Source organism: Oncorhynchus kisutch, linkage group LG24 (assembly GCF_002021735.2).
Source record: "Oncorhynchus kisutch isolate 150728-3 linkage group LG24, Okis_V2, whole genome shotgun sequence".
NCBI classification, from domain to species: Eukaryota; Metazoa; Chordata; class Actinopteri; order Salmoniformes; family Salmonidae; genus Oncorhynchus; species Oncorhynchus kisutch.
Genome location: NC_034197.2, coordinates 18,668,519 through 18,740,607, shown reverse-complemented (window position 1 = coordinate 18,740,607; position 72,089 = coordinate 18,668,519). Strand labels below are relative to the sequence as shown.

Here is a 72,089-nt window from a genome sequence, read left to right as displayed (position 1 = left end):
AAAAGAGTCGGCCCGAGAATTGAAACCTGTGGCACCCCCATAGAGACTGCCAGAGGACCGGACAGCATGCCCTCCGATTTGACACCCTGAACTCTGTCTGCAAAGTAATTGGTGAACCAGGCAAGGCAGTCATCCGAAAAAACCGAGGCTACTGAGTCTGCCGATAAGAATATGGTGATTGACAGAGTCGAAAGCCTTGGCGAGGTCGATGAAGACGGCTGCACAGTACTGTCTTTTATCGATGGCGGTTATGATGTCGTTTAGTACCTTGAGTGTGGCTGAGGTGCACCCATGACCGGCTCGGAAACCAGATTGCACAGCGGAGAAGGTACGGTGGGATTCGAGATGGTCAGTGACCTGTTTGTTGACTTGGCTTTCGAAGACCTTAGATAGGCAGGGCAGGATGGATATAGGTCTGTAACAGTTTGGGTCCAGGGTGTCTCCCCCTTTGAAGAGGGGGATGACTGCGGCAGCTTTCCAATCCTTGGGGATCTCAGACGAGATGAAAGAGAGGTTGAACAGGCTGGTAATAGGGGTTGCGACAATGGTGGCAGATAGTTTCAGAAATAGAGGGTCCAGATTGTCAAGCCCAGCTGATTTGTACGGGTCCAGGTTTTGCAGCTCTTTCAGAACATCTGCTATCTGGATTTGGGTAAAGGAGAACCTGGAGAGGCTTGGGCGAGGAGCTGCGGGGGGGGCGGAGCTGTTGGCCGAGGTTGAAGTAGCCAGGCGGAAGGCATGGCCAGCCGTTGAGAAATGCTTATTGAAGTTTTCGATAATCATGGATTTATCAGTGGTGACCGTGTTACCTAGCCTCAGTGCAGTGGGCAGCTGGGAGGAGGTGCTCTTGTTCTCCATGGACTTCACAGTGTCCCAGAACTTTTTGGAGTTGGAGCTACAGGATGCAAACTTCTGCCTGAAGAAGCTGGCCTTAGCTTTCCTGACTGACTGCGTGTATTGGTTCCGGACTTCCCTGAACAGTTGCATATCACGGGGACTATTCGATGCTATTGCAGTCCGCCACAGGATGTTTTTGTGCTGGTCGAGGGCAGTCAGGTCTGGGGTGAACCAAGGGCTGTATCTGTTCTTAGTTCTGCATTTTTTGAACGGAGCATGCTTATCTAAAATGGTGAGGAAGTTACTTTTAAAGAATGACCAGGCATCCTCAACTGACGGGATGAGGTCAATGTCCTTCCAGGATACCCGGGCCAGGTCGATTAGAAAGGCCTGCTCACAGAAGTGTTTTAGGGAGCGCTTGACAGTGATGAGGGGTGGTCGTTTGACTGCGGCTCCGTAGCGGATACAGGCAATGAGGCAGTGATCGCTGAGATCCTGGTTGAAGACAGCGGAGGTGTATTTGGAGGGCCAGTTGGTCAGGATGACGTCTATGAGGGTGCCCTTGTTTACAGAGTTAGGGTTGTACCTGGTGGGTTCCTTGATGATTTGTGTGAGATTGAGGGCATCTAGCTTAGATTGTAGGACTGGCGGGGTGTTAAGCATATCCCAGTTTAGGTCACCTAACAGAACAAACTCTGAAGCTAGATGGGGGGCGATCAATTCACAAATGGTGTCCAGGGCACAGCTGGGAGCTGAGGGGGGTCGGTAGCAGGCGGCAACCGTGAGAGACTTATTTCTGGAGAGAGTAATTTTCAAAATTAGTAGTTCGAACTGTTTGGGTATGGACCTGGAAAGTATGACATTACTTTGCAGGCCATCTCTGCAGTAAACTGCAACTCCTCCCCCTTTGGCAGTTCTATCTTGACGGAAGATGTTATAGTTGGGTATGGAAATCTCTGAATTTTTGGTGGCCTTCCTGAGCCAGGATTCAGACACAGCAAGGACATCAGGGTTAGCAGAGTGTGCTAAAGCAGTGAGTAAGACAAACTTAGGGAGGAGGCTTCTGATGTTGACATGCATGAAACCAAGGCTTTTTCGAACACAGAAGTCAACAAATGAGGGTGCCTGGGGACATGCAGGGCCTGGGTTTACCTCCACATCACCCGCGGAACAGAGAAGGAGTAGTATGAGGGTGCGGCTAAAGGCTATCAAAACTGGTCGCCTAGAGCGTTGGGGACAGAGAATAAGAGGAGCAGGTTTCTGGGCATGGTAGAATATATTCAGGGCATAATGCGCAGACAGGGGTATGGTGGGGTGCGGGTACAGCGGAGGTAAGCCCAGGCACTGGGTGATGATGAGAGAGGTTGTATCTCTGGACATGCTGGTAGTAATGGGTGAGGTCACCGCATGTGTGGGAGGTGGGACAAAGGAGTTATCAGGGGTATGAAGAGTGGAACTAGGGGCTCCATTGTGGACTAAAACAATGATAACTAACCTGAACAACAGTATACAAGGCATATTGACATTTGAGAGAGACATACAGCGAGGCATACAGTAATCACAGGTGTTGAATTGGGAAAGCTAGCTAAAACAGTAGGTGAGACAACAGCTAATCAGCTAGCACAACAACAGCAGGTAAAATGGCGTAGACTAGGCAACGGGGCCAACAGATAAAACAAACAAGCAGAATGGAGTACCGTGATTTATGGACAGTCCAGCGTGCATCAGCTATGTAGCCAAGAGATCAGTGTCCAGGGGGCAGCGGTGGATGGGGAAGGGAAGCTGGACTGGCGAGTGTTATCCAGGTTAAAAAAACGAACAATGACTAAATAGCTTGTAGCTAGTTAGCTGGTTAGCTTCTGGAGGTTCTTGAGTGTGTTCTAAAAATAAATAAAAAATAATAGCGATTCCGTATCACATTGGGTGAGGCAGGTTTCCGGAAGGTATAAACAAATTAAAAGTCAAAAGAGATAGAAAGTAAATATGGGTCCGGAGGGCGTTTGGGACGCAGGGATTCAGGCGGTTAGCAGGCCTGTGCTAACAAGCTAACAGTTTGTAGGCCCGGGCTAGACAAGGTAGCAGTTAGCGGACCGGAGCTGGACAAGCTAGCAGTTAGCAGGCCGAATTAGCAAGCAGGGAGATAGCGAGGGCTAGAGAGTTAGCCTTTGGGGGACGTCGCGATGGGGTGAGTCTGTTTATTCCTCTTCATGCGGTGACATCGATAGACCGGTCGTGGGCCCGGGTATTGTAGCTCAGGAGTATGCTACGGTGGTAGCGCAGGCCGGGCTAGCTTCAAGCTAAGTGGGTGGAAACGCTAGCCAGGGGTAATCGTCCAGGGTTGCGGTTTAGCTGGATAGCTAGTTGTGAAGATCCAGCGTATTTGGAAGCTTAGGTTTAGCAAAATGTTTTTAAAGGGATAGCTATGTAAAAAACGAAAAATATGTTAAAAAAAATAAATAAATAAAAAAAAAAAAGAAATAAAAAAAAAAAAGAAAAAAAAATAAAAAAAACGAAAAATAAACAAAATAAATATCAAAGACTCAAACCAGCTGCCTCCCGTGTCTGCATCTGGGTCTCGCCTTGTGCCTTTATAGTACGAACGGTCACGACAGACCCAGCAGACTTGGACCATCTCCGCCAAGCTGTCTCCCTGCAGGCAGCCACCATTGGGAGGCATGAGGAGCTTCTACAGGACCTTTTAGAAGGGCTTTGTTCCCTGACGGAATGCCACGGCCAAGGATTTAAGGCTATTATGGAGCAAGTCAGGGAGTTAGCTCATAGGCAGCCTGCCACCTCTGAGAACCGCCAACCACCCAGTAACTTTTTTCCTGTTAGTGGTGAGCTTGTACAGCCTACTCCGGCTCCCCGAGAACCCCGCTTACCTCCTCCGGAGCAATATTCTGGGGATCCTGCTTCCTGCTGGGGTTTCCTTCGGACCGATCGAAGATAGCGTATATTATTACGCTAATGTGGGGAAGGGAGCAACAATCCGCCATTTGTCGTCATTTGGAGGATTTCATGGCAGAGGTGAGGAAGGTGTTCGATTCTCTGGTATCCGGGAGAGAGGTGGCCCGAGAACTTCTTGAATTACGTCAAAACACCCGTAGTGTGGCAGACTACGCTGTTGGTTTTTGCACGTTGGCCGCCGAGAGTGTCTGGAATCCGAAGTCTCTTTTCGATACCTTTCTTCTCGGATTATCTGAGGTGGTAAAAAATGAGCTAGCTGCTCGGGAATTACCGGTGGACCTAGACTCCCTCATCGCCCTCACCATTAGAATGGATGGATGTCTAAGGGAACGCAGGAGTGAGAGGAGGTCTGGCTTAGGGCACACTCGTTCATTCGCAATGGCTCACTCACCTTCGAAGGAATCCGGAAGTCTTCGAAAGCTGCTTTTCCAAGAGGATCCGAAGCCCCCCGAGCTCCCTCGAGAATCATCAGCGACCGGTGAGTCAGATACTCCGGAATCTACAAAACTGGGCAGAGCTAGATTATCGCCTAGGGACCGTTCACATAGGCTAAGTTCCAACAGTTGTCTGTATTGTGGGGCTGCGGGACATTATATAGCCACCTGGTTAAGACACCTATTTCTGTAGTAGGTACAAGTGCTCTGGTGAGTCAGACTGGGAATCCTCTAAATCCCATCAACCTCCTTTTTTGTGATTCTGCTGTGGGGAGATCAGTCTATATATCTCCGGGTCCTCATTGACTCTGGGGCAGATAAGAGTTTTATGAACGCTACCCTAGTTTCTGAATTAGGTATCCCCACTCAAATCAAATCAAATCAGAGTTGATGTGTCATGTGCGCCAAAACAACAGATGTAGACCTTACAGTGAAATGCTTACTTACAGGCTCTAACCAATAGTGAGGAGAAAAAAAAGTATATGTGTGTGTGTGTGTGTGGGGGGGGGGGGGGGGTGGGTAAGTAAAGAAATAAACTGTAAAAAGGCATTTGAAAATAAGAGTAGCAAGGTTATATACAGACACCTGTTAGTCAGGCTTATTGAGGTAGTATGTACATGTAGGTATGGTTAAAGTGACTATGCATATATGATGAACAGAGAGTAGCAGTAGCGTAAAAGAGGGGTTGGCGGGTGGTGGGACAAAATAACTCCTCTCTGTTCCCATGGACACTAGAACACTGGACGGCCGCTCCATGGGTAGAGTTACCCGCAGCAACGTTCCTGTTAATTTGTGTGTTTCAGGTAATCACAGTGAGGCTATACAGCTTCTCCTCATTGAGTCTCCCCATGTTCCTGTTTTGGGATTTTCTTGGCTCAAGAAACACACCCCGTTGTTGACTGGACCACAAGTTCAACCCTGGGTTGGAGTCCGTTCTGCCATTCCCATTGCCTCAAAGCAGCACAGCCTTCCCCGAGATGGCCTCCTCAGGCTTAAGTCAAGTCTCGGATTTCTCTGCTGTCCCCAGAGTACCACAACCTCCTGGAAGTCTTCAGCAAGGCACGAGCTACTTCTCTTCCCCTGTACCTTCCTTAAGATTGTGCCATTGATCTCCTCCCAAGCACCACATCGCCTCATGGTAGGCTATATTCTCTATCTGTGCCGGAGACCAAGGCCATGGAAGAGTACATAGAGGAGTCTCTGGCTACTTGTGCCCTCCGTCCGTCTGCATCTCCTGCCAGTGCAGGGTTTTTCTTTCTGGAGAAGAAGGACAAGACCCGGCATCCGTGCATTGAATACCGGGGTCTGAATGACATTACTGTTATGAATCGTTACCCCCTACCAGTCCTCTCCTCGGCTTTTGAACCTCTCCAGGGGGCCACCATTTTTTCCAAGCTGGACCTTCGGAATACCTACCACCTGGTTCAGATACGCGAAGGAGATGAGTGGAAGACAGCCTTCAACATAGCCAGCGGACATTATGAGTACCAAGTCATGCCATTTGGACTCACCATTGTCTTCCAGGCTTTGGTAAACATGCTAAAGCGTTTTGAGGTCGCATACCTTGACGACATCCTGTTTTTTTCTGGGTCTGCCCAAGAACATGTTCTTCATGTCAGATAGGTCCTTCAGCGCCTCCTGGAGAACCAATTGTTTGTGAAAGCCGAGAAATGTGTGAGTTCCACCGCTCTACAATCTCTTTCCTGGGATATGTCATCACTGAGGGAAATGTCCAGATGGAACCTGGAAAGGTGAATTGGCCTCAACCAACATCCAGCGTGCAGTTGCAACGTTTCCTGGGTTTTGATAACTTCTACCGCCGTTTCATTTGTGGTTACAGCACCCTGGTGGCCCCCCTCTCTGCACTCACCTCTCCCAAAGTACCGTTCCCATGGTCTCCAGCTGTCAACAGAGCCTTTGTGGACCTGAAACATCAGTTCACCACAGCACCCATCCTCATCCATCCGGACCCGTCCGGTCAATTTGTGGTAGAGGCTGTTGCTTGTGACTTTGGAGTGGGGGGACATCCTGTCCCAGCAATCTGCCCAGGACCAAAAGTTTCATCCCTGTGCCTTCCTGTCCCATCGTCTCAATCCTGCAGAGAGGAACTACGATGCAGGCAACCGAGAACTCCTACCGGTCAAGATGGTGTTGGAAGAGTAGAGGCACTGTCTGGAACAGAGCAGTACAGCCATTCGACAACGTTTCTGGTGGCCCACAATGGTTCCTGATGTCTCTGCCTTCGGCGCCTTGTGCACGGTGTGTGCCCAGAACAAGATTCCACGGCAAGCTCCTTCTGGCCTTCTTCAGCCACTACCGGTCCCTCATCGTCCCTGGTCTCATATCTCTCTGGACTTTGTCACTGGGTTAAAAAGGAAAATCCACCCCTGTCTAACAGATAAAAATGTTGTTGATCTTTAGAAAATGTCTCCAATATCTGCTGTTTCCATTAGACGTTGCAATAATTGTTTTGGCGACATTGCTTTTGTTGAATTAACCTGCCTAATGATTTAAAATAAATCTCAATACAGTTCTAGAATATGTTACGAACAGAGTGGAATATGTTTTGGAGACTTTACCCTTTGCCAAAGTGTCTAAAAATGGTGTTGTTTTAAAGGAGTGCAAGAGTGAATTGAATTATTGCACACGCGCACTTCATAGACCAGGCGTTCCCTAATGGAAATATGCAACTACATGCTAGAACGTGCAAATCATCCGTAGAGCTCGAAGACAGGTTTGTGTGTCGAGGCACAGATCCGGGGAAGGCTACCAAAAAATGTCTGCAGCATTGAAGGTCCCCAAGAACACAGTGGACTCTTCCTAGAGCTGGCCGCCTGGGCCAAACTTAGCAATCGGGGGAGAAGGGCCTTGATCAGAGAGGTTACCAATAATCTGATGGTCACTCTGACAGAGCTCCAGAGTTCCTCTGTGGAGATGGGATAAGCTTCCAGAAGGATAACCATCTCTGCAGCACTCCACCAATCAGGCCTTTATGGTAGAGTGGCCAGATGGAAGCCACTCCTCAGTAAAAGGCACATGACAGCCCGCTTGGAGTTTGCCAAAAGGCACCTAAAGGACTCTCAGACCATGAGAAACAAGATTATCTGGTCTGATGAAAGCAAGATTGAAGTCTGGCACCATCCCTACAGTGAAGCATGGTGATGGCAGCATCATGTTGTGGGGAGGTTTTTTATTGGCAGGGACTGAGAGACTAGTCAGGATCGAGGGAAAGATGAACAGAGCAATGTACAGAGAGATCCTTGATGAGAACCTGCTCCAGAGCGCTCAGGACCTCTGATTGGGGCGAAAGTTCACCTTCCAACAGTACAACGACCCTAAGCACACAGCCAAGGCAACATAGGAGTGGCTTCAAGACAAGTCTCTGAATGTCCTTGAGTGGCCCAGCCAGAGCCTGGACTTGAACCTGATTGAACATCTCTGGAGAGACCTGAAATAGCGTTGCAGCCACACTCCCCATCCAACCTGGCATAGCTTGAGGGGATATGCAGAGAAGAATGGGAGAAACTCCCATTTTGAAGCCAAAGGTGCTTCAAAAAAGTAGTGAGTAAAAGGTCTGAATACTTATGTAAATGTGATATTTCATTTTTTTTTGCAATGCATTTGCAAAAATGTCTACTAACCTGTTTTTTCTTTGTCATTATGGGATATTGTGTGTAGATTGAGAACAAACAACAATTTAATCCATTTTAGAATATAGCTGCAATTTAACAAAATGTGGAAAAGGTCAAGGAGTCTGAATACTTTCCAAATGCACTGTGTGGAGATGATTTAGTGGCTAAAATATGGGGTTAAATACATGTCCCAAAAAAATATAAATAATTTCATTCTCTTTCTTATATCGCTCAGATATAGGACATACACTTCAGAACAAACTCTTTATTTTTATTGTCTGTTTATGCATGTATGAAGCTGTTATTCAATGTGTTTCTATGGGCTAATAGCAGAAAGGCCAAATTCAACATTTAATCTTTTAATTATTTTTTATACCTTATGGGGTCCTAAGATTCAAAATCCATTAGCTAAATGATCCTTGGTATGACCATCCTAAAACAATTCCATATGTTAGCTTAGCAGACCTCCCCCTCTATTCGCATGTCCATGCAGAACTCCATGTCATTATCTAGTTTGATTTGACAAGCTGCTGACATACATTCTCTTCTCTTCCTCTCATGATGACCTCTAGTAACCACTTGTTTTTGTGTTAAAAATGAAGCAAAACATCACAAAAATGTATGAATAACTGGATTATATGGCCAATTGTGCAAGCGCTTTGTTACTGAAGAGCTTCACAAGTTAATTGCATAATTTTGTGTAGTGGCAGACAGTAGTAATTAACAACAACAAATGTCACTTGTATTAACATGGATCATTTTCCTCTTATAGACATGACCAGAGGGGTGGGAAGTGGCACCTCTCAGTAAGTGCCAGTGAATCCATGCTCCCCGCTGCTGGAACAGGAACTATCACGACAAAGGGAAAAACAAAATCCACAATGATGAACCACTAAGCCACTTGGTAGGGAGCATTATGGGGGGAAAGAAAGGGAGGAAAAGGGAAATGACAATGTGGCCCGGAGAAAAAAGAGGAGCGATAAGAGGAAGACTGTGGTCTAATCCTGCTTCCTAGAGGGATTAAGTTGTGCACTCTCTCTAAAGTTGATGCCAGGGTTAAACAGGCCAGTCGTTCCTCTCCTCCCCTCCCTCTGTACACGTTCCTCGGGTCTAATGGCATTACAGGGATGTGGAACTCTTTTATCTGAACGTGTAATATCACAAGGTAGAGAAGTCTTTAGCAGTACATCTAAGCTTGGCAGCGACCAGGTCAGTCTAATAGATGTCACTCGTCTGTCTAATCTGATGGAGGAGGTGATAAAAACGCTCTCCGTTCTGTGAGCCGATTTCCCCTGGGGACGACCGGACAAGAGGATGCACTCACTGTCTCTCAGGCCTAGCAAACAGGGACAAGAAGACCAGGCACGCTGGCAGTTAATATCATACAGAGGAGAATGATATTAATAACCAGTACAAGTCACAGTAATGGCAATAATATACAGACAACTCATTTGGGTGTGATTTGTCATCATATAATGTACACAGTCAACTTACACTGTACAATAAAACCACTTCATGAGGGCATGCTGGTGTTTTCTTATCCAAATGGCAAGGTGGAAATGACCAGTTGTGATTCTTCTTATTTTCTATTCTGATGCCTTGTCACTTTACCCTGCATTTATGTACATATCTACCTCAAAGACCTCGTAGCCCTGCACATTGATTGGTACTGGGAAAGCCCTTTCCTATTTCAGCATGACAATGCCCTTGTTCACAAAGCGAGGTCCATACAGAAATTGTTGAATTGGAATTGGAACGCTGACTGCGAGCCAGGCCTAATTGCCCAAAATCAGTACCCAACCTCACTAATACTCTTGTGGCTGAATGGAAGCAAGTCCCAGTAGTAATGTTCCAACATCTAGTGGAAAGCCTTCCCAGAAGAGTGGAGGCTGTTTTAGCAAAAAGGGGGGACCAACTCCATATTAATGCCCATGATTTTGGAATGAGATGTTCGATGAGCAGGTGTCCACATACTTTTGGTCATGTAGTGTTACTTCATTTTTGTGTATTTAATTCCTCTTGTGTTACTAACATATACAGCGAATTCGGAAAGTATTTATACCCCTGGACTATTTCCGCATTTTGTTACTTTACAGCCTTATTCTAAAATAGACAACAAAGAACACAATACACACAATACAAGTTTTTAGATTTGTTTATAAAAGTTTAATATCACATTTATAAGTATTCAAACCTTTTACTCAGTACTTTGTTGAAGCGCCTTTGGCAGTGATTACAGCCTTGAGTCTTCTTGGGTATGACGCTACAAGCTTGGCACACCTGTATTTGTGGAGTTTCTCCCATTCTTCTCTGCAGATCCTCTCAAGCTCTGTCAGGTTGGATGGGGAGTGTCACTGCACAGCTGTTTTCAGGTGTCTCCAGAGATGTTCGATCAGGTTCAAGTCCGGGCTCTGGCTGGGCCACTCAAGGACATTCAGACTTGTCCCAAAGATACTCCTGTGTTGCCTTGGCTGTGTGCTTAGGGTCGTTGTCCTGTTGGAAAGTGAACCTTTGCCCCAGTCTGAGATCCTGAGTGCTCTGTAGCAGGTTTTTCAAGGATCTCTCTGTCCTCTATGTCCTGTTGGAAGGTGAACCTTTGCCCCAATCTGAACCTTCGCCCCAAAATCTTGTGTTCTGAGGGTCCTTTAGGGGCCTTTTGGCAAACTCCCAGCAGGAGGTCAAGTGCCTTTTACTGGGGATTCCATCTGGCTACTCTACCACAAAGTCCTGATTGGACTGTCAGAGTGACCATCGGGTTCTTGGTCAATTCCCTGACCAAGGCCCTTCTCCCCCTATTGCTCATTTTTGCCGGGCAGCCAGCTCTAGGAAGAGTCTTAATGGTTCCAAACTTCTTTCATTTAAATGATAGAGGCCACTGTGTTCTTGGGGACCAATGCTGCAGAAATGTTTTGGTACCCTTCCCCAGATCTGTGCCTTGACACTGTCTCCGAGCTCTACGGACAATTCCTTCGTCCTCATGACTTGGTTTTTGCTCTGACATGCACTGTCAGCCGTGGGACCTTATATAGACAGGTGTGTGCCTTTCAAAATCATGTCCAATCAATTGAATTTACCACAGTTGGAATCCATCAATTTGTAGAAACATCTTAAGGATGATCACTGGAAACAGGATGCACCTGAGCTCAATTTTGAGCCACATAGCAAAGGGTCTGAAAACTTATGTAAATAAGGTATTCTTTTTTTTTTACTTTGAAGAATCTGTTTAAGCGTGTAACACTTTTTTGGTTACTACATGATTCCATATGTGTTATTTCATCATTTTGATGTCTTCACTATTATTCTACAATGTAGAAAATAGTAAAGAAAAACCCTTGAATGAGTAGGTGTGTACTGTATTTTATTTTTTACTCTGCATCGTTAAGAAGGGCTGGTATGTAGGCATTTCATGGTGAAGTCTACACCCATTGTATTCGATGCATGTGACACATGCAATTTTGATTGGATTTAAATACCAGTTGGTCACATTCACGTGCTTTGTTGAGAAACGGCGTCAACCATAAACTAAATGTACAGCTATCATGCTTGTAAACTAATTACAGTGTTCAAAAACATGTTAATAGATTGCTTTTAATAGATTATGTTTTGTTATTAAATTTAACTGCCAAAAATGCTGTAATCAAGATCATTTTCTTAGTAGGTGATGTCAGAGGTCAACATGTGGGAGAAGTTGGAGCTCAGGGATGATGGAAGAGTTTCCAGTCATATGTGGTAAATACCACCTTCCCACTCGGTTATAAACACAGGGTAATTATGAACATTACTATCACATTGAAATTGGCATCCCTATCACTCTCATTCTATGAATTGTTGAGGGCCCAGGTTAAGATGAGGAGATTGGTTTACAGGTAAACTGAGGTTTCAAAGTGGAGTGCCCCCTGTTGTCCTCCTGAAGTATTGTCAGGTGTGTATGAGAGAGGTGGTGTGTGAGGGAGAGAAGCAGAGCCTCTGAGTCTGACTGACTGTAATGAGTGTGTGCAGCGCCACAGTGCCAAGGCCTGCTGTGAGTGCTGTATCGCCAAAGGGCAGACAGGGGAGGCATTGCAACCACCCACCATGCAGAAAGAGAACGTGAGAGAGAGGGAATGGGGCTGAGAGTCAAAGTTCACCATGTAGCACACGGAAATCAGTTATGAGTTTTTATTGTCACACTCCTCTACAACATACCAACCTGGACTCAGGGGTAGATGTAACATAGTAAATGTAATATAATTTGCAATATAGGTGGCTAACGTTCCCTGTGTTAAGGTTAGGGTTCAGGCTAGGTTAAAAGGTTAAGATTAGGGTTAAGGTTAGCTAACATGGCAAGTATTTGCAAAGTATCTAATGAGCTAAAATGCTAAAGTTGTCCGTGATGAGATTGGAGCAAGCAACCGTTGGGTTACTAGACATTCGTGTTATATGTTCACCCATCCACCCCAACAAACCACCCACCCACCCACCGTCCTTTCGTTTCTGCCTTAAGTAACCTTCTGTCTTATGTAACCATACCAGAAATAACATATCATACTCATTTGAGTGTCCCATATTTACTTTTACTATGTTACCTCTATTCTATGAGACCAGGCTGAACATACCTGTAGGAGGTATCACAACCATACCAAGTCATAAGATATCTCTCTAGCCTCGATTATAAGAAACTCCTGTAATTCTAGCAATGTCAACGCTCAACCCAATCACTGCCTTTCTTCCTTAGAAATCCCTGATCAGGGCTGGGCGAGGAGAGGAGGACTATCCGGGTCTGATTCAATTAGTATAAGACAGGTTCCGCTATGCATTAACAACTGGGGTTAAAATGGGAGTGGATTGAATTAGCAGTGAATCAGCTGTGGAGGAGCTGGTAGCTGGGATTGTGTAGAGCTGTTGTGTGGAGCAGGACATGCTGGAGCAGAATAGAGGCTGTCAGACAGAGGCACGCTCTAATTAAGGACCATTGTCAGAGTACTGCTCTCCCAGTGAGCTGGCTTATGGAGCAGCCTGGGAGGAGGGAGGCCCACTGTTTAGAGACTACTGAGAGAGATGTTAGGCTACACTGCAGCATGCGACGGGAGGGGAGAATGGCTTGGTGTTCGAGACAGTTGGTGGTCCATGTTCAGTCGATAACATTTGCCTGGCATGGGTAAAGCAATTGTCCTGCATTGTTTGTACATTGAGCCTTACATACTGTAGCTTCATGTATCATGATTCCACCCTCTTCTCTTCAGGTGTGAGGATCTATGGCATGAGATGCTAAATGGATTCTAAATGTAGGTAGAGAGGAGGTGAAGCCAGCGGGTTATGAGGAATGATGGGAGGTGTTAGGTAGACCTGTGAATGCAAGCAGAGACACTGCTGAAACCCCACCCCCAGCGAACACCATTCCTTCACAATCACAGGTTGGCATGCAAGGAAATTCAATCAAATATATTCAGTACATTTTCCAAATGACTCTAATTTGTTTAGCCCTTGAATTATATATCACTTTGTTATAAACAAGCCTGTTCATGAAAGTCACACTTTGTTACACCCTTGTGCAACCGCATGACTATTCGACTGGGGAAGTAAAATAGAAAATATGAAATAAACGTCCTTCGCAGTGCTGTACTGTACTTCCTGAGATGCATCCGTGGGTGTTAAAAGTACACTACATGACCAAAAGTGTGTGGACACCTGCTTGTGGAACATCTCATTCCAAAATCATGGGCATTAATTAGGAGTTGGTCCCCCCTTTGCTGCTATAACAGCCTCCACTCTTCTGGGAAGGTTTTCCACTAGATGTTGGAACATTGCTGCGGGGACTTGCTTCCATTCAGCCACAAGAGCATTAGTGAGGTCGGGCACTGATGTTGGGCGATTAGGCCTGGCTTGCAGTTGGTGTTCCAATTCATCCCAAAGTTTCCTCCGCTCCAAAGTCTAATGGCGGCGGGCTTTACACCACACCAGTCGTCACTTGGAATTATGCATGGTGATCTTAGGCTTGTGTGCAGCTGCTCGGCCATGGAAACCCATTTCATGAAGCTCCCGACGAACAGTTCTTGTGCTGACTTTGATTCAAAGGCAGTTTGGAACTCGGTAGTGAGTATTGCTACCGAGGACCGATGATTTTTACGCACTACGCACTATACCACTCGGCAGTCCCATTATGTGAGCTTGAGTGGTCTACCACTTCGCGGCTGAGCTGTTGTTGCTCCTAGACGTTTCCACTTCACAATAACAACCCTTACAGATGACCAGGGCAGCTCTAGCAGGGCATAAATTTGACAAACTGACGTGTTGGAAAGGTGGCATCCTATGATGGTGCCAAGTTGAAAGTCACTGAGCTCTTCGGTAAGGCAATTCTACTGCCAATGTTTGTCTATGGAGATTGCATGGCTGTGTGCTCAATTGTATACACCTGTCAGCAACAGGTGTGACTGAAATAGCCAAATCCACTAATTTGAAGGGTTGTCCACATACTTTTGTAAATATAGTGTATGTGAATTCAATCAAATTCAATCATATTTGAAAGGAGGCTTTCAGCAGGCTGAATGGAACATGTCTGTAGTAATATCTCCTGTGGTAAATGGTATGACATGGGATCAACAAAAGACGCATTTGAATGCCAAGGATATCATTTTCCAATCTGGTACCTTGAAGCTCATCGCTCAAGGCATTCAAGTAGTGGATACCAAAACATCTATGTGACCACATCCCGTGACATTTCTTTTATTACGTTTTCCCGCCAGTCGTTTCCTAGAAAGCAAAATTTCCATATGTTGAGACCAGTTATGTGGTCTCTCAGTACTGTAAAGCTGATTTTCATATGAAATGACTCTCTAAAAAAGACTACTCTTAGAATTCCTTTACGTGGTTTTGTAAACAGTCCCTTATCACTTTATCAAAGCTATGTCTATTACAACTCTCAAAGCAGGATTCAAAGTCAGAATGTGTCTCTTGAACATACTTTGTGTGATCAGTTGAGATTGAGAAAGGAGAGGGAGTATAAAATGATACAACATCATATAAGTACAGAATGTAGCATCAGTTCTTCCAGTTTTGGTTGATTGAGAGGGTGTGTGTGTGTGTGTGTGTATACCAGCTCACGGGGGTCATGAGGGATGGTGTTCCTTACTTACGCCACCTGAGCCCCTCCCTGTGATGACTCGAGCAGAATGAAAAACGCAATAAAGCTGATATCTGACCGTTCGGACCTGCACTGCTCTAATTATTCTCCTCTTTACACAGGAAGCGGGGGAAGAAGAGCAGCTAATAACTGAACCGGAGTGATCTGTGTAGCCTGGTATTTGAGGATAAATGTCAGCTGGGTGTGTGTATATACCAGTGTTGCCTAGCCTCTGTGCTCGGATCAAACCTGTGGACACCTCATTCTGGCAGCCCCGGAGTTGAGCCCCAGCGATACGACTGAATGAGCCAATGGTGCTCCTCTACTAACACAACCCGGAGAAGCCAGCCCACCACCACCACACTGTTTGCCCAAAGGGTTATCATATTCTCCAAATGTCAGGGGCACATGTGGGGGAGTCCAAGAGAGCTCGGAAATAGACCGGGCCTAGGGTGTCCCCTCCGTTGAATGTTATATGTTTTATATTGCTGCACTTTGCTGTGTGGGTTCATGTGTGGGCATTGCTGTTGGCCTATGGTTGTGTGCAGTAGAGCTTCTGCTTCTACAGAAATACTGTACAGATCTGTTTGAAGGCCACCATGTATTGCTGTCCTCTCCTCCTCTACTACCATTGTCACTAGGTTGTGGTGGCCTTTAGATCCTGTCCATCTCCTCTACAGGGTTGTGTGAGGTCCCTCTACCCTGTCACTTCTCACAGCACTCTCACTGAGAGAGCCTTATTATGAAAGGCAAATGGGATCCTGCCAGGCACTGTACAGACAGACACACACACACAAACACACACACAGCTCCTCATAAGAGACGCATAGCAGAAAGTTAATCGAGGCTCCGATCTTGTGCTAGACCTATCAACCCCTGCATGTCAGGTTACAAATTATGTCACCGCGGCTTGGCATGAACAGCACCCTGGTCTGAAATCAATCCCAGCCACAGCCTCCTCTCCCAGCAGTATAAGTGTAGAGGTATTATTCCTGGCAATATTACTCGAAAGCCTCGAAAGTTTTGGAATACTGACTGTCCAAACATCAGGTTACAAGTGGCTAAATCAGAATTGTGTGACAGCAGTAATTTGCTGACATGGCTATGCAAGTGGTCATAGTAATGACGTGTGTGTTGCAGTGGTGTAGGCTGATTGGTGGTTGTGCTCCTGCTTCCTGTCACTCAGAAGTGATGTAGCAAGCTAAGGGGACAACAATGCCTGCCATGCCAGTTGCTTTGAATGTTCAATATCATATTTTAAAAGGCTAAGATGATTCAACTTTCAAAACGAGCCCTTTTTGGCTAGCCATAATCAGATTTGTATCTGACTTCAAACCACCTACGAAGGTGGTTTGAAATGCGGATTGAAATATCAGATTCCATGTGCTAGCTGCCTGTTCAGACTGCAGGAAAAAGAACAGATTTGAATCGGATATGCAACAAATTTGGATTTGAGTCACTTCAAACTGCCAATGTGTTTTAGTTGTGCTTAAATGAATTGGGCCAATAGGAAACACCACTTCATCTTTGTGATGACAGCCAACTGGGGTAGGTGCTTCCGTGGTTGAGGTATGACTTTCCACAGTTGTTTAAACCACTGGTGAGGCGTAACACCACTTCTTGTCATCCATACCTCTTATCTCTCTCATACCAAAATGAAACTGCCTTGATATGTTTCATTTGAATTGAATAGAGAGCAGAGCATCACTGCTGGACTTGATAACATGCTCCCAGGCAGCTGAAACACCTGTATGAGCTGGTCTCTCCCAACAGACACCAGGGTTATTATCTACTACCCACACTCCTGCCCCCATGCCAACAACACAACATGTCTTTCATGGTATTATATGCTTTCTTTATGGATAAAAGGGAAAAGTGGATGAATTACCATAAAGAAATGTGTTTCTTTCTATGTTTACAAAGAAAATAAAGTGAGTGGATGGATATAGTCACAAGTACAGCTATAGCTATAGCCAAACCAAGAATCAGACATACATTAGCATAGGGATATTATTTAATTAATGACATCAAGGAAGTAATATAATATAAGCCTGATAAATTCATGGTCAGGATTGCCTGAAAATATATTTAAAAAAGTATATATACAGTACGAGTCAAATGTTTGGAAACACCTACTCATTCAAGGGTTTTCTTTATTCTTTACTATTTTCTACATTGTAGAATAATAGTGAAGACATCAACACTATAAAAAAACACATATGGAATCATGTAGTAACCAAAAAAAGTGTTAGCATCTTATGGCTGGGGGGCAGTATTGAGTAGCTTGGATGAATAAGGTGCCCAGAGTAAACTGCCTGCTTCTCAGGCCCAGAAGCTAAGATATGCATTTTATGAGTAGATTTGGATAGAAAACACTCTGAAGTTTCTAAAACTGTTTGAATGAGTATAACAGAACTCATATGGCAAAAATATGGGAAATCTGAGGTTTGTAGGTTTTCAAGTCAGTGTAAATTTGGTCCGGTTGCACTTCCTAAGGCTTCCACTAGATGTCAACAGTCTTTAGAACCTTGTTTGAGGCTTATACTGTGAAGGGGGAGCGAATAAGAGCTGTTTGATGAAGAGGTCTGGCAGAATGCCATGAGCTAAGTCATGCGCGCGGCCGTGAGAGCGAGCTGCGTTCTGTTTCATTTCTAAAGACAAAGGAATTGTCCGGTTGAAACATTATTGAAGATTTATGTTAAAAACATCCTAAAGATTGATTCTATAGATCGTTTGACATGTTTCTACGAACTGTAATATAACTTTTTTGACTTTTCTTCTGGACTAAGTGTCTGCGCCTCGTGAATTTGAATTTGTGAACTAAATGCGTGAACAAAAATGAGGTATTTGGACATAAATGATGGACTTTATCGAACAAAACAAACATTCATTGTCGAACTGGGATTTCTGGGAAGCATGGGAAGCACCGTGAAGCATGGAGGAGGAGGTGTGTGTCACGCCCTGGCCATAGTATTTTGTGTTTTCTTTATTTATTTAGGTCAGGCCAGGGTGTGACATGGGTAGCGTTTTTTTGTAGGTTATGGGATTGTGGTTTAGTGAAGTAGTCTAGGTAAGTTGCCTGGAGTGGTTCTCAATCAGAGGCAGGTGTTTATCGTTGTCTCTGATTGGGAACCATATTAAAGCAGCCATATTCTTTGAGTGTTTTGTGGGTATTGTTCCTGTCTCTGTTGCACCAGATAGGGCTGTTTCGGTTTTTCATGGTTCTTGTTTTGTATATTGTTCGTATTTTTCATCTTTCATTAAAGATGTTTATGAATAACCACGCTGCATTTTGGTCTTCCTCCCATTCACCAGAAGAAAACCGTAACAGTGTGATGGTGTTGGGGTGCTTTGTAGGTGACACTGTCAGTGATTTATTTAGAATTCAGAGTATACTTAATAACCAGCATGGCTGCCACAGCATTCTGCAGCAATACACCATCCCATCTGATGTGCGCATCATTTGTTTTTCAACAGGACAATGACCCAACACACCTCCAGGCTGTGTAAGGGCTATTTGACCAATAAGGAGAGTGATGGAGGGCTGCATCAGATGACCTTGCCTCCACAATCACCCGACCTCAACCCAATTGAGATGGTTTGGGATGATTTGGACCGCAGAGTGAAGGAAAAGCAGCTAACAAGTGCCTAGCATATGTGGGAACTCCATCAAGACTGTTGGAAAAGTATTCTAGGTGAAGCTGGTTGAGAGAATGCCAAGAGTGTGCAATGCTGTCAACAAGGCAAAGGGGTGGCTATATTGAAGAATCTCAAATATATTCTGATTTGTTTAACACTATTTTGGTTATTACATGATTCCATATGTGTTATTTCATAGTTGGCACGCCCTGACCTTAGTTCCTTTTTAGTCTCTATTTTGGTTTGGTCGGGGCGTGAGATGGAGTTGGGTTTTTTCTATGTTTTCTATGTGTTTGGCCTGGTATGGTTCCCAATCAGAGGCAGCTGTCTTTCATTGTCTCTGATTGAGAACCATACTTAGGTAGCCTGTTCCCACCTGGTGTTTGTGGGTAATTTCCCATTTTGTGTTGTGTCACCTTTCAGGACTGTTTAAATTTTCGTTGTTTCACTTGGTTATTTTGTATTTCGTGTTCAGTGATATTAAATTAACATGGACACTTACCACGCTGTTTTGATCCGATCTTTCCTGTTCCTCAGATGAAGATCGTTACAATAGATTTGATGTCTTCACTATTATCCTACAATGTAAAACATAGTAAAAAAATAAAGAAAATCCCTTGAATGAGTAGGTGTGTCCAAACTTTTGACCGGTACTGTATATACAACTTAAAACCTTTAGTCAGTCCTCTTTCAAATATCTACTGTACCCTGAAAAATGTACAATAGTGTCTGCTTAAAACAATGTATAAAAGACATGATGCTAACACCAAAGCAGCCCGCTGCCCCTAAATAAGAATGAGTGCTACATTTAGAACTGCCAATTTTTGTGCTTCAGTAAAACTATTCCTGGACATGAGTTTTAGCATTTTCCACTGCTGTTCTCCATTGCTCTTCATCCATGGTTTACCAGCAGGTTCTGAAAACAAGGAGAGGACAACTTTAATCAACCATATGTCAGATCAATTTAACACAATACATAACACAACAACACACACGTCTTCAGACTCACTTCAGCTCAATTCTTAACAAAATGTCTATCAAGCCCCTGACCCCCTTGGGTCTTGACTCTTGTAGGGGAAGCGAGGACAACGATTTCCATTCCTCTGTGATACTCTTAGGAACTACTAGGTGTGAGTAGGGGGAGGAGTCTCCCTTGTAACCAGCACCAATCAAAGGTCAGCACCAATGATGTCTACGGTCAAGACAATTGTAGTGATTCTCTCGGTGGGGCGTAACCACTTGTCACATCTGCTCCTGCTACTCCCTCTGGTGTTCATCCGGTGTCTTCTTGACCTGCAGTTACTCTCCATGTACACTCTCTCCCTCTCCCTCTCTGTGTGATTGTGTGGTTGGAGACAGATGTGCAGATCCCTACCAGCTGCAACTCGTTCCATAATCAAGACCTGTACAAATACTCAGTCCCGCCACTTCCACTCTGCCAGATCGTAATCTTTGCTCAGTCAGTTCATGAGTCTAGCCATTTATGATTATTCAAGATTCTGTTACTCTGCTGTGCCTGTTTCCCTGCCTGACACTGTTTATCCTCTCATTGCAGTTTACCTCTCTGACTCCTGTCTCCCGTTCCACATCTCACCACCCAACCACCTTGCTCTGGATTTTACTCACCACCACTACTTTGGATTCCCCTCAGGACCTGTTTACCCTGTTCTACTCAGCTAACTCCAACCTCAGTCTCCACATCTGTTTTTTCTGCAACTCATCCGAGCTTCCCCGGATCTGCACTCCATATCTCCCTGTGTGAACAATAAATATTTTGGTTCATTCATCCCTGTTTCCTCATCTGAGTCTGCTCTTGGGTTCCCCTGTGTCGCTCCGCTTAACACCACTGACACTTTCATAAAGAGTACTCACAGATTACTGACAGAAGTCCTTTCCGTCTCTGACAACAATAAAGCAACATACCGTACATCCACAGTTTGTCATTTAGAGAGAAAGAATAGAGACAAAAGAAAATCGAAATAAATAATTAGCAGCTTGATCAAGGTGATGGCCTAACTAGTCTTTAAAAGCATTTCTAGAGTGTACTGTAGGCTTTGACATCATCATAAATACATTTGGTGAACAAATTGGGAACAGGTGATTTAAAGAGCACTCTCCCTGCATTCTCATCTATTAATTTGGCCAGAGCTTTGAAAGCATCCTCAACAGACCTACAGGGCCACGGCATGGAGAGCAGAGTGCTGCTGCAGAGGGGGCAGGAATAATGGCATGTTATTGAGGTCCATGTGGAACAATACTCGGAGCCTTGGCAGGCCAGCCAGGCAAAATCCAGGATGGGATATTGACCTGTAGCTGGAGGTAGCAGTGCGAGGTTAGTACACACTGAGAAGCATGCCCCGAGACACACAGCAGAATCAATACGCGTCTCGTCACGACCGAGATCACAACACATCCCATCAGAATACATCGTAAGGGACACCTCCACCTGCAGGGAAAGTAAGTGTTTGTGTGTCAGGGAGAGAAAGACTTGCAGAGCTTAGCCAAAAAGTTCCCAGTGTGAATACATGCTCTGCTAGTGCGTACTTGTTTCACTTTATCGGAGGTGATTTCTATTTACTCACTCTACACAAAGTCAGCACAATACTGTTTCACACTTACAAACATACACCCTCGCAAATGTAAAAAGTTATCCTATAGCTCTAATAGGAGCTACAGTATACAGTAGTAGCGTCTGAGCTGTTGTAGGGTCAGTCTTGATTAGCTAAGAGGGTTTCCTCAGCAGGTAGCTCTGACAACTGGGGTCAGACAGCAGCACATTGACCCCGGACCTCTGACCTCTATATAATCACCACAGTGACAAGAGGTCAACACAGAGGGGAATATACATATGAACTATGACCTGAGTGTCTGTGGGAGTGATGTCAATCTGTCTGATGCTGTTCTGTGTCCAGACAGAGACATTTACCCAGCTGGTAAGGAAGAGAATGAAGATGAGGGTCTTAATTGTACACAAGCATTATCGTTGATTCTACTCGTTGTCTTTCATCTATATCACTTAAAAATAACATATTACATGTCCAGCAATTTATTTTATAACTTCCATGCTTAATTTATGGTAAGTGCATGTATACTGTATGTCACTGAGAATCATTTACTTTAGAAATCAGTCCATTTTTACGGCAAGGAACACATCTCAAACGTCTGGTGACAACATTCCATCTGACAGGCTACTTATACTAGCCTGATTCCTCCATGGCAGTGGTACTACTATTTGTTTTCTGCTCAGATAGTTTTGGGGTATAGAGGAGGCCGAGTGAGAGTCAGGAGGAGAGGGGGAGACCATAGACCGTACTCTGAGCACTCAGTCCCCTCTCCCAGGCTCAGCTCAATTGGAAATCCGTCTTATCTGATGACTGGCAGGCAATTGGAATTCCCGGGCGATAGCCCCCACTCTGCCACAGTGAGGGAGGCAGACAGGCAAAGAAAAAGAAAAAACTACTGAGATGTGATACGAGTGCCTGGTTTTCACTGAGAGCTTTCCTGTGTGGAGAGATAGCCTCTCCTGGCTCCTGACGGATGGCAACACAACATGCTGGCTGCATCCCTTTCAAAGCCCCCAGGCCACTCTATACTCTACACCAGCAATAGGTTTAGTTTCCCTATTTTCCATTTATTATTAAATATTTACTACTTTACATGTATTATTTCTGATGATTGCATTCATGAGGAGAGGGATCAATTGCTTTGAAGCTAGACATGAAAGGGACCATAACATGTCAACCTGGCCTTGAGTGGGGAAGTCAGGATGCCACAAACAACAACCCCAACATAACTTTTTGGGGGAAATGTTTTTGTATTAAAAGGGGGAAATTATTTTAGAGTACAAAGAGGAAATTGGAGTGCATTGTGAGGTGAGGGCCTGTGAGCCAAAGTGGCCAGGAGGACGTGAAGCGGCAGCCTGGCCGTTTGCGGTTTTGGCCATTTTGTTTAACAAAGCCAATAGAAACCCCCAGATGGCCAGGCAGGCTGGACATTTATCTCGGCTGGGGGCCTCACACAGCCTTTCACCCACAGGATAAAACAGAGCCCATCTCCAGGCCCAGGCGTTCTGTGAAATCCGCTACAGAAAGCCAAAGTGTGCCAATTCTTTGGCGTTTGAGGTGGCTTTCAACTCCACAATGTGTGAGCCATGGACCTGTGTTATTATCTGGTCTATTAGAGAGAGAAAGAGAGAGAGAGAGTGGGGACGCGAGAGGAGAGAGGCTTTGGAAAGGTCAGCCAGCGCCGCTGGAGCCCATTGTGTCCTCCCTCCGTCCCCCATCCCTCCACTGATGGACGTTTGAAAGCCTTGTGTTGACTGTGACGCCTGGGCCACAGTGCTGATGAAAGCCCAAAATGGTAGCTTTGGATTCAGCTTGATCAGATGTGCTGTTCGATAGCACTCAGCGAAACAACAAAAGAGAAGGAGGATTGAAAAGGGAAAGAGAGAAAGAGGGAAAGGGGTATAGCTAGAGCAAGACCATGTTTAATGCATCACTGTTAAGGCTAGACCACTTTGCTGTACCGTGGTAGAAACTACACAAAACAGGTGAACAATAAAATATATAACGACATCAAACATCAACGTATGTGACAGCTTGATGGTAGTAGGGGTTACGATGACCCTACGTGAGATAGCTGGCTTTTTCTGGTCATAAAAAGGGGCTTAGCAGCTAATGGGCATTTGAGGTGAGGCTGAATAAATGAACTGCTGAGAGAGAGAAAGAAACAGAAAGTGAGAGAAAAGAAAAAGACCCGGAGAGACTGAAAGAGAGATATAGAGAAGAGGGAGAGACAGAGAACCAGCACTCTCTCGCCAGTAAATGTAATCTCAAAAGGCCATGCAGCACAAATGTTTGAATAATCCCTAGCGACAAAAGAGAGTGATGGAACAAAAATAATTGCTTATAATTCCCATTAAAGTAATGCTACTGTAGTGCACAGCACAGCCCAACAGGCCCAGCTAATTGCAATAGAGACAGAGAAACAAAAGACTCTTTCATGAAAGGCAGGGGAGACATCAGTGGCTGGGTGAAGAGGTTACCATTGTGATTGTGGTGCAGGCACGTTATGCATCAAAGAAAGCGGTCAGGTTCCAAGTTGGAAGACCTTAGTGACTTCAGAGATATCTTGATTGATCTACCCCAAACAGGCAGAGATATACAACATATTGTATTGTGATGGAGAAAACAAATCAACCAGTACATTTACCTCAGTGTTTTTGTCTGTGGAAGAAAGCACAGGGATCCGGATGGTGACTTGCCTTGCTCTAGACTACCATTATAAAAGATAGGATAATTGTCCTGAGATTGCAGTATGCTCTTTCCTTGAACAATACTCAGGCCCTGAAACCAAACTCCCATTATAAAACATTACACAATGTTGGACTCAATTGGAAACAAACTTTCCACTATGCTCTGTGCTATTCACTAGTCAGGAGTGCTGTTATTGTGTGCTGTTATGTCTGAAAACAATGTGGCACATTGCAAGTCGACGCCACGGCAACAGAAAGATAATGGTCTTCGGTTTGATTGGCTTCTCCGAGCCTGGATCAATTCTTGTTTGAAAGGAGGGAAAGGCTGTTCATGATGACGCCTCCAACAATATGAAAATGAAATCAATAAGTCCACTGTGAAGGACTGTGAAAGAGAGAATGAGGGAGACATAAAAGAGAGATATACAGGGAGGTCAAACACAAACAGACACACACAGCTACAGTTCCTACCCACTGATATAATACTATCCCCCCCCCACCCTCTCTCTCCCTTGCATCACCTTGGAGACTACTCTCTCTCTCTTTCTCTCCCTCTTTTTCTCCCTTTGTCTAAGCACACAAGTGGAGAGAGCGAGGCCAAAAGTTTCAAACCTCTGATTGTCGTGTCTGACTTCACACTCCACTGTGTGCTCGCCGCGCTAGGGATTCATATTGAAATCATTGGAATTATTCTCCCCTGCAGGCCTGCTTGACGAGGCCTCTACTCTGTGTGTTGCTGTGTGTGTGCTGGGCTGCAGTCAGATAGATAGCTAGTGATAAGGACCATAGGACCAGTCCTTCTGTAGCCTGGCTTCTGACTCTTTAATGAGGCACGGCTGAGGGCCACAGAGAGCAGAGAGGGCTCCTCCGGCTAACACACTGGACTGGCTCTCTCTCACAGGGGCAAGGGTCTGGCTGTCACCACTGTCACCCTCTTCACTGGACACTGACGGAGTCCCAAGAGACCAGTCATAGAGTTGTGACTGCCTCTTCACCCTACACATGGATGGAACACTAACCTATGTAATTGTCAAAGAAGAGAAGACTGAAACAAAGCTGGAGAAAGTAAAGTGCCACTAGACAGGGAAACTTTGTTGTACAACTTGTCTTTTTGTCCTACTTTTGCTCTTGAACTTTTGCATGTGTCAAAAGTTTCGCTTGTGTGAATTTAGACATACAGCTGCAAGTTATAACGTACTGTATGTGAGGAGTACTGAGGATCAGGTTTTGGCTGTATAATTGTAGTTATCTGGATTCAGCTATAGAAGTGTAGTTACTGGTCTGGTCCATATTCAGTTCTGTGTGGAGCAGTGATTACTGGAGAATGACAGTGTGGTGGGACAGTATTAACCTGTGTCCCTTATAGGCCCTGCCAGCCTGTGTAGCCAGGCACACATCCTTCTTTATTAAGACTGAGTGATGAGGGACCTGGACTGGCATGGCTCTCCACTACTCTCTGTGTCCCTCTGCTGTCTATCTCTCTTCAACTCCTTAAACACCATTCGTTTCTCTCCATCTCTCTTTCCATCTCTCTCAGCTCATCCATCTCCTGCCTTCAGAGGCCTATTGTCTTTTTGTCTAATTCTCTTACTCTTACCTTCAATTATTTCTGACTATCTGTTTGTTTGTTTCCTCTTATATTTTCTCTGTTGACAGTCTGTTAAAAGTGTAATCTCTGCCCCTGCAGCATTAGTTCAATCCAGAATATTAAAGATCAATAGGTTTGTCTGCTCCCTCAGATCTACAGTAGAACCATACTTACATCATCCTGAGGAGCTACAGAGTTGATTTGCTTTTACTTGATCTCTGGACACATCATTAATCATGTTGTGAACAGCCCCGATTGTTCTCTGAGGCCAGCCCAAGGCTACAAAGCAGATAGATACTACCGGTGGACCTGCCTGCCTGCTGTCTCTCTAGCTACAAAGCAGATAGATACTACCGGTGGACCTGGCTGCCTGCTGTCTCTCTAGCTACAAAGCAGATAGATACTACCGGTGGACCTGGCTGCCTGCTGTCTCTCTAGCTACAAAGCAGATAGATACTACCGGTGGACCTGGCTGCCTGCTGTCTCTCTACTTTCATAAACTGGGAAGGGTCCAACAGCATGGCTAGTTAACCAAGCTGCTGGGGATATTCTGCCCTTGCCAATGGAGTGTATCAAACTTAATGCACTCAGTAATTCTACAAAGTGTGTCCTGATGGACAGTGGAACTGACAGCTGATGAGGAGGAGCAGGTTTGACAGCACGCCTGCGTGCATGCGTGCGTGCGTGCGTGGCGGTGTGTGTGTGTGTGTTTGTGTACTGTATATGGGTATGTGTGCATATATCTGAGTGTGTGTGTATATATAATTGTGTGTATATATGAGTGTGTATGTACTGTATATGAGTGTGTGTGTATATATATGAGTGTGTGTATATATATGAGTGTGTATGTACTGTATATGAGTGTGTGTGTATATATATATGAGTGCGTGTATATATATGAGTGTGTATGTACTATATATGAGTGTGAGAGGCTGACAGGAGGAGAATAGCGCTGATAGTGTGTTTCTCAGAGACCTATGACAGGCAGGGGAGAAGATGGTAACTCCAGGGTCCGAAATTAAAATAACTTGCCGCATCGACAACAGCGCAGGGCAGCCAATCAGAGAGCTGAGGCTGCAGCACTGCCAACATCAGGAGCTCAGGTAAGTTATTAAGACATGTGGCAGCAGCTTTAGGACAACACCACAGGGACAGGTTCGAACTGAGGTCTACACAGAAACAAATTCAGAAGCACATTGACAGTCAAAGACTATACACAAAATACATTTCAGTTCTATAAATCATAAAGGTGGTCGATGAAGAAGTATTTCATTCCATTGGGGAACCATTTGAGTTCCTTAGTTTATGGAAAAAACGATGGACAAATATACCTAAAACATTTAGGGTGGGCAATAGACGCTGAAGCATTTGTGACCGACTGGCTCGATTCGGTCTTATGTGGCAAAATTTGAAATTGTGTTTTTTAAATTGATAAAAGTAGCTAGAAAATGGTATATAAAACACTGCGGGTTGAGGAACAATGGGAAAGTAATTCTGCTTTGAAAGTTGATGAACTTTGAGCCCTTCAATGTTTTGGTAAACCTACTGGAGAGCTCTTCTTTGTCTACACCCATTCAACATTGTTCACACCTTCGGTGTTAGGGGGCAGTATTTTCATTTTTGGGAAAAAAACGTTCCCGTTTTAAACGGGATATTTTGTCAGGAAAAGATGCTAGAATATGCATATAATTGACAGCTTTGGATAGAAAACACTCTAACGTTTCCAAAACTGTAAAGATATTGTCTGTGAGTATAACAGAACTGATGTTGCAGGCGAAAGCCTGAGAAAAATCCAATCCGGAAGTGCCCCAGGTTTTGAAAGTGCTGCGTTCCAATGACTCCCTATTCAGCTGTGAATGTACCATCAACGAGCTTACGCTTTCTACGTATTCCCCAAGGTGTCTACAGCATTGTGACGTAATTTTACGCATTTCTGTTGAAGAATAGCCATAGACGGCCACATTGCGTAAGTGGTCACATGGTGGCTCCGAGAGAGATTCTGCGTAGAGTACAGAGGTAGCCATTATTCCAATCGGTCCTAGTGAAAAATGAATTGTCCCAACGGATATATTATCAAATAGATATTTAGAAAAACACCTTGAGGATGGATTCTAAACAACGTTTGCCATGTTTCTGTCGATATTATGGAGCTAATTTGGAATATTTTTCATCGTTGTGGTGACCGCAATTTCGGGCGATTCCTCAGCCAAACGTGAAGAACAAACGGAGCTATTTCGCCTAGAAAAATAATATTTTGGGGAAAAAATGATCTTTGGCTGTCTACCTGGGAGTCTCGTGAGTGAAAACATCCGAAGTTCATCAAAGGTAAACAATTTAATTTGATTGCTTTTCTGATTTCCGTGACCAGGTTGCCTGCTGCTAGCAAGGCATAATGCTATGCTAGGCTATGATAAACTTACACAAATGCTTGTCTAGCGTTGGCTGTAAAGCATATTTTAAAAATCTGAGATGATAGGGTGATTAACGAAAGGCTAAGCTGTGGTCCAATATATTTCACTTGTGATTTTCATGAATAGGAAGATTTTCTAGGAAGATTTATGTCTGTTGCGTTATGCTAATTAGTATCAGATGATGATAACGGTCCCGTTCATGGGATGGGGTGTCACTACAGGTTAAGCCTTAGCCCCACCCATCTATTTAAGGATTCACATGAGGCCGTGTATTAAACAACCAAAGATTTCAAGACTAAAGGCTGGTTTATACTACGTTTCCCATTGAAGGGTTGGGTTAAATGCGGAAGACACATTTCAGTTGAATGCATTCAGTTGTACAACTGACTAGGTTACACCCTTTCCTTTCCCTTTCCACTGCGCTCTGGGCAGTACGCATGAAGCAGTTCAACACACCATTCTCCAAGAGAGCTCAATTCTGCATCGCTCAGTCAGCCCTGCAATCTTGCAGAACTTTGAAGTGAGCTCAACTTCATTGATGGAGGGATGGCACCTTACAGGAGAGGAGAAGAGAGGAGAGCTGCTGGAGGTGTAAACTGCTGCAGGACAGGTGGAGGCCAGAGGGAGGGCTGAAGGTTTACTCACTCCTTCCCCAGTCTGACAGTGGGGCTCTGGGAATAACGCCCAGACTTTAACACAAAAGCCTCAGCTGATGGTTTACGCCAAGCCAGGGCTACAGGGAAGGGAGCGCAGAGGGAGAAAACAGCATTAAAAGTTTCTGAGGTCTAAAACTTGGGGCTTTGCACACTGACCCCGTCGTACTGCAATATCAATCCGGCATCAGACACGCTACCCTAACCAACGCATTCCCATCTCTCTCCGTCTCTGTCTCTGTCTCTCCCTCCCTCCACCCGCTTTCTTTTGTGCTAAATGCAGGGAAGCTCAAAACATCTATCACCATCAAAGTCAGGGCGTCTCTCTCTCTCTGTAAATGTCTTGAGAATCCTGCAGAGCGCAGAGACGGATCAGGCAATCTCAACTCATTATCCGAGACAGGGGCGAGCGTGGGCGCCTCCCAATCTCCTCACCCCCACACCCCCCTCCCCAGCCTCACACTCCGCTCACTGGCTCCATTCTCTAATAAGGCCTGCCTCTGTATCCCCCTTTTAACCATCACCACAACCCAAGCCCATTTACTTCACACGAAACAGAGGGGAAATACACAACACACACACACATACTGATACACACATATACTGGTACACACACATACACACACACACACAGATACACATATATATACACTGGTACAAACACACACAGAGATCAGAAGATGCCTTTCATTTGCTGAGCGTTAATAAGGCAGTGTGTAGGGCTAGGTCTGCAGTTGGCCTGGTCTGGGCTGACGGCCTCCGTCTACAGTAACTGATGAAACCATACAGTTACAAGACTCCCAGTAACACAGCTGTCAACTGGCCTGCTGTGCTGCTACAGATGTCAACATCAAACAGGCATCAGAGTCAGACATTGATAGAAAACAGTTAGAGTGGAGATCTTTCAACTCAGAATGTTCAGGAAATGCTCACCTAGTCAAAGGGATACTATGAGATTTAAAGATTTAGGTGGTTTCTCTACTTACCCAGTCTCTCGAAATCTTGCAGTATCCCTTTAAAACTAGGTGAGCAATGCATTAAAAATAGATGAATTTGCTGAACATTCTGAGTTCATAGATCTCTGTCCTAACGGTTTCCTATCAATGTCTGACTCTGATGCCTGTTTGATGTAGACATGGTCTGGAACCAGAGTCAAACAAACTCACAGATACCATTTTTATGTCTGGTTGCAGTTTGGAGATTATTGAACTTGCCATATTGTTAGCTTAGCACAGTTAATGGAAGTCTCCCGATACAGTAGCCATGTCACGAATCCCTCTGGAACTTTCATCATGAACACCTGTCCCCTATTCCCACTGATTAGTACTTGTATAAGTGTGCCCTTTGGTTTCTATTGGGCTGTCGATTATTGTTACAATGTCCTTTGGTGCGTGTGAGTACCTGTGCTATGTGTTTTGGGCTTTGGTGCCCTTGTGGATTGCGCAGATGATTACAGGTCTCGTCCCATGTGATAATCATTGTGCGCTTGTGTTATTTATTCGAGGTACTCCTCGCTCTTTTGTTTGGGTTTCAACCCTGTGTTTTTGTTACGTGTTTGTTTGGTCTTAGTCCCAGCGCCTTTACACGGCACGTTGTAATTTGGGTACAATAAAAATAACTACTACGCATTCCTGTCTCCCAAATCTCTTCATACCAACGTGACAAGCCAGCTCCTCTCAAAAGCAGGGAAGTAGACCTTCTAACTACTACAAAGCGGTCATATAGTCTTACAAAGATATACATAGTAATCAATATTTTATAAATGTGTTCATTTTACTGATAATCATAAGAAACAAGATTCTATCCACGTCCTCATTCTCTGTCCCACTGTCTCATAGAGATGTATAGAGATCATAACGTATCTGTCTCAATGGCGCTGACCGTGCGCTCATAGATGGCATAACAGTACAGGTACAACGTTGTGATCCCTATGGGACAGAACCTTTAATTATCCTTAGAAACGTTTTTGGAAGAAAGGGTTCTTTGATGATTCTTTGGAAAGCAAGAAGGACTCTTTGGAAGGCAATAAGGGTTCTACATAGAACCTTATATCATATTTCCCAGCATGCCCTATTGGATGGTGATTTTCAGAATTGTTTGTTTTAATATCTGTGTTTTTGCATGTACATTGATTGGTTGCAGTTAGTAGTTTAACTTATTGAACCCATTATTAAATGGTTGTTGCAGTTTAAATGGCTTAGGTAGACTCCTCACAATGTTCCTAACCCTGGCAGTCGTTCTGAATGCAGGTTGTGGGTGATTTAAAAAAATCCACTTATTGGATATCTTACCTCTAGCTGGATTCCAATAGGAGTTACACATCACTTTGCAAGCCAGCATAATGTGACTTGCAGCACCTGATGTGGCCTGTAAACCAGGAGATTCCTAACACCATTGTGTTAGGGTATAACTATGCCCTCAAAGAAAGGCCTCATGATATATGTAATGCATTGTCATAAAGAATGTAATTTTAAAGGGTGATAAGGCTGGTGGAACTGTTCACATAGTTCTAGGAAGAAACCGTCATAGATGGTTCTAATGTAGGTATAATTACAGTATCTACAGGGGGTTCTTTGAAGAACCTTACATAGAGGGTTCTAGGTAGATATATATCTTATAGGGGTAGTACTCTTGTGAAGAAGAGGCAGAAGACTCTAACCAGCCAGATTTGACTTGGGGGTAGAGATGCTAGAAACATCTTTACCTTGACTTCTGTATAACCGTAACCCTAAACCAGGTCATTTGGAACAAGGACACAAATAAAGTTGTATCTTTACAGGATGGGAAAAAATATCCTCTGGTTAAACCAAAAAATATGAACAGGTGAAGGGTCTATATAATAGTATTTGTGTAGAAAGAAGCCATGAAAACCCCCATGCATCCACTGAGTCAGAGCCTATAGTGAACACTGACCTTCTTGGCTGCGTCAATGCACTGCATGTACGTTTTGGCCAGGTCAGAGCATTGCAGTGTCTGCTCCCGGTTCTCCTTGTAGCAGTTGAGGATCTGGGACTGCAGGTTGATGCACACAGACTCTGTGTTCCTCGCTCTGTGGACACACACAGACAGGTCACAGGTCACGGGTCAGCCCAGAGGTCATCAAAGAGATACAGTTTCATGATTTTTATGAGAACACAACCAGCAACATATGTAACATTACTACAGTGTATGATCAGTGACATTGCAGTTTTCTGAAAAACACTTCAGGTGATTGACGTGAAGGATACTTTAAGGGAATAAAATGGTGTAAGTTAAGGAAGCTAGATGACAACCCATGACCATCTGAACTTTTCTGCTATTTTTGAATCATCTCAAATGAAACTGTTTCCACATTGTGCCTGAATAGGAAGCCCCCCGTTTCACATAAACACACACTCAGACTCCACATTACATACCAATACACAGAAACACACACAGACTCCACATTACATAGCAATACACAGAAACACATACCAACATCCCCCATCCCCCATGTCTCCCTCCCCATCCTGTGGACACTTTAGTGGAATGAATGTATGGGAAGAGACAGGTTAAACTGAATTACCAGCAGAGAGGATATTTATTAATAGAGCCTGTGACAAGCGTGGCATTGACTAACACAACGATGATAAATAACCTGATACCGCAACTGGAGGAGGAGGAGGAGGAGGAGGCAGGGAAACACAGTCACCCTGGCAATCTTTTAGCAGTGATGTCACTGAGCCTCCAGATTCCTGTAGACACAGAGCCAATGGTGTGTGGTTGTGTCTACCGAAGATGTTGACTTTAACATGGGGGGGTGCTTAGTACACTACAGTACCACCTCCATCTATCTACCACAACTAACGCACCGCTACAGATTAGAAATGGTGAAAATAGGGATAAATCCTTCCTAATTCAACGAATCAAGTTGAGTTGATCAAATCAGACTGATTTCACAGATTGGATTAGCTTGTTGTAATATGATATGTGATATGTAACATAATTGGTCTCTGCATTCCTGTCCCTCGCTGATGGAGCTCTGTGGCAGATTCATTGCCAGGTTGCCATGCTTAATGAAATTTGATTGATTAAGCAGAGTCATGTGCGTTAAACCCTCCCATCCGCTCCGCGGCTGCTGCCCTGCACTCCAACTGCTACTATCAGAGGACCGTTTGACACTGCGCTTAATTGAAACCCAAATTAAAGCCCGGGCTCAGCTTTGAGTCAACCCCGGCATTTCAATTAAAGCTCATCCAATGCTACCATCACATCACACAGCATATCACTAAACAGCAGAGCGATATGCTATCGCTAGCGTTTCCTTGTGAGTTGCTTGTCTTATCTGAACAGTCAAGAGAAGGAAGAGAAAGCTCCATCAATCCATGTTTAAGGGATGATGCCTTTGCGTATCAGATCCCCCTGTTTTACCCACTGCTGAAGCTCTTCCTTCCTCTGTTTAATCACACTAGGAGCAGAGAAAAAGACTAAAGCAGCGCTGTTTTTTGTGCTGGGAAGATAAGGAACTCTCCTTTAATTTAAAATAAACTGCCTTCATCAGGGAAGGAAAAGCTCCTGACAGTGCAGGAGGTTTATTAAAGGGGCCTGAAGCAGAAAATTGGTTTGCAGCAGCCAAAGCTGAACCGAATTGAACCAAATTGAAGGTGAGGCCTTAAATAAAAAATATTAACTGAGCCGATTATGCCACTTTGAGCGGAGCAGGCCATGCATATGAGCATTAATTTCTGAATTCAAAATCTGTGAGTAAATATAACGGAACACTGAGAGATTAGGCCTTAATTACTGTCGATTCCCATTATTTTTTGTCTCCTCCAGCAAACGTGCAGTGGCAGAACAAAGGCCAACTTCTGAAAGTACGCCGAGCTTAGATAGGCAAAATGAGAAATGAAAGACTAGAAATCAAATGGGAATAAGAAAAACAACTACTACAAAAGGTTCCATTAGCAAGCCTGCAATGTGCATATTCAAGGAAGAGATTGGAATCTAATCAATGGAAATGCTAAGCAGCACAAACACACAGAAACTCCAAAGAGAGTGTGTTGGATGTAATTGGCTAGAGACAGAGAGGGCAGAGGTCATGTGTGTGCTAGGTCTGCAGCTCATAGTGCTTCAGGTGCTATCAGATGGAGTCCGAGAGGAGAGGCACCGGTATCTCTATACAGCTGCTGTTGTGGGCAACCAGCGCTCGCTCAAATCACAGAGAGAGTAGCTACTGTACCGCCTTGAGATAACTCTGCTCTGCCATCCTCAGCCAAGCCACAGCAGATTACTGCAATAGGCAGATAAATAAATTAATCACACTGGATTTACACTGTAAATCCACCAAACTTTATCTGCAAGAGAATTCAGAAGGGGCTGAAATTAACTAGAGGCCCCAGCTCTGACAGCTTTCACATTGACTGAGCTGAGGTGGGCAGCGCAGGCCTCCTCTCCCTCACTCTCCCTACATTCTCCTCCTTCTCTATCCTCCTCCTCCACTCCCCCCCAGCCAATCTCACCTGCCTGGCCCCTCTCCCTCCTCTCCTCTTCTCCACACGATGCTCCGACCACTTAAGCCTGTCAGGTCTGAAGGGGCCAGAGGCAGACCGCTGAGGGCTCAGGTCAAATACAGGCAGGGTTCTGACACCGCTGACAATTACTACCGCAGAGGCCTGACTTGTTAGACCTCTGGGTTAGAGTCGCATGTAAGTGTCTGTCTCGCATGTAAAGATTCACATCCTAACCTGGAGGGGGTCACCTCTCCAATGGAATGTCCCCTTCAAAGTCATGTTTATCCAGTCTAGCTCACACACACATACATACACACACAGTGTAGTGAGGTGGCATAGTCCTGGTTTTACCATGGTGTCATTTGCTGTAAAGGACTGGTCCAGCTGTATAATTCACCACTGTGTCATGGATCACAAGGTTGACAGAATCTTTTTTTATGTCTCTTTCATTTGAACCACAATTACAGGGAAGAGGTGTGTGTCAAAATCAGAATCCTTATGACTTCTACTAAATAGTCATCTTTTATGGATGACACTTACAGCATTGCTGCTGTTAGCACAAGACTACTGTATCATGAATGATCATGAACAACAGCTGTGGTACTGTATGATGGTAGTTATAGTGGTGTTACCGTGCTACAGCAGCAAAGGAGAGGAGAGTGGGCTCAGAGCTGGTCCATGTGTGTGGTCAGCCAGTGATGACTGCCAGTTTTACACTCCCTGGACAGCCTGTGTCTTCTATAATGAGGGCTTTTTCTCTGAGAGGCCATAACACCAGCAGCAAGAACAACAAGAGCAACGTCTGTCTGGAGCTAACTAATTGGCCACTGTTGTTAGCAGTAGCTAGCTCACTGTGACTGAACGCTGGACACCTCATATTTTGTTTATATACTGTTTACTCACTGTGTATGTATATACTGTATTCTCGACATAGTTCATCCTAATACACACTACCATTCAAAAGTTTGGGGTCACGTAGAAATGTCCTTGTTTTTGAAAGAAAAGGCCTAGAAGGCCAGCATCCCAGAGTCGCATCTTCATTGTTGACATTGAGACTGGTGTTTTGCGGGTCCTATTTAATGAAGCTGCCAGTTAAGGACTTGTGAGGCATCTGTTTCTCAAACTAGACTATCTAATGTACTTGTCCTCTTGTCCTCTCAGTTGTGCACCGGGGCCTCCCACTCCTCTTTCTATTCAGGTTAGAGTCAGTTTGTGCTGTTCTGTGAAGGGAGTAATACACAGCGTTGAATGAGATCTTCAGTTTCTTGGCAATTTCTCGCCTGGAATAGCCTTCATTTCTCAGAACAAGAATAGACTGACGAGTTTCAGAAGAAAGTTAATTGTTTCTGGCCATTTTGAGCATGTAATGCTGATGCTCCAGATACTCAATTAGTCTAAAGAAGGCCAGTTGTATTGCTTCTTTAATCAGAACAACAGTTTTCAGCTGTGTTAACATAATTGCAAAAGGGTTTTCTATTGATCAGTTAGCCTTTTAAAATTATAAACTTGGATTAGCTAACACAACGTGCCATTGGAACACAGGAGTGATGGTTGCTGATAATGAGCCTTTGTACGCCTATATAGATATTCCATAACGAAAATCAACTACAATAGTTTCCAGCTACAATAGTCATTTACAATATTAACAATGTCTATACTGTATTTCTGATCAATTTGATGTTATTATAATGGACAAAAAATGAGTTTTTCTTTCAAAAACAAGGACATTTCTAAGTGACCCCAAACTTTTGAACGGTAGCGCACCTACCACTGTACATACCATTTTCTTAATATCAATACCACACAACAGCTCGTATACAGCTAGTTCTGTGTTGCCTTTCATTTTCACAGAGGGGAGCTCCTCAATACCAATGCTTTTCTGTTTACCTCAGAAAGGTCTGCGGTGCCTTGGCATGTTGCCAAGCTGATTATGGTGCAGCCAGCAAGGCTGTTCCATCAAAGATACACACCTTTGTCAGGGCGGCTCATAAGGTGTGCATTACATTACAATCACAACACAGCACTCTAACAGCCACACTCCAAGACGGCTACAAACTACGGAGTGCTTTGAGAACTACTTCACTTTACCTGTCACAATACAGCACATTATCTCTCTTCAATTGAAGACTTCAAATAGGTAAAGTATCTGTCAGATAGGTCATGTCTGATATGAGAGATAAAACAGCAAGAAGACGATGGGCACTAGGTTTTGAGTGCCCTGTGCTCTGCTCTGTGTGCTAGAGAGGGAGTGAAGTCAGGAAGCAGTGAGGGACAGAGAGTGAAAGATATAAGAGAGCAGCCTTGTCATGCTCCAGGAGAGTTGGGGCTTGGGGAGCTGCAGCTGAGACAAGGCATCAGCGTGCACACAAGGAAGACAAGCAGGGACAGGACGCTCCTGGCAAACCTTCTCCAAGTCTAGGGATTAAAACCTGGATTAAAACATCACACCGTGGAGGAGGCTGGCAGGTAGGAGCCCGGCAAACTGCCACTGTCTGCTTAAGCTCTGGTGGTACAGCTCAGGAAAATGACAATTTACAGTATGCAAACACAGCCCAAGCCTTGTAGCCCAATTCAATACTCTACACTCTCAGAAAAAAAGGTGCTATCTAGAACCTAGACTGTCCCTGTGGGGAGAACCCTTTGAGCAACCCTTTTGGTTCCAGGTATAACCTTTTTTGGAACCCAAAATAGTTCTACATGGAAACCAACGGGTTCTACATGGAAACCAACGGATTCTACCTGAAACCCAATAGGGTTCCGCAAAGGTTTTTTCCCATAGGGAAAGCCGGAGAATCCTTTTGGAACCCTTTTTTCTGAGAGTGTAACCTTAGACCCAGTCTTGCTGCATAACCCCTGACCACATCCTGGACTCCATTCCACCCTAACCCTGACCACATCCTGGCCTCTATTCCACCCTAACCCTGACCACATCCTGGCCTCCATTCCACCCTAACCCTGACCACATCCTGGTCTCTATTCCACCCTAACCCTGACCACATCCTGGCCTCTATTCCACCCTAACCCTGACCACATCTTGGACTCCATTCCACCCTAACCCTGACCACATCCTGGCCTCTATTCCACCCTAACCCTGACCACATCCTGGCCTCCATTCCACCCTAACCCTGACCACATCCTGGACTCCATTCCACCCTAACCCTGACCACATCCTGGCCTTCATTCCACCCTAACCCTGACCACATCCTGGCCTCTATTCCACCCTAATCCTGACCACATCCTGGCCTCCATTCCACCCTAACCCTGACCACATCCTGGCCTCCATTCCACCCTAACCCTGACCACATCCTGGCCTCCATTCCACCCTAACCCTGACCACATCCTGGCCTCTATTCCACCCTAACCCTGACCACATCCTGACCTCCATTCCACCCTAACCCTGACCACATCCTGGCCTCCATTCCACCCTAACTCTGACCACATCCTGGCTTCCATTCCACCCTAACCCTGACCCGATCCTGGCCTCCATTCCACCCTAACCCTGACCACATCCTGGCATCCATTCCACCCTAACCCTGACCACATCCTGGCCTCCATTCCACCCTAGCCCTGACCACATCCTGGCCTCCATTCCACCCTAACCCTTCCCCCAGCCCAACTGCAACTGTCTTCTTTTGATATCCTTAGTCTTCACTCAATCTAACCTTCACCTGGTTGGCCAAAACTGGAATAGGAGACACTGGAAGGTTCTACAAAGCCATAGCACCGAAAAAACACTGTCTGAGACCATCACTGTACTGGAGACAGGGTACGAACACTTACGGAAGAGAGATCTCGCTCTGATCGTATTGCCATCTGATGGGAGCGTGCGTTGCCATGTCTCCTGCCTGGGAGGGAGTCTCTTCCTGGCTGACGTGGCATCAGATGGCAACACGCTCGCATGAGCTTAGAAGCTCAAATCCCTGATTAGAGGCCTTCAGTAGTTTGCAGCGAGGAGCAAGGTTAGCACAGAGTATGCAAGGAGAACAGCAGTCCCTAACCACCTGCCACCATGCTTATACACACTGCTTAATTTACACATGCAGAAGAGAGAAGAGCTGACTTTCCCTAAAGACTATAGTGCATTTGAAAATGTTTATCTCAGATTGTACTGCTACTCCTCTCTATTTTTTAAACTTTTGAATGGTCATTCATTTACTGAAGTGGTACTGGTATAGGCCTTTTGAATGGTCATTCATTTACTGATGTGATACTGGTATAGACCTTTTGAATGGTCATTCATTTACTGATGTGATACTGGTATAGACCTTTTGAATGGTCATTCATTTACTGATGTGGTACTGGTATAGGCCTTTTGAATGGTCATTCATTTACTGATGTGATACTGGTATAGGCCTTTTGAATGGTCATTCATTTACTGATGTGATACTGGTATAGGCCTTTTGAATGGTCATTCATTTACTGATGTGATACTGGTATAGACCTTTTGAATGGTCATTCATTTACTGATGTGATACTGGTATAGGCCTTTTGAATGGTCATTCATTTACTGATGTGATACTGGTATAGGCCTTTTGAATGGTCATTTATTTACTGATGTGATACTGGTAAAGGCCTTTTGAATGGTCATTCATTTACTGATGTGATACTGGTATAGGCCTTTTGAATGGTCATTCATTTACTGATGTGATACTGGTATAGACCTTTTGAATGGTCATTTATTTACTGATGTGATACTGGTAAAGGCCTTTTGAATGGTCATTCATTTACTGATGTGATACTGGTATAGGCCTTTTGAATGGTCATTCATTTACTGATGTGATACTGGTATAGGCCTTTTGAATGGTCATTCATTTACTGATGTGATACTGGTATAGGCCTTTTGAATGGTCATTAATTTACTGATGTGATACTGGTATAGGCCTTTTGAATGGTCATTCATTTACTGATGTGATACTGGTATAGGCCTTTTGAATGGTCATTCATTTACTGATGTGATACTGGTATAGGCCTTTTGAATGGTCATTCATTTACTGATGTGATACTGGTATAGGCCTTTTGAATGGTCATTCATTTACTGATGTGATACTGGTATAGGCATTTTGTCCCCCACTGCAGTTAGTTACGAATAAAAACATCACTTGTGATGATTACTCTTGTGCTCCCATATCTACAGTCGAGGGTCTCCCTGGCAAAATAGCACAGCATTATGGTATTGCTTTATTCTACTGGGAAATTCTATAAGTTGTATAGTAAAACGCCTGGAAAGATGGACCATGTAAACGAAGTTTAAAAAAAAAAGAGGTTTAAGCTGATTACAATGGGATTGAAAGACCAGCTGTTCAATACTCATCCTAACCATGTAAACGCTGTAATGTGCACAGTGTGCAGAATTGAGATCAGTCTTTGAAAAACATGCCATGGTAAATGCATTAGAAATAAGAAGGAAGGCAAGTAAACTGGTAGGATATGTGATAAGGCTAATCAGGAAAGCTCTCATTTGGACACAACATTTAAATATACAGACAACTGCCTAAATAAAGGAAACACCAACATGGTGTCTTTATCGTTTTCATGCTCATCAAACCATTCAGTGACCACTCATGCCCTGTGGTTGGGGGCATTGTCATCCGGGGTATAGTCATGATAGCCAAAATCATGGAAAATAATGGCCTGCCCAGCATTTTTATAAAGGACCCTAAGCATGTGTAGGTGAGTTAAAATGGTTATTCCATCAAACTTCTAATTATTAGAATATTACACAACGCAGAACAGTACAACCAGGTTGAGGGTCAGTGGCCCAAGCCCACAAACAGGAATATTCCAAGTACAGACAGAAGGGGGGAGTCAGATCGCTATGATCGCCAACTTTTGGTGTCTATTTTTAATTGTTGTGCTACTAGTGCTGCCTGTTGATGTTAAGTAGGCAGCTACAGTAACTGAATGATATTAACATCTTCTGGTTTTATTTAATTAAATGTATTTTATTTCATCTAGATGCTTACGTCACCTACTAACAACCTGGTACTACCCGTAGCTCCCGTTCTCCTCTGTCCAAGAAAAACACAGAGAGAAAGGTATGTGTTGCAGATTACTCCTTTGTAGAAGTCCATAACGTGAAATAAATCAAACATCCCAAGGTTAATGCTGTAGATATTGTTACAGGGGAGTGTGAGACTATTGAAACATGTAACTTTCAGAGTGTTATTGTTGTTATTAATATAGTTTACAGAGTGCTAAAAGTGCTGCTGTTGCTAGCTAGCATGCCTTTCTGTGATGTAGACGGTTAGCTGTGCTGCCGACTGATGCTAGCGTTGCATTATGGTAAATGTAGTTTTAGCCATCTAAGCTCTGAATGGATTAAAGGCGATTTCATGTTGTGGCTTATTTGTATTACAGTGTTTTTGTACATGATTTGTTGTATTTTAATACTGTCAACACTGAAAGCACCTAGCAATGTATTGGGGATGTATAGCAATGTATTGGGGATGTGAGACAGGATATGTGTTTTACCTTCATGCTCCTGTGTAGAACAACTTCCTTAGACTGTGTTCCTGTCCTGTCTTTTCACAATACTATTGCAGGTATGGCTCTATTGTCTAAGAATTAAGACTATACATTCTTTGTATTAAGGATTGGTTATTATTTTAAACTATACATTATGGCTTTATGTATGAATGTGATTGTGTGAGTCTGAGAAAACACTGAGAGAGAACAACTCACATGGTGAATTGGAGACTGATGTGTTCCTGTCCTGTCTTTTCACAATAAAAGCCAGAAAGACAACCGTGGTGTCGCTCTTCATTTCTTGGTTCTCCTGTGGTACATATAAAGACCACTACACATGGTGGGATGTTAATTGCTTAATTAACTCAGGAACCACACCTGTGTGGAAGCACCTGCTTTCAATATACTTTGTGTCCCTCATTTACTCAAGTGTTTACATTATTTTGGCAGATATTTGTAGGATTCCCTATTCTGAAATAAATCAACAACTTCACTGTCATTTGTGAGCTATTTCCAAGCCTCTCAAAATTCTTCAGGTGAAAAGGACATTATTTAATATTGATTAATAAAACAGTTGACAATTAAAAGCGTATTAGGTTTACAGCACTTTGCACAGGGGGGGGGGTGTTTGCATTTAACTGGTAAGATACAATTAATGGCGAAGAAAATATTGCTATCTGGGCAGGTTATTTCCTCATGTGTAAAAGTAAGGTTGAGGTGAATTGTATTTACACTGACATTCACTATAGGCATAATGAGTGTAGTGTGTACATTTTTATTAATCTGCATTAATTCCATGTGTCTCAGATATCCACTTGCTCAGCGGGAACATTAGTCTGAGTCTCCAGCCCAGGCACAGGTGAATAGATCCTGTCATACATATGTCATTCTCCAGTTTACCAGAGGTGGAGCTTATGATGCCCAATACACCTACAGATGTTTCCCAGTTAGGTTAAAACTTCTTAGGGATTGGCGTCCCGTCAACGGGACAGTTGTAAATCATGCAGCGCCTTTTGTCACCGTCGCAGATTTTAGAGAAACAACAAATGTCGGTACATATAAGTGTCTTATATCGGCTGAAAGCTTAGATTCTTGTTAATATAACTGCACTGTCCAATTTACAGTAGATATTACTGCGAAAAAATGCCATGCTATTGTTTGAGAGCTCCTAACAACAAAACACTACAATCGTCTCCTTAGTCCTGATCACTTTGAGGGAGAGGTTTTTATTCTGGCACCTCACTGCCAGAATATTCTCCCTATAGGCTGTCTCGTCGTTATTGGTGATCGGCAAACTTAATGATGGTGTTGGAGTCGTTCCTGGCTGTGCAGTCATGAGTGAACAGGGAGTACAGGAGGGGACTGAGCATGCACCCCCGAGGGGCCCCAGTGTTGAGGATCAGCATGGCGGATGTGTTGTTACCTACCTTCACCACCTGGGGGTGACCTGTCAGCAAGTCCAGCATCCAGCTGCAGAGGGAGGTGTTTAGTCCCAGGGTCCTTAGCTTAGTGATAAGCTTTGAGGGTAATATGGTGTTGAACGCTGAGCTGTAGTCAATGAATAGCATTCTTAAATGGGGGGTCCTTTGTCCAGGTGTGAAAGGGCAGTGTGGAGTGTAATATAGATTGCATCATCTGTGGATCTTTTGGGGTGGTATGCAAATTGAAGTGGGTCTAGGGTTTCTGGGATAATGGATGTTGATAATGTTGTTGTGAGCCATGACCAGCCTTTCAAAGCACTTCATGGCTACAGACGTGTGCTACGGGTCGGTAGTCATTTAGGTAGGTTGCATTAGTGTTGTTGGGCACAGGGACTATGATTGTCTGCTTGAAACATGTTGGTATAACCGACTCAGACAGGGAGTGGTTGAAAAAATGAAGACCCTTGCCAATTGGTCAGTGCATTCTCGGAGTACAAGTTCTGGTAATTCGTCTGGCCTGTGCCTTGTGTATGTTGACCTGTGTAAAGTTCTTATTCACATTGGCTCCGGAGAGCGTGATCACACAGTCATCGGGAACAGCTGGTGCTCTCATGCATGTTTTAGTGTTACTTGCCTCAAAGCGAGCATAGAAGTAATTTAGCTCATCTGGTAGGTTTGTGTCACTGGGCAGCTCCCGGCTGTGCTTCCCTTTGTAGTCTGTAATAGTTTGCAAGCCCTTCGATCTTAGTCCTTTTTGATGCTTTAACTGTTTGATGGTTTGTCGGCATAGCGGGATTTCTTATAAGCTTCCGGGTTAGAGTGCCGCTCCTTGAAAGCTGCAGCTCTACCCTTTAGCTCAGTGCAGCTGTTGCCTGTAATCCATGGCTTCTGGTTGGGGTATGTACCTACAGTCACTGTGGGGACGACGTCATCGATGCACTTATTGATGAAGCCAGTGACTGATGTGGTGTACTCCTCAATGCCATCTGATGAATCCCGGAACATATTCCAGTCCGTGCTAGCAAAACAGTCCTTTAGCTTAGCGTCTGCTTCATCTAACCACTTTTCTATTGAACAAGTCACTGGTGCTTCCTGCTTTAATTGTTGCTTGTAAGCAGGAATCCGGAGGATATAAATATGGTCAGATTTGCCAAATGGAGGGCGAGGGAGAGCTTTGTATACGTCTCTGTGTGTGGAGTAAAGGTTGTCTAGAGTTTTTTTCCCCTCTGGTGGCACATTTAACATGCTGACAGATTTAAGTTTCCTGACATTAAAGTCCCCGGCCACTAGGAGCGCCGACCTCTGGATGAGTGTTTACCTGTCTGCTTATGTCGGTATACAGCTCATTGAGTGCGGTCTTAGTGACAGCATCGGTCTGTGGTGGTATGGAGACAGCTAAAAAAAATACAGATGAAAACTTTCTAGGTAGATAGTGTGGTCTACAGCTTGTCATGAGACTCTACCTCAGGCGAGCAAAACCTTGAGACTTCCTTAGATATTTTGCACCAGCTGTTGTTTACACGTATACAGAGACCGCCACCCCTTGTCTTACTTTGCTGTTCTATCCTGCCGATACAGCGTATAACCCATCAGCTGTATTTTACTCATGTCGTCATTCAGCCACAACTCGGTGAAACATAAGATATTACTGTTTTTAATGTCCCGTTGGTAGGATATGCATGCTTTTAGTTCGTACAATTGATTTTCCAGTGACTGTAAGTAGGCCAGTAGTATGGAAGGCAAGGGCAGATTAGCCACTCACCAGAGGATCCTCACAAGGCACCCTGATCTCTTTCCGCGATATCTTTTCTGTCTCTTTCTCCTGCGAATGACGGGATGAGGGCCTGTTCGGGTGTCTGGAGTAAATCCCTCTCGTCCGACTCATTAAAGATAAATTCTTCATCCAGTACGAGGTGAGTAATCGCTGTTCTGATTTCCAGAAGCACTTTTTGGTCATAAGAGACGGTAGTAGCAACATTATGTACAAAGTAAGTTACAAACAATGCGAACACACTAATGAAACAGCGCGTTTGGTTAAGAGCCCATGAAACGGCAGCCATCTTCTCCGGCGCCATCTTCAACAGTGCCATCTTCAATCTCCATGGAAACCAAAAGCACATCACTCGTTGGTTCGTTGTATACAAACTCTTCTACCATTCCGACAACAACATCAATTACTGTGATTTGTACTGGGAGACAAAAAGGGAGGAACTAGTATACAATCACTGTGTAATTTACAGCAAAGCCGAGATGAGAAATCGATCTACAGTCTACATGGATCCATCATAGATCTAGTAGAACACATTCAAGTGTTATAGCTTTTTCAGGGCAAACCAATTGTAAATCACTTTGTCTGTGGTGTTGGGTTGTGCTACAGGGGGACTGTACTTCCACAGGTAGCACATTGTAGCAAGTTTTACTGTAGAGTCTGGATGTGAACAGAACTATACAGGTGGACAAGCGGTTCTACTTACTTTACAAGAGCTTTGGATTTTGTGGCTTGGTCGTAGAACTGTTTCTTGTTTTTCTTGTATCGATCCAAATTCTGAAATAAACAAATACATATTATGAGAAAATACTGAATGAAACAGGTAAGGGTAAGGTTACTGTACAGTTCATATGATGAAAGAAAATAACATGATCCCTCATAAAATGCACATCTATTACGCCCCAACACTTACTAAATACATACAGTGTATCCAACTACAGCCAACAAGCTTTCAATAATGAGATGGATCGTTTTTTCCCCCAACATTCTAATGCATCTACGTATGTACAGCGACCAACTGAGCCTACACACCTCGCCGATTCGTTCAACAACCATCCATAGACGGTCAGGTTGGCTGTAGTTGGACAGATGTGGAGAAACCTTAAAAGTGATGGCATAAAAAACAAACATTTTATGATACAAACCATGAATAATTCAAATGTTTGGATGCTAATAAAAATACGACTATAATCAGTATCACCTCCTTATTTGGCCACCATCCCAGATCATTGCCTTAGGTAACAGCCAGTTCATTTAACAACTGCATATTAGCTGATGCAATTCTTGTTTAACTGCCTTGTTCGAGGGTACAGAGGAACTTTAATAGGTTTTAAAACCCTATCCTTATTGGCCATCATGGTGTAGTTCGTAGATGTTCTGCTGGCAGTCAGTCAGGCAGACTGGGGAGGGATCAGTGAGCCTGGTCACAGACACACGGTCTCTTCATTATGCTATGCTATAGAGACTTTCACAGAGACCATCATCACCCACACAGTCCTCAGTAACAGTTCTAATTACTGCTGAGGAGACTCTGGTGTAGCCACAACATTAGCCCATAGAATATAGGCACTGGCCCATAGCACAGTGCCTCAATTCCCCAGAACCAAATCTTGCATGCCCTGGCCAGCTATAGTCTGTCATGAGAGACTACATGTCACTGTATCGTGGGGGTAACCGTTGGATTCTCAACCAATGATGTGGCTACTGCCCATAAAAGAAGACACTCTCTCAGCCCAGGTGGAGTCTCATTTCCCTAATTACTCCTGACAGGCAGCACCTCAGTTTGATGAGGTAATGACCGTGCCTCAGAATGCCATCCTTAAGCCCAGGCTAAATGGGCTTCCCTTAATTATTTCTGATATTCGTCTTTCCGACTGAGAGAGCGAACCGGTGGTATTTGAGGTGAGCAGAGCAGGAGAGTGATGGGAGCATCGCTGAAGCCCAGCCCTGAATCCCCATCAATTCACCAGGTGCCAGTGGGGTCAGTCTCTCTCATATTTCACACAATCTGAACCCTACACAATTCATCTCAAGGCGAGAGAGCCGACAGTGGAAACAGAGGAGCCCCACTCGTATGCATTCACACCAATTCAACTATCACAGGACAAATTATCGCCCATTTGACCCCATCCTCTCATCTTCTCCAATCATGGGAAGGGAGGAGGAAAGGAGGAGGAGCCTGAGTCAGCCCAGGCCCACTGCTTTGCCTCATCTCCCGTTGTCTGAACTCTCTCTGAAGGCCCCATTAAGAGCTGCTGCTTCTTAAATGTTAATGTATTTTATGAGGCTGTGAGGAGGTTCTCATAACAAGCAAGGAACTACAGCAGGGACTGTTATTGTGTGAGCACCGGTCCAGGAGATTGTGATGCTTGCAATTAAATGCAGATTTACCAAAGAGCAGTGACCCACTGTGGTTCTCTGTAATCATTGTTCTGTAGCTACATTGTGCATGCCTAAAATTATTAACCCATTTATGTGAGTGAAAATACATGTGTGTCTGTGCATTTGTGTGTGGGTGCATGAGAGAGTGTGTGTGTATGTGTCTGTTAGTGTCTACACTACAATGAGGGCTGACAAGGTGAGACGTGGAAGTGGGATTACAGACACATTGACCCAGATACTACAGTACTATTGGATCTCCTTCTTAGCCATTACTGACTGATCTCCATTCAGGCCAGTTCATACCACCAGGGAGCAGATAGAATGCCTCAAAACAAAACTAGAGTGCATCCTTCCCATATATCCAGTGGGGCTTCGAGGCGTCTTTGAATTTCCCAAATATTTAACATACATAAACTGCCATCTTGGACTGGGTATATCTAAAAAGGTGAATGTAAAGACCTGGATTCATTGAAACGTTGATGAAATGTCGTAGGATGGGACTATTACTATATTGTGTCTGTTATTAAAAACAGAAAGTCTAAGCTCCATCATATGTGCAGGGGGGTAGTGTGGGTTCACAGTGAAAGTAGGGTCAAGAAGGAATGGCCTAGTGGCATTTAAACCCACCGTTACTTTCACTCTGAACCCCTTCTTCCTTCCTGAATCCATTTGCAGTGATGCATTGCCGTGGCAATGCTACCTTCGTTAACTGGATTTGCCTGCGCTAATCTAACAGCTGGCAGCTGGCTCGTCTCACACTCCTCTTCCTGGCTGGCAACTGCCGTCAGCCACCCTCATCTGCCACCCTCCCCCTGCCCACCCCCAGTGCCGCTTCCTGCTGTGCTAATCCAATGGATATCTTAATCTGTGCAGGGTGGCTCTGCCTGGGCGTCGCCGCAGGCTAAGTGCTGTTCTACACACCTACACTAGGGGCACTTATCAGCCCAGCACAAACGATCCCACCGCCGACACCAACAGCCATGCTTTGATGCGCTGTAAAAGGACCAGGTTTTCAGCGCACGCTCCTGTTTTTAGCGGCCATTTAAAAAAAAGAAGGGTGAAGTGAATTCTGCAGTGAGATATTTAGACGAGATGTATTAACCTCAGCCAATCTCTGTCTTTGAGATGGATCCTCTCCTGCAGGCAATAATGAGTCTAGGAGATCGCTTTCAGTGTCCTGTCTCTTCTTCTATAAATATCAGGGGGTATCAGGAGGACGTATTACCCCTCCAGGGCCTCTGGTTCAGAGAACACCTTCCATTTAACTGCTAGTAGATCCATGTGAGGCGGCTTCCCATTATGGTGTTGCTGAGTGACAGCACAATGAACTAACAACATGTCTCTCTCGCTTGCTCTCTCTGTATGACATGTTGCTTCTACAACATAGCTCCTGTCATGACAGGCCTGTTTGGGTCAGGTTCCCGTGGACCATAATCCTACAGAGATATCTCTCACACCCAACAGAGGGGGAGAGATTGAGAGGTATGGAGGTGTTTTTTTTAATGACACCTCCCGTCCATTGTAACTCTTAAGGCAGCAAAATCCCCTTTGTCCTCTCAGTATGGAGGGATGGAATGTATGTTGGGCCTATGGAGTATCTACCTCTGAACAGTAACATGCAATAAAAGGACTTTGGGACAATATGTTTCGTCAGCCAAAATGGTAGTAGTGACGATAGATGGAATATGAAAATGAATGTTGTTTTTGTTATCCTATTAAAAGTTAAATGACGACGTTATAAAGAAAACATAACTTGAAGAGATTTCACACTATGTACTTGAGGTTTGCATACTGTACGTTGTGTGGAAAATGTCCAGATCAAAGAGAATGTTTTTGTAAAGATGAAATATGAAGTTAATTGGATCTGAATAAAATCCAGACCTTGCCTCGTAACTAGTTATGCCCAGAGAACGCCCATTTCTGACCCAAGGGTATAAAACATGTGAGGTAAAAATGAACATATCAGACTAAGTGACCACGAGCTTCAGCCAAGGTTCGAATTAGTTGTAAACCCAAAATTCAACACGAGGTTGAAGAAGACAAAGGAACCTTTTTACAATCTATGCTATGGATGAGTAGCTGTGTCTAAGAGGGTGAATTCAAACAGGACCACCCAGTTACCGCTCTCCAAGGAATCGTGTGGCTACACTGCTTTCATTCCCACGCTGGAACCATCTACACGGCTGATTAGCCGTCCTTTGAAGACCCCCTTTCAGAGCAAGGGTGAGAAAACAGCCCACTAAGAGAAAGGACACTGACATCGTGAGGACAAACAGAGCTACACCCGGTAACTGAAGACGTGCTGTCATCAGAGAAGTCGGAACCCGGGCCACGAAGAGACACCCATCGGAGACCTTCAACACGTGATTACATCATTATATTCTGACCCATAAGAGCGGCAGTTCGGGGCAACGTTAGGGTTAAAATAAGCAAGTTGACAAATGTACCCAAGTGTGCTTTTCTCTCGTGCTCTCTTTCTCTTTCTCTCTCTTTTGAAATCCCCATTTTGTTTAAAATGTTTCATATTGTGTTGGCCCGCTAGGAACCTGTTTCATTGTACTAAGTTATATTCAATAGCCTAGACTGTGTGTTTGTGCATGTGTACCTTATATTATCAGTTTAGCTTGTTAGTAAATAAATAATCAACTCAGTTGGTGTGGTACGGCCTTATTTACTGAGACTCGGGTTTGTGCAGATTCACAAATTATGCGACGTTCAGAAGGAGTCTGTAGAGAAAATTAATGAATTAGCGACTGTTGTAAAATCGATATTCTGATATTCCTTGAGTTCATTTGGAAAATAGAAACTCAATAAAAAAAAACTTTCCCATGGTGCCCCAGGTTACCGAGTTAATAATTACCTGATTCGTTTAATCACGTAATTATAAACAGTTAATCATCATTCGATGAGCAGCAGTCGTCACATTAATCAATACAACGTTACGACACAACTCTCTGAGCAAACTGATATTTTGTATCGGGAGATGAGCTTGACCTTCTGTGCCCAACATTACAAGGCTAAAAGGTACAAAGAAAGGGAAAATAAAACGCCTCATCCTTACTTGAAGTTTACTTCTTACATTTCCATTAGAAACCAGCAACACAGCAAAATGTGCTTTTAGTGTGGAGAAAAAAAGCACCCTGTACAGCATTCTGATTAGAATGCTTCTCCTGTCGTCTCTGTTCTAACCGCTGGCCCTGTGGTTTAAGAGGCGAAGAGGTATTGCACCCCCTGGAGCCCCTGATATGTGCCTACATCCGTCTGGCATGCTGAGAAATTAATAATCCTTGCTCCAAAAAAGAAAATTAAAATGCATTCGTCTCCCCCTTTGAAGTAAATTAATTTGTGATTGGTTAGCCTCTGCAGGCCTTGAGGCTAAAGGGGGCTGACTGTGTGGCGGCCGGCTGCTCCACTCTCTGTCCATCCAGGTAAAAGCAGCTTCAGCTGGTTAGATGGGGGAGTCATGCAGATATTTCCAGAACAAGGCCCCTGCCGACAGCGTGTCAACGCGGCTGTCAGGATTTCAGGAGGATTATTATCTCGTACCCACGCTCAAGTGCTTCAAAGTGCTTTGCAACTAGTGACAAGGAGGAGAGAGAGAGAGAGAGGGTACTGGGTGGAGGGCTGGGGGGGGAAGCCTTGACAAGCAGAAGAGTGAAGCAAGGAGCGGTTCAGGATAGGAGAGGGATGGAGACGAGCAGGGGAGCCAGCAGAAGGCTTTAGCTGGATTAGAGAGAGCCTGTGCTAATTCAAACAGCAGCAGAACATTGCTGTTCACAACAAGTAGTTTTCACAGCTCTCCGACTTCCAGCATTCGGGAGAATTCACAGACACGAGACGATTATGTGTGGCGTCTTCACAAACATTATCGCACTCACCGAAAGCCTCTCTCCCAATTTCAAACCTTCAGAGTTGCAGCCAGGGGAGAACGACTGCCCCCTCTCATTGAAGACACGAAATTTCAAGGCCAACAGCAGTACAGCAGGCATTGTTAGCAGAAAACAGGATCCCCATTATAGTGAATGGGAAAAATGGCAATCTTTGTGTAAATGAACCAAATTTTATTAAGACAATCAATGCTAATGGCAGCCTGCAGTACCCTTGAGATATTCAGTGAGAGAGGGCCGCACTGAGCTAGCCTGCAATGTCACTTCCTGGAGTAGCTCAAACTGGGCATGTTGTCTCCATGAGACAACATCATTTTATATTTTTTACACTTTGTTTTACATATACATTTTACACAAATTTTGCATACATGGTACTTTCATACACAGTAGTTACATAAAGGTAATGTTTTTTTAATTATAAAACATAACATTTTTGGATATATAGTATCCAAAATGTATAGGGTTTTCAGTAATAACTATTTCTGATCATGAGCCTCAGCCCAACCCACCTATCTCTGTAGACCATCCTCTTTTGATTTCCACGTGTCATATATTTTTCAACTGTGATGTCTTTCATTCATTTTGAACCTTTCTAATTGCATTGATTGTAAGTTAAAGATTTATATTTTTCCTAGGAGTATTATTATATTGTTGATTGATTTGGCTTTCCAAATAACCAAAACACTGCTAAACACCTGTGACCAGAAACAAGCTACATGGGGACAATGCCAGATGTAATGATCTAATGAGACGCCGTCTTAACCGACTTCATTTGGCTTCAATGAGTCTTTACATTTGGCTCTATTGAGTCTTTACATTTGGCTCTATTGAGTCTTTACATTTGGCTCTATTGAGTCTTTACATTTGGCTCTATTGAGTCTTTACATTTGGCTCTATTGAGTCTTTACATTTGGCTCTATTGAGTCTTTACATTTGGCTCTATTGAGTCTTTACATTTGGCTCTATTGAGTCTTTACATTTGGCTCTAATGAGTCTTTACATTTGGCTCTATTGAGTCTTTACATATGGCATAGGGTGTCACGTGATAGATGGCTTTCTCCATTCATATGTACAGTCATTGGTTGCAGCCTACCTACATGTTATAGACAGCTCTAATGAATGGCTTCCATTAGCTGTAAAGGGAACTCAGGGTATAAAGTCTAGAATCCCTGTTCTTCTCTGATCCAGTCTGTCGGGCAGGGCCCACCCACCTAACCCAAACAGAGTGACAGCAGTTTGAACAGACACACCAACTCCACAGTATTATCTGCCTCCCTGGTCCGGCTCATAACACAACCCAAACCCAGCAGCAAATAGTGCACACACCATTTCACCGCCAGTCTCTGATCCCTTTGGTAAATGCCACATTCTTATAATGAGGTAAATATAAACATAAACCACTGCAGTTTTCTGTCCCCACTTGCTTCAAGAAGTCCACCATTGTTCCTGTACCCAAGAAAGCAAAGGAAACTGAACTAAATGACTATTCGCCCCGGAGCACTCATTTCTGTCATCATGACGTGCTTTGAGAGGTTAATTAAGGATCATATCATCTCTACCCTACCTGACACCCTAGACCCACTTCAATTTGCTTACCGCCCCAATAGATCCACAGACGATGCAATCGCCATCACATTGCACACTGCTCTATCCCATCTGGACAAGAGGAATACCTATGTAAGAATGCTGTTCATTGACTATAGCTCAGCAGTCAGCACCATAGTACCCTCCAAGCTCATCACTAAGCTCGGGGCCCTGGGTCTGAACCCCGCCCTGTGCATCTGGGTCCTGGACTTCCTGACGGGCCACGCAGTCATGGGTGAACAGAGCGTACAGGAGGGGGCTGAGCATGCACCCTTGTGGTTACTTCAGACAAAAAATGTTCTACTGGTAATATTTCTCTCTCAAACCCTTTGTTTTCACATGGCCATGCATGAAGCTTGCATCGTCTGATTGGACATGCTATCTAGTTTAAATAAATGAATCCTAAGTGAACAAACACAAAAAGCCTATGAATACATTTCACAATAACAATCTTGCAGGGTGTAAAACATTTCTGAAATAAGTCCTTGGTTCTTGAGACTGCCACACGGTAACAGCAGTCAGCGTTTCCCAGTCTTTCTGCAAGCCACCATGCAGTGCATAAAAATGTAGGCTAATCCACACAAGACAAACTGTTAGATTAGATGTTATTGTCCTCCAAGGAGGAAATTCATTTCCACATGCTTGTACATTGAAATACAGACCACCAAAATACCCATACACCCATTCATAATATTTACAATACCAAAAGAAAATGTCCCTACACCCAGCAGATAAAACAGTCAGCCCAGTTAACAATTCTAAGGAGAGAGAACGTTTTTGTAATGTTACCCGTAATGTTCCCTTCATGTTTGAGTGTCCAGTTTTCTGTTAGTTAGGGGAACATTCTATACTGCAAAATATATATAAATGAACATGTAAAGTGTTGGTCTCATGTTTCATGAGCTTAAATAAAAGATCCAGAAATGTTCATTGTGCACAAACTTGTTTACATCCCTTTTAGTGTTTCTCCTTCACCAAAATAATCCATCCACTTGACAAGTGTGGCATATCAAGAAGCTGTATTGAAGCTTCTATGTGGTAAATGGTATGTGTGTATGTAGATTCTGTATAGGCTCGTCTCCCTTATTAATATTCTCTTTGTGCCAGACTGGGTTCAAGTGACTTCTGTTTATTTTGTTCATTTACTTCTGTATTTATTCATCTCTATATGATATGTATGTATGTATGTGTATATATGCAGTGTGTATGTATATATGTATGTATGTATTTCTGTATGTGTATACAGTGCCTTGCGAAAGTATTCGGCCCCCTTGAACTTTGCGACCTTTTGCCACATTTCAGGCTTCAAACATAAAGATATAAAACTGTATTTTTTTGTGAAGAATCAACAACAAGTGGGACACAATCATTAAGTGGAACGACATTTATTGGATATTTCAAACTTTTTTAACAAATCAAAAACTGAAAAATTGGGGGTGCAAAATTAATTCAGCCCCTTTACTTTCAGTGCAGCAAACTCTCTCCAGAAGTTCAGTGAGGATCTCTGAATGATCCAATGTTGACCTAAATGACTAATGATGATAAATACAATCCACCTGTGTGTAATCAAGTCTCCGTATGAATGCACCTGCACTGTGATAGTCTCAGAGGTCCGTTAAAAGCGCAGAGAGCATCATGAAGAACAAGGAACACACCAGGCAGGTCCGAGATACTGTTGTGAAGAAGTTTAAAGCCGGATTTGGATACAAAAAGATTTCCCAAGCTTTAAACATCCCAAGGAGCACTGTGCAAGCGATAATATTGAAATGGAAGGAGTATCAGACCACTGCAAATCTACCAAGACCTGGCCGCCCCTCCAAACTTTCAGCTCATACAAGGAGAAGACTGATCAGAGATGCAGCCAAGAGGCCCATGATCACTCTGGATGAACTGCAGAGATCTACAGCTGAGGTGGGAGACTCTGTCCATAGGACAACAATCAGTCGTATATTGCACAAATCTGGCCTTTATGGAAGAGTGGCAAGAAGAAAGCCATTTCTTAAAGATATCCAGAAAAAGGGTTGTTTAAAGTTTGCCACAAGCCACCTGGGAGACACACCAAACATGTGGAAGAAGGTGCTCTGGTCAGATGAAACCAAAATTGAACTTTTTGGCAACAATGCAAAACGTTACAAAGTATTAACTTAAGGGGGCTGAATAATTTTGCACGCCCAATTTTTCAGTTTTTGATTTGTTAAAAAAAATTGAAATATCCAATAAATGTCGTTCCACTTCATGATTGTGTCCCACTTGTTGTTGATTCTTTACAAAAAAAATACAGTTTTATATCTTTATGTTTGAAGCCTGAAATGTGGCAAAAGGTTGCAAAGTTCAAGGGCGCCGAATACTTTCGCAAGGCACTGTATGTATGTATGTATGTATGTGTGTATGTGTGTGTGTGTATGTATGTATGTATGTATGTATGTATGTATGTATGTATGTATGTATGTATGTATGTATGTATGTATGTACAGTTGTTGGAAGTTGGAGTCATTAAAGGTTGGAGTCATTAACTTGTTTTTCAATGACTCCACAAATCATTTGTTAATTCTTATGGCTGAAGGGACAGTATTGAGGAACTTGGATGAAAAGTGCCCAGAGTAAACAGCCTGCTCCTCAGTTCCAGTTGCTAATATATGCATATTATTATTAGTATTGGATAGAAAACACTCGGAAGTTTTTAAAACTGTTTGAATGATGTCTGTGAGTATAACAGAACTCATATGGCAGGCAAAAACCTGAGAAGAAATCCAAACAGGAAGTGGGAAATCTGAGGTTGGTCGATTTTCAAACCAGCCCCTATTGAATACACAGTGGGATATTGGTTATGTTGCACTTCCTAAGGCTTCCACTAGATGTCAACCGTCTTTAGAAACTTGAATGAGGCTTCTACTGTGATGTGGGGCCGGATGAGAGCTCTTTGAGTCAGTGGTCTGGCAGAGAGCCAGGTCCTGGTCATGCGCATTTCACATGATAGCGACCTGCGTTCCATGGCTTTTCTACAGACAATGGAATTCTCCGGTTGGAACGTTATTGAAGATTTATGATAAAACATCCTAAAGATTGATTCTATACTTAGTTTGACAAGTTTCTTCGACCTGTAATATAACTTTTTGAAGTTTTCGTCAGTCGTTCAGGTGGACATGCACGAGCGTTTGGATTTGTGTACTAAACGCCCTAACAAAAGTAGCTACATGGACATAAATGATGGACATTATCGAACAAATCAAACATTTATTGTGGAACTATGATTCCTGGGAGTGCATTCTGATGAAGATCATCAAAGGTAAGGGATTATTTATAATGTTATTTCTGATTTCTGTTGACTCAAACATGGCGGATAAAAAAGAAACTTCTGAGCGCTGTTCTCAGGTTATTTCATGGTTTGTTTTTTTGAAATCTGAAACAGCGGTTGCATTAAGGAGAGGTATATCTATATTTCCATGTCTAACAATTGTATTTTCATCGACATTTATAATTAGTATTTCTGTAAAAATGATGTAGCTCTCTGCAATATCACCGGATGTTTTTGTAACTAGTAAACCTAACGCGCCAATGTATACTGAGATTCTTTAAATATAAATATGAAATTTATCAAACAAAACCTACATGTATTGTGTAACATGAAGTCCTATGAGTGTCATCTGATGAAAATCATCAAAGGTTAGTGATTCATTTGATCTCTTTGTGCTTTTTGTGACTCCTCTCTTTGGCTGGAAAAATGGCTGTGTTTTTCTGTGAGTTGGTGGTGACCTAACATAATCGTTAGTGGTGCTTTCGCTGTAAAGCCTATTTGAAATCGGACACTGTGGTGGGATTAACAACAAGATTACCTTTAAAACGGTATAAGATACATGTATGTTTGAGGAATTTTAATTATGAGATTTCTGTTGTTTTGAATTTGGTGCCCTGCACTTTCACTGGCTGTTGTCATATCGATCCCGTTAACAGGATTGCAGCCCTAAGAAGTTTTTAACAAGCTATATTTTGGTACGTCGGTTAGGACATCTACTTTGTTCATGACACAAGTCCTTTTTTGTTGTTTACAGACAGATTATTTCACTTACAATTCACTGTATCACATTTCCAGTGGGTCAGAAGTTTACATACACTAAGATGACTGTGCCTTTATTAAACAGCTTGGAAAATTCCAGAAAATGATGTCATGGCTTTAGAAGCTTCTGATAGGCTAGTTTGAGTTTGACATAGTTTGAGTTAATTGGGAGGTGTACCTGTGGATGTATTTCAAGGACTACCTTCAAACTCAGTGCCTCTTTGCTTGACATCATGGGAAAATCAAAAGAAATCAGCCAAGACCTCAGAAAAAAACGGTAGACCTCCACAAGTCTGGTTCATACTTGGGAGCAATTTCCAAACGCCTGAAGGTACCACGTTCATCTGTACAAACAGTACGCAAGTATAAACACCATGGGACCACGCAGCCGTCATACCGCTCAGGAAGGACACGTGAATGTACTTTGATGCGAAAAGTGCAAATCAATCCCAGAACAACATTAAAGGACCTTGTGAAGATGCTGGTGGAAACGGGTACATAAGTGTCTACTCTATATCCACAGTAAAACAAGTCCTATTTTGACATAACCTGAAAGGCCGCTCAGCAAGGAAGAAGCCACTGCTCCAAAGCCACCATAAAAACGCCAGACTACAGTTTGCAACTGCACATGGGGACAAAGACCGTACTTTTTGGAGAAACGTTCTCTGGTCTGATGAAACAGAAATAGAAGTGTTTGGCAATAATGACCATTGTTATGTTTGGAGGAAAAAGGGGGAGGCTTGCAAGCCGAAGAACACCATCCCAACTGTGAAGGATGGGGGCGCAGCATCATGTTGTGGGGGTGCTTTGCTGCAGGAGGGGCTGGTGCACTTCACAAAATAGATGGCATCATGAGGGGGAAAATTATGTGGATATATTCCAAATGGACAATGACCCCAAGCATACTTCCAAAGTTGTGGCAAAATGGCTTATTAAGGAAAGCAAAGTCAAGGTTTTGGAGTGGCCATCACAAAGCCCTGACCTCTGTCCTTGTAACTTCAAAAACGAATATGAAATATCACTTTTAGTAAAGGGACACAGTCTTGGAAATTCATGTTTGCGTGCGCTATTAAGACAGGACGCACCTGCTAAAATTGGTTTCCTATTGAACATACTTCTTCCCGTAAGAAATGCTATAGTTTGATTACATTTTAGGGTATCTCAGGAGTAAATAGAAACTTATTTTCATAGCCCCATTATCAGCAACCATCTCTCCTGTGTTCCAATGGCACGTTGTGTTAGCTAATCAAAGTTTATCATTTTAAAAGGCTAATGGATCATTAGAAAAACCTTTTGCAATTATGTTACCACAGCTGAAAACTGTTGTTTTGATTAAAGAAGCAATAAAACTGGCCTTCTTTAGACTAGTTGAGTATCTGGAGCATCTGCATTTGTGGGTTCGATTACAGGCTCAAAATGGCCAGAATCAAATCAAATCAAATTTTATTTGTCACATACACATGGTTAGCAGATGTTAATGCGAGTGTAGCGAAATGCTTGTGCTTCTAGTTCCGACAATGCAGTAATAACCAACAAGTAATCTAACTAACAATTCCAAAACTACTGTCTTATACACAGTGTAAGAATATGTACATAAGGATATATGAATCAGTGATGGTACAGAGCAGCATAGGCAAGATACAGTAGATGGTATCGAGTACAGTATATACATATGAGATGAGTATGTAAACAAAGTGGCATATTTAAAGTGGCTAGTGATACATGTATTACATAAGGATGCAGTCGATGATATAGAGTACAGTATATACGTATGCATATGAGATTAATAATGTAGGGTAAGTAACATTATATAAGGTTTCCCATCAATTCCCATTATTAAAGTGGCTGGAGTTGAGTCAGTGTCAGTGTCAGTGTCAGTGTATTGGCAGCAGCCACTCAATGTTAGTGGTGGCTGTTTAACAGTCTGATAGCCTTGAGATAGAAGCTGTTTTTCAGTCTCTCGGTCCCAGCTTTGATGCACCTGTACTGACCTCGCCTTCTGGATGATAGCGGGGTGAACAGGCAGTGTCTCGGGTGGTTGATGTCCTTGATGATCTTTATGGCCTTCCTGTAACATCGGGTGGTGTAGGTGTCCTGGAGGGCAGGTAGTTTGCCCCCGGTGATGCGTTGTGCAGACCTCACTACCCTCTGGAGAGCCTTACGGTTGAGGGCGGAGCAGTTGCCGTACCAGGCGGTGATACAGCCCGCCAGGATGCTCTCGATTGTGCATCTGTAGAAGTTTGTGAGTGCTTTTGGTGACAAGCCGAATTTCTTCAGCCTCCTGAGGTTGAAGAGGCGCTGCTGCGCCTTCTTCACGATGCTGTCTGTGTGAGTGGACCAATTCAGTTTGTCTGTGATGTGTATGCCGAGGAACTTAAAACTTGCTACCCTCTCCACTACTGTTCCATCGATGTGGATAGGGGGGTGTTCCCTCTGCTGTTTCCTGAAGTCCACAATCATCTCCTTAGTTTTGTTGACGTTGAGTGTGAGGTTATTTTCCTGACACCACACTCCGAGGGCCCTCACCTCCTCCCTGTAGGCCGTCTCGTCGTTGTTGGTAATCAAGCCTACCACTGTTGTGTCGTCCGCAAACTTGATGATTGAGTTGGAGGCGTGCGTGGCCACGCAGTCGTGGGTGAACAGGGAGTACAGGAGAGGGCTCAGAACGCACCCTTGTGGGGCCCCAGTGTTGAGGATCAGCGGGGAGGAGATGTTGTTGCCTACCCTCACCGCCTGGGGGCGGCCCGTCAGGAAGTCCAGTACCCAGTTGCACAGGGTGGGGTCGAGACCCAGGGTCTCGAGCTTGATGACGAGCTTGGAGGGTACTATGGTGTTGAATGCCGAGCTGTAGTCGATGAACAGCATTCTCACATAGGTATTCCTCTTGTCCAGGTGGGTTAGGGCAGTGTGCAGTGTGGTTGAGATTGCATCGTCTGTGGACCTATTTGGGCGGTAAGCAAATTGGAGTGGGTCTAGGGTGTCAGGTAGGGTGGAGGTGATATGGTCCTTGACTAGTCTCTCAAAGCACTTCATGATGACGGAAGTGAGTGCTACGGGGCGGTAGTCGTTTAGCTCAGTTACCTTAGCTTTCTTGGGAACAGGAACAATGGTGGCCCTCTTGAAGCATGTGGGAACAGCAGACTGGTATAGGGATTGATTGAATATGTCCGTAAACACACCGGCCAGATGGTCTGCGCATGCTCTGAGGGCGCGGCTGGGGATGCCGTCTGGGCCTGCAGCCTTGCGAGGGTTTACACGTTTAAATGTCTTACTCACCTCGGCTGCAGTGAAGGAGAGAACGCATGTTTTCGTTGCAGGCCGTGTCAGTGGCACTGTATTGTCCTCAAAGCGGGCAAAAAAGTTATTCAGGATGCCTGGGAGCAAGACATCCTGGTCCGTGACTGGGCTGGATTTCTTCCTGTAGTCCGTGATTGACTGTAGACCCTGCCACATGCCTCTTGTGTCTGATCCAATTGAGATTCTACTTTGTCTCTGTACTGAAGCTTAGCTTGTTTGATAGCCTTGCGGAGGGAATAGCTGCACTGTTTGTATTCGGTCATGTTACCAGACACCTTGCCCTGATTAAAAGCAGTGGTTCGCGCTTTCAGTTTCACGCGAATGCTGCCATCAATCCACGGTTTCTGGTTAGGGAATGTTTTAATCGTTGCTATGGGAACGACATCTTCAACGCACGTTCTAATGAACTCGCACACCGAATCAGCGTATTCCTCAATATTGTTATCTGACGCAATACGAAACATATCCCAGTCCACGTGATGGAAGCAGTCTTGGAGTGTGGAGTCAGCTTGGTCGGACCAGCGTTAGACAGACCTCAGCGTGGGAGCCTCTTGTTTTAGTTTCTGTCTGTAGGCAGGGATCAACAAAATGGAGTCGTGGTCAGCTTTTCCGAAAGGGGGGCGGGGCAGGGCCTTATATGCGTCGCGGAAGTTAGAGTAACAATGATCCAAGGTCTTTCCACCCCTGGTTGCGCAATCGATATGCTGATAAAATTTAGGGAGTCTTGTTTTCAGATTAGCCTTGTTAAAATCCCCAGCTACAATGAATGCAGCCTCCGGATAAATGGTTTCCAGTTTGCAAAGAGTTAAATAAAGTTCGTTCAGAGCCATCGATGTGTCTGCTTGGGGGGGGGGATATATACGGCTGTGATTATAATCGAAGAGAATTCTCTTGGTAGATATGCGGTCTACATTTGATTGTGAGGAATTCTAAATCAGGTGAACAGAAGGATTTGAGTTCCTGTATGTTTCTTTCATCACACCATGTCTTGTTGGCCATAAGGCATACGCCCCCGCCCCTCTTCTTACCAGAAAGATGTTTGTTTCTGTCGGCGCGATGCGTGGAGAAACCCGTTGGCTGCACCGCCTCGGAAAGTGTCTCTCCAGTGAGCCATGTTTCCGTGAAGCAAAGAACGTTACAGTCTCTGATGTCCCTCTGGAATGCTACCCTTGCTCGGATTTCATCAACCTTGTTGTCAAGAGACTGGACATTGGCAAGAAGAATGCTAGGGAGTGGTGCACGGTGTGCCTATCTCCGGAGTCTGACCAGAAGACCGCCTCGTTTCCATCTTTTTCGGAGTCGTTTTTTTGGGTCGCTGCATGGGATCCACTCCGTTGTTCTGTTTGAGAGGCAGAACACAGGATCCGCGTCGCGAAAAACATATTCTTGGTCGTACTGATGGTGAGTTGACGCTGATCTTATATTCAGTAGTTCTTCTCGACTGTATGTAATGAAACCTAAGATGACCTGGGGTACTAATGTAAGAAATAACACGTAAAAAAAACAAAAAACTGCATAGTTTCCTAGGAACGCGAAGCGAGGCGGCCATCTCTGTCGGCGCCGGAAGTAACTTGGCTACTTTTTTGCCCATCAAAGGCCTTGCTTCTGAAACTCGTCAGTCTATTATTGTTCTGAGAATAGAAGGCTATTCCATGCGAGAAATTGCCAAGAAACTGAAGATCTTGTATAACACTGTGTACTACTCCCTTCAGAACAGCACAAACTGGCGCTAACCAGAATAGAAAGAGGATTGGAAGGCCTGGGTGCAAGAGGACAAGTACATTAGAGTGTCTAGTTTGAGAAACAGATGCCTCACAAGTCCTCAACTGGCAGCTTCATTAAATAGTACCCGCAAAACACCAGTCTCAATGTCAACAGTGAAGAGGCGACTCCAGGATGCTGGCCTTGATGTTATTTTAATGGGCAAAAAAATTCGCTTTACTATCAAAAACAATGAATTTTCAAAGTGACCCCAAACTTTTGAAAGATACTGTATATTATTTTGACTGTTCTAGGGACTGTTCTTGGGACGTAATTATTGTTTGGATAATCTTATTTACTATTATGTATTGCAAGAATTTTTTTTCACTCTTTTTTTCACTCTTAACGCCGGAAAAATAATTCTAATTTAATTACCATAGTGAATTATTGTAATGTTTGTTTATGTGTCAATTAATCCCATAAGGGATGGGTTGCCAATTGGCGATTTGACACAAATAACATTTCATTAATTCATTCAGCTGATTAAACAGCATGATCATTACACAGTTGGACCTTGTGCTGGGAACAATAAAAGGCCACTCTAAAATGTGCAGTTCTGTCACACAACACAATGCCACAGATGTCTCAAGTTTTGAGGGAGCGTGAAATTGGCATGCTGCCTCAAGAATGTCCACCAGAGGTGTTGCCAGTGAATTTAATGTTAATTTTAGGGAATTTGGCATTACGTCCAACCAGCCTCGCAGCCACAGACCACACCAGCCCAGGACCTCCACATCCGGCTTCGACACTTGCAGGATCGTCTGAGACCAGCCACCCGGACAACTGATGAAACTGAGGAGTATTTATGTCTGTAATAAAGCCCTTTTGACTACCCAGTCATGTGAAATACATAGATTAGGGCCTATTTTATTTATTGATTTATTTACTGATTTCGTTACATGAACTGTAACTCAGTAAAATTGTTGAAATTGTTGCATGTTTAGCAAAAACCTCATGAGAACCCTTTTAGCATGTTTTGATGTTAAAGTTAGCAGAACATTCATTTAATGTATGAACTTATCTAGATCGTGATTACAGTGTTCTCAGAATATACAACATTAATGTTCTAGATGTACTTTCTGGGACGTTGCAAGAACATTCATGTCTCCAGTAATGAGGGTTATGAGAATATTCCATCAGGCCTTATAACGGTTGCCAAGCCCATCAAGGCCCTGATTGGTGAACCACTGATCCATTCACAGCTCCTTTTGTCTGTTGGCAAGATTAGGGATACTCACACAAACACACAGACACAGAGTGCTTTTAATAACATATTTGACACACCATGACATATGATTACATTGTGGCCACTCCCGAGCGGCGCAGTGGTCTAAGACACTGCATCTCAGTGCAAGAAGCGACACTACAGTTCGAATCCAGGCTGTTTCACATCCGTCCGTGATTGGGAGTCCCATAGGGCAACGCACAATTGGCCCAGCGTCGTCCGGGTTTGGCCAGGGTAGGCAGTCATTGTAAATAAGATTTTTTTTAACTGACTTGCCTAGTTAAATAAAGGTTAAATATATGTATATTTTTATATCATTTATACAGTAATTATTATTATCCTCACCTGGGAAATTAACTTGGTTCATGGCGTTCAGATCTTCCTGCTACACCACCATGTCTGTGTCAGTTATCAGTTAATTTGACAATTCTTTAACCATTGATTTAATTGACTTATGAAAACATGTAATGGCTTTCTGTATAGTGGTCTAATGTTGGTGGGGCATATTAACCTGTTTTAATGATACTCCTGAATCACTAGATTTTCTTGAGTGTACTTTTAACAGAGCTGAGATTTACTTTAAAGTGCATTCACCTTATTGCTTTCACCTATCAAGTTGTTTCAGATCTAGGGGTGAGCGGTTAGGGATTGTTCTGGACAGGGCCTAACTATACTGGCCCAAGAAGCAAATGCACTGGAGATATCTCTTATTGGGTTTGAGGCCAAAAAGAAGCAGGAAGAGGCACTGTGTGCTTTTCTCCTTCGGAGGTCCTTTGAGGATGCCAGGGGGGACACCTTCCGGAAGGCCGACAGGTGGAGTTCCGCCGGCTAAGTGGGCTGCCCCAGGACCAGTCCCAGCACCAGGTTGGACTGGCCTAGTTCCCAGGCACGACGCCAGTGTGCCCGGCACAAGCACCGCCAACCAGGTGCGAGATGGTCCTGCCATGGTGCGGGGAAGGATACAGCCCCAACGTACCTAGCTCGGGGATGGGGGGTGGCATGGGATCGGGTCCTTCCTTGCCAGCCGGCCTAAACACCCATGTTTACAACAGTACCCACAACCCAGAGTGGACCGGGCTTCAGGCAAACGTTTGCCCCTAAACACATTGGTTCACTGTTTTTGGATTTCAAGAGTGTTGTGTATTCCACGTGAGTTCAGTAAAACATGTCCCTCCTCCTCATTTAGACACAAGGTTGCCAATAGTGGTGGAGATTTTTTTTTAATGAAAAAAAAACATATTTCTCCCAGTCCACGAGGGGTGCACATGCGCAGTGTTGATCTGATTAATGCGAATAGTAATGTCGGGGTACAGGCTACAATTTGTTGTATACCCTCCATGTTTTTGCGGGGTCTTCACATCGACTGTTCCCCTGGCCTCAACCCCAGTATTAAGGGAGGAAATATTCTCTCTGCTCCAGAAACAGGCAACACGAGTGGTTCCTCTGGCTTCTATGATAGTATTCATTCCCCTGGGACTAGTATTGATGCGGCCATTCCAGCGCTGGGTGCTAGCAACGTGCCTGGATGCATCTCGCCAGCTAAGACGGTCGATTCAGGTGTCCCTGATATGCCTTCGAGCACTTCCCCAGTGGAGGGATCCCTGGCTGCTGTCACAAGGGGTTGTCATGGGCCAGGTGTTGTCCCGCAAGGTGGTAATGACAGACATGTCCCCCGAAGGGTGGGGTGCACTGTGCAAGGGTTACTCAATTTGGGGAGTATGGACTGTGCCAATTTGTGGAGTATTGAACTTCTGACGGTGTACTTAGCTCTCAGGCGCCTTCTCCCACGTTTGTCGGGCCAGCATGTGCTGTTCAGATCCGACAACATGACGAAGGTGGCATACATCAACAGACAGGAGGGAACTCGGTCCCTCCCCCTCCTCACCTTAGCTCACTCCCTGTTGCTGTGAGTGAGTGCGCATTTGCTCTCACTTCAGCAGTGCACGTTTCTGGGCACCTGGGTGGTTGCCCAGATATGGCAGCGGTTCGGCAGGGCCGGCGTAGGTCTTTACGCGTTGCGAGAAAATGCGTAGTGTCATCTATTTTTCTTGATTAGGGAACCGAGTTCTCCATTGGGAACGGATGCTCTGGCGCACCAGTAGCCTTGGAGCCTCCTTTACGCATTTCCGCCAGTGGTTGGGATTCAGCCCACGTTGGAGAGGGTGCGCCGGGAGGGCTTATCATGCATTCTTGTAGCTCCCCTTGGTCCATGCAGCCTCGGTTTGCAGAGATTGTTCACTTCCTAGGCGGGAACTTGTGGCAACTCCCGTTGCGCAGAGACCTGTTGTCCCAGGCACATGGACAGGTTTGGTACGAGGCCAGAGATTTGGTTCCTATGGGCCTGGCCCCTGAGAGGGCTAATGTGATGGCTAGGGTTTCACCTCCAAATGTTATTGCTACCGTTCAGTCTGCAAGGGCGCCCTCCACGAGAGGGCTTTATGCCTATAAATAGCAAGCTTTTGAGCCAAGATAAAGGAATTGTTCCTTTTCCGTGCTCTGTGAGGGAAATCCTCATGTTCCTACAAGAGCTTGTTGAGCAGGGATACGCATTCTCCACGTTAAAAGTGTACATATCTTAGAGTGTCATGTTGGAATTGAAGGTGCCTCACCGGGGGCTCACCTATTGCGCCCTCATGGAACTTGGCGCTGGTTTTGGAGGCATTGTGTGCGGGCCCGTTTGAGCCTCTGGAGTCGATACTCTCCTACAAAACCTCCCTGCTCATGGCTTTGGCTAAACATGTTGGGGAACTCCACGCATTATCCGTAAACCCTTCCTGTACTCAGTTCGCCCTGGGCAACTTTAAGATGACGTGGTGTCCAAATGAGGCCTTCGCCCCGAAAGTCAAGGTTCCTACAGGTTTTTAAGCTTTTGAGACATTTCTCTTTTCACTTCCTCCCTTTGCTTCTGAAGAGCAACAGAGGTTACATGCCCTGTGTCAGGTGCGAGATTTATGCACGTATATTGAACAGACCAGGGAAGTCGATCCTGTAGATCCTTCAACCGAAATCGATAGTATGTTCCTTCAGTGAACAGTAGTTGCAGTCATAACGTTACGTTTACAGGAAGGGGCTCAGAACACACCCCTGGGGGTGCCAGAATTGGTGTTGACCAGTGGGGATGTTTTGCCTTCCAATCTTATGGCCTGGGGTCTGTGGTTGAGGAAACTGTGGATCCATTTAATGAGACGTGAATAGCCGTGAAGGTTGGTGGGTTTTCCATCATTCTATGCCTTTGTATGGTGTTAAATGCTGAGCTGAAGAACACAAAAAGGATCCTGGCTTAGTTCCCAGGGGCCTCCAGATGTTCAAGGAGTATGTGCAGCAGACAGGCCACAACATCATCTGCACCCCTGTTTGTTTAATAAGCAAATTGATGGTGACAACACAGTGCTTCATCAATGAAGCAATATAATAAGACGTGCAGAAAAAATGACTGCAAGTCTTCTAAAAGGTACATACAGGTTGGTGAGGGCCATTTGCCACCCAATGCCAATAGATCCTTCCCTTCATTTCAAAAGGACCCTATTCCAAATCAACCAGTCCATTTGACAATGATAGCAGAATGCATGAGGAAACCATTTATTTTTCCTGTGTGTGATTGATAAGGAGGGAGAGAGAGAACAGACATTTTCTTCTCCCTCTCAGAAAAATGTTATCGCAAATCTTGGAGAATGGCCCTGACTCCATTAGCCAATAGCTCAAACACTGCAAGGTAAGCCCATTCCATTTAATGTATCCCCTTCACGTGTTGGAACGCCGATGTAGTGAATCAAGGCGCAGTACTGTAGGCCTGCTGAACAAAGACACGTCACTTAATGACCTCCCGTATGAAGCAGATGGACTTCCTCTAGCCACCTCAGGGAGATAATATGCTTAATTAGCTTTGTCGTTCACTGCCATCTGAGCACTTCACTACCTCGTACTAGAGCTCCTCAGAGTCACTATTAAAAAGGCTATTTAATCTGGGAAAACAGTCAGGCCCGGACCAGTCAATCTGTGGCCAAGAGTGACAAGGTATATGTCATCATAAAGGTAGTAAGAGTGGTGTATCCTACTCAGCCAACATTGCTTCCACTTACATGAAATCCTTTCAGTGTCCATTTCTCTAACTGTTTTGCTGTGGCCCTAAGGGAGGCATGCGTTGCCCTTTCAAGTTGAATCTCTCCCTGCCAGCAGCACAAGACAAACAGCATGATAACTCCCAAGGAGCCTTCCTACTGGCCTTACAGGACAGGACTGCCTCTTGCTCTACTCTGCTTGGCCTGGGATATTAAAAATCCTCTCCATCGGTGCCTGGCCAGGCCGCTGCTTAGCGCTGCGCATCACAACTTTTATGTATTGGAAATGTCAGGGACACGCTGGGAAAATGATGGGAAATGAAAGATCCGTAAAACCCAGAAAAACAGCTTTTTCCCCTCTAAGGGCAATGTGTTTCTGGTCCCTACCATAATAAAGTGAAAGTAGGGGACTACTCTCCTGCATGTGTGATGTGAGAAAGCTCATCACAACAGATGGGCAAAATTTCACCCACCACATTCAGTGAAGAGACTCAAAGAGAATGTTCACGCTTTAACGCCTGTCTTCCCCATTAGTCCGTAACGTTCTGTGTTTTTAAGAGCTTGGTTGTCCTATGGTTATTTTGCAGACAACCTCCCCACAACTTTCTAAGAATGATGCAGGATAGTTGCTTGGATTTGGAACATTCTCAACACATTTAAGGAACTTGACAAAAAACATCATTTTCTTGGCATTTTATTACCTTAACAGACGTTTCCTAAAAGTTCAAACATGGTTACATTTAAATAACATTTTTTGTAATGTTCTAGGAATGTTTTCGAGCTGGTTTGACATTGGGAATGTTCTCAAATAGTTCAGAGAACATGAACCCTTTTACACTTGTATCCGTATCCGGGTCATAAATGGCAGATTTGGACACTGATGAGCAACTAAATTGAAACGCAGTGGCTGTACAGTAACATGCTATAAATGACCTCAGGGTCTCCGCTTCACAGCATTGTATGGGTTTTGACTGACAGACTTTCTGAACTTGAGCACAGCACATAAAAATTCACAGCGGAACACCCATCTGAATTCCATCCTATGCACGCCAAAATTACAATCTGCTTCTCTGAATTGCCTTGTGGAGATCGTATTTATAACTTAGGTAGTCATGTTGACAGTAGAACAAGCCTTCACATGATGCCCACCTGACCCAGATTGTGGTTTATAATGGACCGTTTTTGGATTATGTGAACAACAGCAATTGTGTGAGGCGGGAATACAGGTCTGTGTTCCTAACAAAACAACCTCAAGTGTGCTTGCTCTAGTTCCTCAACAGCACAGCTAGGAGAGCTCAAAAATAACCTCATATACTAAACAAAAATATTAAAGCAACATGTAAAGTGTTGGTCCCATGTTTCATGAGCTGAAATAAAATATCCCAGAAATGTTCCATACACACAAACGTATTTCCCTGTTAGTGCAGATAAGATAATGCATCCACCTGACAGGTGTGGCATATCAAGAAGCTGATTAAACAGAATGATCATTATACAGGTGCACCTTTTGCTGTCGACACTCTAAAATGTGCAGTTTTGTCACATGCCGCCACAAATGTCTCAAGTGAACGTGCAATTGGCATGCTGACGGCAGGAATGTCCACCAGAGAATTGAATATTAGAGAATTTGGCAGTACATCTAACCGGACTCGCAACCGCAGACCACGCGAGCCCAGGACCTCTACATCTGGCTTCTTCACCTGTGGGATCGTTGGAGACCAGCCACCTGGACAGCTGAGGAAACTGGGTTTGCACAACCAAAGAAATTCTGCATAAATCATCTCAGCATCCTCACTAGGATCTCAACCTGAGTGCAGTTTGGCATTGTAACTGACTTCAGAGGTCAAATGCTCACCATCAATGGAGAAGTGTGCTCTTTTTATTTTACCTTTATTTAACTAGGCAAGTCAGTAAAGACCAAATTCTTATTTTCAATAACAGCCTAGGAACAGTGGGTTAACTGCCTTGTTCAGGGAAGAACAACATTTGTACATTGTCAGCTAAGGGATTTGAACTTGTAACCTTTCGGTTACCAGGATTCATCCATGAAGAGGGCAGCAGGGTAGCCTAGTGGTTAGAGCGTTGGGCTAGTAACCGGAAGGTTACAAGTGGTAACCAAGTGGTGTTGTGTTTGAAAGCACTTTGCTGATGTCAACATTGTGAACAGAGTGCCCCATGGTGACGGTGGGGTTATGGTATGTGCAGGCAATAGCTACAGCTAATGAATACAATTGCTTTTTATCGATGACAATTTGAATGCACAGAGACACCATAATGAGATCTTGAGGCTCATTGTCGTGCCATTCATCTGCCGCCATCAACTCATTTGGGCTCTCGAGTAGCGCAGCGGTCTAAGGCACTGCATCTCAGTGCTAGATGCATCACTACAGACCCTGGTTCAATTCCTGGCTGTATCAGAAATGGCTGTGATTTGGAGTCCCATAGGGTGGTGCGCAATTTTCCCAGCCGCGACCCCGATGGCGCACGTCCAGAAGCTGCCGGACTGTATAAGCAGGACGGTCATCGATGAGCTGCTACAGGGGACTGGAGCAGACAGGTTTAATCAGGGATATATGAAAGGTAGAGTAGATCCTGAGAGAGGCTGTGCGTTTCAGTTGCACAGCAGAGGGGTTAATGACACAATCAATGAATCGGGGGGAAAGTTTCTTAGAAGCCACATTCAATGGCAGGTACTTCGAAGAGAGCCATACCTTTTGGCCTGGGGTGTAGACTGGAGCTGAGGCACAGAGATGCTTGGCTTGGGACTGGGTCATTGCGGAGGCCACGAAGAAGGGCAGCCTGGGCCTTCCTTCAGGTACGATCTCAATGACGTATATGGTCATGGACAGAGGGGGTTGGTAACCCAGAGCACACTCCAAAGGTGACATAATTGACGAGGGTGATGTGGGCATTTTCAAAACAGGGTAGCTGAGCACTCCAGATGGAAGGGTTAGCAGAAGTCACGCAGCGTAGGGCAGAGGACAAAGCAGACCGGTAGTGGGTTTAGTGGAGGTTTTGTTCCGGGCACAGAACGAGCAGGCTGAGACAAACTCCCAGACATCTCTCTCCATAGTGGGCCATCAAAAGCGCTGACACAGGAAGGCGAGGGTCCAGTTCATACCAGGGTGACAGGTGAGGTGTGTAGAATGGGCCCACTGAACATCATAGCGAACAGAATCTGGAACAATCAGAGAATTTCTAGGACCGTTACCCGGGTCAGGCTGGTTCTCCTGAGCCTGTCGGATACGGGACTCGATCTCCCAGGAGACAGCGGCAACGATGCAGGTGGATGGCACAATGGAATCTGGCTCGGAACCAGTGTTGTCGGCAGTGAACTAGCAGGAGACTGCGGCAGGCTTGGTATTCCTAGAACCGGGCAATAAGTGAGTGTGAAATTGAATCTACCGAAGAACAAGGCCCACCTGGCTTGCCGGGAATTCAGACGTTTGGTGGTCTGGATGTAGGACAGGTTGTTGTGGTCGGTCCACACGATGAAGGGGAGTACAGAGCCCTCCAGCCAGTGGAGCCATTCGTCAAGAGGCAGCTTAATGCCAGGAGTTCCCGGTTACCGATGTCAACATTTCTCTCTGCGGGTGAGAGCTTACGGGAAAAGAATGCACATGGGTGGAGCTTCTGATCAGAGGGGGAAAGTTAAGACAGAACAGCACCTACCCTGGTATCGGAGGCATCCACCTCCACGATGAACTGGAGTTCTCGGTCTGGCTGAGTGAGGACCGGAGCAGCAGTGAAGCGACGCTTGAGTTCTCAGAACGCTGCCTCTTCCTCAGGGGTCCAGTGTAACGGAGTGGAGGTGAGAGGTGCTGCCAGACGGCTGTAGTTACAGATAAAACGTCACATGTAAAAATGTGCAAACCCCAGGAAATGCTGGAGCTGCGTCAAGTTAGAGGGCGCAGGCTACTCTGACCGCCATGACTTTGGCAGGGTCCATACATAACTGTCCCTGTGCAATAATATAACCTAGGAAAGACAGAGGCAGCATGGAACTCACCTTTCTCAGCTTTAACAATAAGCGTGTTCTCCCACAGCTGTTGGAGAATGTGTTGCTGATGAGCCTCAGAGTCCTTAGAAAAAATCAGAATGTCATCCAAAAAGACAAAAATGAAGCATCCAATCACATCCCTCAGCACATCATTGACTGGGTTCTGGTAATCAGCAGGGGTGTTAGTAAGAACAAAAGACATGACCAAATACTCAGTGTCCAAGAGGTGTGTTGAACGCCATTTTCCACTCGTCCCCCTCTCTGATACGGACAAGGTGGTAGGCATTCCGGTGGTTGATTTGGTGAACACCGTGGCACCATGGAGGGGGGCAAAAGCAGAACTGATGAGTGGCAAGGGGTTCTTCACAGTACTATGATTCAACCCACGGAAGTCTATACACGGCCTCAGTGACCCATCCTTTTTATTTACAAAGAAAAAACAGCACATACCGGAGAGAAAAGCCTGATATGTCCTGCAGCCAGGGAATCCTGGATGTACCCCTCCATAGCCTCCTGCTCGGGGCGAGAGAGGTTATACAACCGGGGAGAGGAGCTCCAGGTTGGAGGTCAATGGCACTGTCGTACGGCCGATGCATGTTGTAGCTGGGACCCATTGGGTTGCAAATCAGAGGAAGATTTTCAAAAAGTAAGTGAATATTTAATCACTATTTGTGATTTTCTGAAGCCTGTGCTGATTGAAATATTTTGATGTGGGGCGCCGTCCTCAAACCATCGCATGGCATGCTTTCGCTGTAATTGTATTGTAAATCGGACAATGCAGTTAGATGAACAAGAATTTAAGCTTTTAAAAGACACTTGTATGTACCTAAATGTTTAATATCTATAATTTTTATGATTATTTATTTGAATTGCGTGCCCTCCATTTTCACTGGAAGTTGTCGACAGGTGTCCCACTGGCGGGACAACTAGCCCTAAGAAGTTTTTTAAGCAATGGCTTTTTTCTGGCCACTCTTCCGTAAAGCTCTGCTCTGTGGAGTGTACGGCTTAAAGGGGTCCTATGGACAGATACTCCAATCTCCGCTGTGGGGCTTTGCAGTTCCTTCAGGGTTATCTTTGGTCTCTTTGCTGCCTCTCTCTGGTCCGTGAGTTTTGGTGGGTGGCCCTCTCTTGCTCGGTTTGTTGTGGTGCCATATTCTTTCCATTTTTTTATAATGGATTTAATGGTGCTCCGTGGGATGTTCAAGTTTCTGATATTTGTTTAGAAGTCAACCCTGATGTGTACTTCTCCACAACTTTGTCCCAAACCTGTTCGGAGAGCTCCTTAGTCTTCATGGTGTTCCTTGCTTAGTGGTGTTGCAGACTCTGGGGCCTTTCAGAACAGGTGTGTATATATACTGAGAAAGATGTGAAAGATCATGTGACACTTTCTGACAAATTGCACACAGGTGGACTTTATTTAACTAATTATGTGACTTCTGAAGGTAATTGGTTGCACCAGATCTTATTTCGGGGCTTCGTAGCAAAGGGGGTGAATACATATGCATGCACCACTTTTGCTTTTTGAATTTTATGAAACAAGTCATTTTTTTCATTTTCCTTTGGAATATTTTGTGTATGTCCCATTACATGAAATCCAAATAAAAATCTGTTTAGCAGATGTTATTGTGGGCGTAGCGAAATGCTTGTGTTTCTAGCTCCAGCAGTGCAGTAATATCTAACAAGTAATATCTAACAATTTCACAACAATACACACAAATCTTAAGTAAAGGAATGGAATTTAGAATACATCAATATTTGGATGAGCAATGTCAGAGCGGCATAGACTAAGATACAGTAGAAGAGAATCAAATACAGTATATAAACTCATCAAAAAAAGTCATCTCACTGTCAACTGCATTTATTTTCAGCAAACCTAACGTGGAAATATTTGTATGAACATAATAAGATTCAACAACTGATACATAAACTGAACAAGTTCCATAGACATGTGACTGGAACAAATTGAATAATGTGTCCCTGAACAAAGGGGGGGTCAAAACAGATCAGCAGGGACACTGGGAATATTTCTTTGGTGTTTTTCAGAGTCAGTAGAAAGGCCTCTTTAGTGTCCTAAGTTTTCATAACTGTGACCTTAATTGCCTACCGTCTGTAAGTTGTTAGTGTCTTAACGACCGTTCCACAGGTGCATGTTCATTAGTTGTTAACGGTTCATTGAACAAACATGGGAAACAGTGTTTAGACCAT

The 72,089-nt window shown here is 44.3% G+C and overlaps 1 protein-coding gene across 1 annotated transcript; it reads right to left on the bottom strand.

Annotated features, from left to right (window-relative positions):
- Positions 1-18,763: 18,763 nt before the first annotated feature.
- On the bottom strand, positions 18,764-68,772 carry LOC116357031 (MICOS complex subunit mic25a-like). Its single transcript, XM_031804352.1, has 4 exons — positions 68,596-68,772; positions 44,343-44,413; positions 31,428-31,563; positions 18,764-19,524 (listed from the first exon to the last, which is right to left on the bottom strand). The coding sequence occupies exons 1-4, from the start codon at positions 68,770-68,772 to the stop codon at positions 19,501-19,503; spliced, it is 408 nt and encodes a 135-aa protein (XP_031660212.1). The 3' UTR covers positions 18,764-19,500.
- Positions 68,773-72,089: the final 3,317 nt, after the last annotated feature.

What these genes read in the sequence shown, in the direction of transcription:
- LOC116357031 (XM_031804352.1), bottom strand. Translation starts at nt 68,772, where the DNA reads ATGTCACCTTTGGAGTGTGCTCTGGGTTACCAACCCCCTCTGTCCATG. An exon ending in TCTACACCCCAGGCCAAAAG is followed by an intron (nt 44,414 to 68,595) that starts GTATGGCTCTCT and finishes TGTTTATTTCAG; the next exon opens with AATTTGGATCGATACAAGAA. An exon ending in AAATCCAAAGCTCTTGTAAA is followed by an intron (nt 31,564 to 44,342) that starts GTAAGTAGAACC and finishes GTGTGTCCACAG; the next exon opens with AGCGAGGAACACAGAGTCTG.